Source organism: Notothenia rossii (assembly GCF_949606895.1).
Source record: "Notothenia rossii genome assembly, chromosome: 8".
NCBI classification, from domain to species: Eukaryota; Metazoa; Chordata; class Actinopteri; order Perciformes; family Nototheniidae; genus Notothenia; species Notothenia rossii.
The window spans coordinates 50,450,066-50,522,154 of NC_136906.1; the positions used below are offsets into that span (position 1 = coordinate 50,450,066).

The following is a 72,089-nucleotide window of genomic DNA, read 5'->3' on the forward strand; positions in this document are numbered from 1 at the left end:
CAAGGACAGCACTGGTAGAATAATCAAAGATCTGGAGACTCAAAGAGAAGAAATTGGGAGGAATTGTCTCACTAGATTTCAGCAAAAAAGGACTTGATTTGCTTAGTGTCTTGACATTCTCAGTTCTGGCAGTCGGTAGCCTACCACTCGCATACCAACTCCAGCTGAGAGCAGAGTAAACTCTGGGACTCCCACATTTGAAGTGTCATTCTGTAAGTAATGAGAGGCTTCTTTCCAGTGTGATCCTCCTTGTTTGTCTCAGACTGTGGAAAAGCTTTGACACTAACAGCTGGATACGAGTGTTCTTTTGAAGCATGCTAGCCAAAGTTAGCATACTGTCATGTTCCCTTTAAAGTTATTTTCTTTGTATTTGCAGTATGATTACAGAAATAATCAGATTCACTTTTTTCCAACTGTGAGATGAGAAATATAAGATCGATCTCATGGCTGTGTTGAGTACAGATCTGGAGCCGGGATGTTTTAGCTTAGTATAAAAACTGGAGCCATGGGGTAACTGCTAACACTGCTCAGTCCTAAACTTAAAATGTGCAACTACAACTCCCAAATCTCACTAAAAACTCATTTATGTGAGGGAATAATTATGTCTTTACTCCTAAGATATTTAACTGTTGACATTTATAACCAACCCTGACTCTGTTATCTCCTTTAAGGAATGTGCTGCTGCACTTATATGTGGATATTCTCAGTTCCGGTCAACTCTCGGTCACAGAGCCTAAGAGTCAGGCAAGTGATTGAGTGTCTCCAAATGTTGGGGATATTTCCAGTGTTCCCAGCTGTTGATTAACTCTCTGTAAACTAGTTGAAATGTATATCGAGAGAGAGGCTGGGCAGGATTGATGTGGCAACGCACTCGTGCAGTCAGAACCTCTTGCTGCTGTGACTGATATGAATTCTCCGGCCGATACTTGTAATAAACTACCAGTGTTTGACATCAAAGCTCCAACTCTCCTCGTGTCTCTCTGAGTCCTGACTTTCCATTGCTGCAGAAGTTTCCCTTACAGTTTAGAAATCATATTTTGTTTGTTTATCTTTACCTAAATACAAATACCTGCAAAACGCTGGCCAAAGCACCCGCAGGTGTGTTCAGTGAGATAAGATTTTAGTTACAAACATGGAACCTTCGTGGATTCTGAGACGTTGATCCTGAGTCGTGGATCCTAAGTCCTGGATCCTGAGTCCTGGATCCGGAGTCCTGCATCCTGAGTCCTGGATCCTGAGTCCTGGATCCTGAGTCCTGGATCCTGAGTCCTGGTTCCTAAGTCCTGGATCCTAAGTCCTGGATACTAAGTCCTGGATCCGGAGTCCTGCATCCTGAGTCCTGGATCCTGAGTCCTGGATCCTGAGTCCTGCATCCTGAGTCCTGCATCCTGAGTCCTGGATCCTAAGTTGTGGCTGTCTCTGTTGCTGTGGTTCTGTCTGACGCTCACCTTACTACTTCTTTAATGGCACCCAGAGGATTGTTGACATCCACCTGGATCGATCTTCATCTTCTTCTTATATACACACATTCATTATTTTCTAGCATTTGGACTATCTATGTTGTAAATGTATTACCTTTTTTTTGTTTTAAACATGACATCTATCTTATATCTGTCCGTCCTGGGAGAGGGACAGCTTTCCCAGAGGTTTCCTCAATTTTTCCCCATTAACTTCTTTGGGAGTTTTTTCCATGTGAGGGTCATTTGACCATTTCTGATTGTGTACTGATTAAACAAATGAGATGAAATGTTTTAATAAATTGTCTTTAAGCATTTAAGTGGTGAATGATCAACACCTCCGCATTTCCCCCCAGTTTTCTACATACAGTCTATGGTTTCTACTGAGCCTTTAAGCTTCTGTCAGCTGATTGTTTTGGTTCTGCTTAACTCTTCACTTCTATTCACCCCATCATCAGTCCTGTTTCCATCAGCAGCAGCTTTCACAAAAAGCTCTGATAAACCAAGAGTACACTGTCTGCTCATCACCCACAGCAGACTGACTAGTTCATCAGAATCACATTCCTTTTTTATTCGTACCACAGAGGGGAGATGTACAATGTAACAGCTAAAGTACTGTATAGAAAGAGACACAAAATAAAAAGCTATTAGATAAAGGGCATGCACATAATATTTAAAATAAACATTGCAAGTTATTACAATTTACACATTCGGGTAGAAAAGTAGCAGCAGCAGTATTTATAAAATAATTAAGTGTAACATGTAAGTAGTAATATTCATTCCGCTTTCGTCTCATTAGTATGCATAAAAAAGTGACAGGTCACACCTCCCCCGACTATGCAAATGAGCTAAGTCCCGCCTCCCCTTTGATCGAGGTGTGAGATCTCAAGTAGGTGTGATATCCCAAGTAGGTGTGAGATCCGTCGATAGGAGGGGGTTGATGTGTATTCACAGGTGTGAAAAGCCCCCACTGTTGCGCCTTATGGTGTATCATAAAAAATGTTTCAATCACATTAGTATGCATAAAAAGTGACAGGTGGGCCCGCCCCCAAGTCTATTAAAACAAAATGCCGCTTCCATCACATTAGTATGCATAAAAGTGACAGAAGGGCCCGCCCCAATTATGTGATGTCAGAAGACCGAGGGGATGGAGTGAGATAAAAAAAAAGAACCCCGTGCAGATAAAAAGCCAGTCATTTCCAATCATCAAGTCATCTTTCCAAAAAGAAAAAATGGCCAAGAGACGCCTCGATATGGGTTTAATCAGCGAGACGCCTGTGACAACTTACCGCCATCCGTCCGGAGCGCCAATCAAGAAACGGATGCAGTATCTGTGCCGGGTTCAAACACCTCCGGTCGAAGATCTTGAAGAGAAATGGCTTCCGGAAAATGAACATGTTTGGGGATACGTATTCAACTATATGGCGAATGAACTGCATTTCTACAATCTGAAGAATGGAGAAACGTATGGACCCCACAGTGTTAAAGCAATGTTGACCTCAACAGATTGGGCTGTGTTAACTCTGGTGTCTTCCATAGATCTCCACGCAACCATTGTATCGGAAGAAGTAGTGCATCAAGAAAATACTGTGAAACCAGCGGTGTACAAGATATTTGCAACAAAAAGCAAAGAAACGCAAACAAAAAGCGAGATCAGAGAAGAGTTTTCACCGTTACCCCCCAATGTGGAGGAAGATGAAGGAAATATCCCCCCGCCACCAGAAGTGAAAAGAGTCCTGACAAGCACCGTCTGGGAAACTAAAAGCGGACCATCTGGGCGATGGTATTACCGCGCAAGCCGTTTGCTGACGCAGGGGGGAGGGGTTCTCTCTAAAACACAGTGTCCTGCCATCTCTCTCTGTTTCTGCTGATGTGTAAAATATACAAAATAACGTTTTATATACTTACTCTCTTGTTAAAAGTGTCAATGCTGCAAAGTCATACCTCCACTGTATGATTCTATCCCACATTGAATACTGTTTTACAAACTGGTCGTTTGCTTGTGCCACACACCTGAAACCCATAGAACAGCTGTTCAAGAGAGCTATCCAGGTGTTTGACAGAAAGCCACAGTCATACCACCACTGTACCATCCTTGAATATGCTGCTCATGCTCTTTCTGCATATCATGTATTTATTTTGGCTGTATGTATATATATAAATGTCATGTTCTTATATGCTGTATGTAACGGGGACTATAGATGGAAATTAGCTCAGAGCTAAAATCCGGCTCATTTACACTTGTAAGCATTATATTTGTTTTAAAGTGTTCATCAATGTGCACTACGGTAGCCCTGAAGAAAATTAAACATTAAGATATGTTATCGATGTCCCCATTCCCAGTTTGTTTTGGGAATAATTGCGATGTTTTCTATGTTTTGGTAGCTCTTAACAAAACAGAATTTTTGTAAAAGACTGCAACTCTAAAAGGCAAGTTTGTGATTTTAACACTGTTTCGATGAAACAATACATTATACAATATTACGACTTTTTTGCCATATTTTTAACACAATCTTTTTTTTGTTGTGGTTGTAGGGTTTCAAGATATTTTGCATGTCATGCATAAACACGGTGTCATCTTTTCCTTGAAACTGACGTGCTGCCCGTTTTACAAAACAAGTTATTTTTCTGCTTCTTCATCCTCTGAATTTTCCTTCCCCGTCCCTCTTCCTTCAGCCAGCACAACAAGAATCAAGGTGGATCTGTGAAATGAAACACCTCTTCCCAAAGCGTGACTTCCCTATTGAGAGCATGCGTCTAGGGCAGTAGGGTCTAAACCAATTGGCCAGATAAACTAACATGCAGAACGTATGGTATGTTTGAAGACTAACCATTTATCCAGTTCAAGCTGTCTTTAAGATGTGACATTGCGCTCTGACTATCCCCCGTAAAATGGTGACAAACTATTACTTATTCTTAAATTTGACCTCTTGCTGCTTGGTTGAAAATGATAGATGAAAAAATAACTTTAAAAAAAAAGACTGAAACAGCGAGGGACATTATAATGGTGAAAAAACTCTCAACGACGATGTTCAGTAAACGATCAATCAAAATCGAAGGATCCAATGTATTTTTAAATGGAGCAGAAATAGAACTAGTCTCCCAGTGCAAGTATCTTGAACAGGGAGTGTCATATTGGAACTCGCACTTGACTTTTTAAGAAACATATCCAGAAAATATCCAATACCATTAAATTCAACTTGCAACATTTTAAACAAATTAGACTTTTTTCTTCACTGTCAATGCTGCAAAGTCATACCTCCACTGTATGATTCTATCCCACATTGAATACTGTTTTACAAACTGGTCGTTTGCTTGTGCCACACACCTGAAACCCATAGAACAGCTGTTCAAGAGAGCTATCCAGGTGTTTGACAGAAAGCTACAGTCATACCACCACTGTATCATCCTTGAAAATCACAATTTCTTGAGTTTTTGACATTTTTATGTCTTTTAAAAGTATGTGTTTTAAAAAAATATATATTTACATGGGCTGGCCCCCCTCCCCTTGGGGGAATTCATCCACAGAAAACACACTGGACGCAGCACTAGGTCAGAAACCAGAGGAGACTGTGAGGTCCACCACAGACGGACCACCTTTGGACAAAATGTCCTCTCCATTAAAGGCAGCTCATTGTGGAATAGCCCCCAACTGAGATACAGGATTGTCCCACTCTCAATAGTTTTAAAGGTCAACTTAAAGAATGGTTGAGCAACAAACAGACGTGTAATCACTGTTAAATAAATGCACTTTAACACAGGGGTATCTCCTCTTGCACTTTATGTAGCGCTTTTATCTTATCTTGCACTTTATATATCTTAGCTGCTACATTGTACTGCCATGTGGTAAATGCTTGTATGCTGCTCATGCTCTTTCTGCATATCATGTATTTTATTTTTGCTGTATATATATATATATAAATGTCATGTTCTTATATGCTGTATGGGACGGGACTACAGATGGAAATGAGCTCAAAGCTCAAATCCGGCTAATTTACACTTGTAAGCATTATTTTTGTTTTAAAGTGTTCATCAATGTGCACAACGGTAGCCCTGAAGAAATTAAACATTAAAATATGTTATCGATGTCCCCATTCCCAGTTTGTTTTGGGAATAATTGCGATGTTTACTATGTTTTGGTAGCTCTTAACAAAACAGATTTTTTTGTAAAAGACTGCGACTCTAAAAGGCAAGTTTGTGATTTTAACACTGTTTCGATGAAACAATACATTATACAATATTACGACTTTTTGCCATATTTTTAACACAATATACTTGTACCTTTTCTTTTTTTGTAGTTGTAGGGCTTCAAGATATTTTGCATGTCATGCATAAACACGGTGTCATCTTTTCCTTGAAACTGACGTGCTGCCCGTTTTACAAAACAAGTTATTTTTCTGCTTCTTCATCCTCTGAATTTTCCTCCCCCGTCCCTCTTCCTTTAGCCAGCACAACAAGAATCAAGGTGGATCTGTGAAATGAAACACCTCTTCCCAAAGCGTGACTTCCCTATTGAGAGCATGCGTCTAGGGCAGTAGGGTCTAAACCAATTGGCCAGATAAACTAACATGCAGAACGTACGGTATGTTTGAAGACTAACCATTTATCCAGTTCAAGCTGTCTTTAAGATGTGACATTGCGCTCTGACTATTTCCCTTAAAATGGTGACAAACTATTACTTATTCTTAAATTTGACCTCTTGCTGCTTGGTTGAAAATGATAGTTGAAAAATAACTTTAAAAAAAAAAAAAGACTCAAACAGCAAGGGACATTATACTGGTGAAAAAAACTCTCAATTATACAGATGACTCCCCTCCACTCAACGCAATAAGTCCTTCCTCCACTCAGCAAAGCATCTAAAACTAAGGACCCCACTAAGACGACAGTTTGAAAACTAGCTATGGATCCGAGAAAAACCAAGTCTCCCCCCGTGAGTTGCAGCCAGGAACAAACTCCTGGACTACCATCATCACCACCATTCTGGACACCCTAATCTTGCAGTACTACTGCTGCTTATTTTGCTCCTTGGGCCAAGACGTCTCTGTTTATGGACACAATGAAATCAGTGTTGGTTGATATTGTGGAAGGGGTGATACATCGGTACAGAGAAGAAATATGCAACGGATGCCGAGTCAGTCACCCCGGCCAGAGGCAACACGATTGTCTGAATGACATGCCCGATTTTTTCTTCAGAAACAATTACAACACGTTAATGAAAAGACTCTGGCTCACCGACTTCATTACTGAGATCGACCAGACTCTTATTGATAAAGAAATTTTCACGGATGATTGGAGGATCCAAGGCGCTTCGGAGGCTTTTCTGCACAATCTCAAAAATTGTAGACGCCTCAAGGAGAGACTTGAAAAGATCCATGCCGAGTTGGATGGAGAAGAAGAAGACTAATAACCTGCGGTTGGTTGAAGCCAGGAATTTTTTCTTTTTCGATACATTGACTTTTTCTTTAAAGTAAAATAAAAATGGGGAACTACCATGCAAAACGCTCTGTATATATTGATCAGAATGTAGTCAATACCCTTTTAATAAGTGTGGTGATGAGGACGATTGAAAACAGAGTGAATAGTGATCCCCGTGTAAACAGAATGGCTGAAGTTTGTAAACTAGAAGACATTTTGGATATCGTTCATTCTGGCAGTACTATTCCTGGTCATTGGGAAACGATTGTAAACGAAATATTTAAAGTGGTCCTGGAATCTTCATTTTCTGAAACATTCTGTAACATTACCGATGAAATGAAACAAACATCAAAAGTGTATCATGTGCTCTCATTGTATGCTCTGTTTGTAGATGTAATGCATCTTTGTGTCAAAAACAGCATACACATGAATATTTTGACTGAAGTGAAAAGACTCCATCATGATATTTCCAGTAATCTGGGGAATTCTAAGCTGGAGACGGTCCTGGGGATGTTACAATCAGTATAACTATTTATTTTGTGTGTGAAAATGTTTAAATGTAAATAGGACATTTTTTTTTTTAAATAAAAAAAAGTGTTTTTTACATTTTAAAAACTGTTGTCTTCATTATAGCAAGGGGAGCGTGTCTGATACATGTGTATTACAGTCCTTCACATGCACTGTTGTCTTCATTATAACAAGGGGAGGGTAACAGTGAAGATGTATGATACATGTGTATTGAAACGTGCGTATTATACCCCCACAGAAACACAGAAACATGGAAACACAGAAACACAGAAACACAGAAAACACTAAAACCACTGAAACACTGAAAAAACACAGAAACACTGAAACACCGACACACAGAAACACCGAAACACAGAGACACAGAACTACAGAAACACAGAAACACAGAACCACAGAGACACAGAAACACAGAAACACAGAAACACAGAACCACAGAGACACAGAAACACAGAAACACAAAAACATGGAAACACAGAAACACAGAAAACACAGAAACACAGAAACACAAAAACACAGAGAAACACAGAAACACAAAAACACAAAAACACAAAAACACTGAAACACTGACACACAGAGACACAGAACCACAGAACCACAGAAACACAGAAACACTAAAACACAGAAACACAGAAACACAAAAACACAGACACAAAGAAAAACACAGAAACACAGAAACACAAAAAGACAGAAACACAGACACACAGAAAAACAGAAAACACAGAAAACACAGAAAACACAGAAACACAGAAACACAAAAACACAAAAAATACAAAAACACTGAAACACCGACACACAGAAACACCGAAAACACTGAAAACACAAAAAACAGCCTGTTTTTTGTGTTTTCTGTGTTTTCTGTGTTCTCTTCAAGATCTTCGACCGGAGGTGTTTGAACCCGGCACAGATACTGCATCCGTTTCTTGATTGGTGCTCCGGACGGATGGCGGTAAGTTGTCACAGGCGTCTCGCTGATTAAACCCATATCGAGGCGTCTCTTGGCCATTTTTTCTTTTTGGAAAGATGACTTGATGATTGGAAATGACTGGCTTTATATCTGCACGGGGTTCTTTTTTTTTTATCTCACTCCACCCCCTCGGTCTTCTGACATCACATAATTGGGGCGGGCCCTTCTGTCACTTTTATGCATACTAATGTGATGGAAGCGGCATTTTGTTTTAATAGACTTGGGGGCGGGCCCACCTGTCACTTTTTATGCATACTAATGTGATTGAAACATTTTTTATGATACACCATAAGGCGCAACAGTGGGGGCTTTTCATACCTGTGAATACACATCAACCCCCTCCTATCGACGGATCTCACACCTACTTGGGATATCACACCTACTTGAGATCTCACACCTCGATCAAAGGGGAGGCGGGACTTAGCTCATTTGCATAATGGGGGGAGGTGTGACCTGTCACTTTTTTATGCATACTAATGAGACGAAAGCGGGATGAATATTACTACTCATGTAGAATGTTGTGGTAGCAGCTATAACAGAGGAAAAACAATATATTGCACTGAGTTACTTACAAATTCTTGTTCCGGAATTAAAATGGTCAAATAATGACGGCAGCCAGTAATAATCATTTTTACTACATATTGCAAATACTGTTGGTGTTATTGCTCAACAGTGGTGTCGTAGTATTTATTTGCTTTTAGTTTAGTTTTTACATTATTGCACATTGCTGTTATTTTACAACAGTGGTGTCGTCCGAGTTGTTGTGTGTGTGTGTGTGGGGGGGGGGGGGGGGCGGGGTTCTAGCAGGGGCCCTGGTGGTTATACAGTCTGATCACTGCAGGAGGAAGGACCTGCGCTATTTCTCCGTGAGACACCGCGGGTGAAGCAGCCTGCTCTGTCCATTGACTACCAAAGGTATTGGACTGACATTCATCTGGTGGACATATGTAAAGCATTACTGCACATTTCTGCTAAAGTCTGCTGGATATGTTCGGCTCGTAGCCAATGTTAGATTTAAAGCATCAAATTAATAAATACAGCTTTAATGCAGATGTGAAAGTCCTTTTTTTCTCAGAAATGAAGCAAGTGCATTTATGAAAAAATTATATATTTCTGTTAATGTTTCATTTGACATCAGAAAAATAATATATACTTTGCAGGTCATTACTGTACAACTATGAGCCGTATTTAACAGTTAACAATGAATTGAACAGATTTTTCATTCAGAAGTAAAATAAGATGTTTTTGCAGATGTCCAGCTTCTTTTATTGCAGCAGTGATCAGGAAACACTTCCATCAGCAGTGGAGGAGAGAGAACAGACTCCTGTTGGTAAGCTGACATGTGGCTGATCGCTGTACTCATCCTACGCATCACATTCCAGCTTAAAACAGTAATGTACTATGCATACTAAAAGCCATTAATACATAAGGCTGTTATTGTCACTATCATTAGTGTTGTACTTGTACAGTAGACTGGTAAAGGTTCCGTTAACTGACACTTTCCCTGTCTCAAAGCAATGTAAGCCATGAAGCTGTCAAAAGTCGTAATTTTTCGCTCATCTTGACTTTCTTCCTGATTATGTAACTTCGGAGCTTCAGTACAGATTGTTGCCCCTTTTAACCTGATATTTTTTTATTTGTGATGAGCAAAACAAATTATTCAGAAAACCTTAATTCTGGGTCACTCTCAGTTGATCTGGCTGTTGAAATCCAACAAAACTACCCAGAGCCATCGGCTTTGCACACACAGGGATTTGTAAACTATGTATATCATCTTTCTTTTGTTGAGCTTTTGAAAGGAATGTGTGTAAATGTTTAATAATTTATCCCAGACACAACATAGAACAAGCCAGAGCAGACATCATTTTAGCACAATAAGACCTCAGGGATCTGCCAGTGGGTATAAACCACAGCCAGACATATTACATCATGAGTCAGTGTATTACCTAAAGCAGCAGATGCATTCATAAACAACAGCAGTGTGGGATCAGCTGCCTTAATGCAGCACTGTGTTTTTTAAAGTAGTGGTAGCATAGGCAAATCTGACGTGACTTGTTTATTTGGGGATTAGATTTGCCCAGAGTGCTCTCTAAAATCTGGATTAAAGACGGCTGTGCGTCACACAGGAAGGTTGTGTCTGATACATTATTCTTGGAAGTTATTAATATTTTCAGTGAAGCTGCCTCTTAGCCATTGATGTCTTGAAAAAATCAGAAAGAAGGAACTTGACAGCAGTGTTGCCCCTGGTGGTCCAATCTTCAAAGCAGTAAATCAGGACTAATTTAAATGTGTGTAAGAAGGTCTTTATTTTTCTGAAATTTGCTGTGAAAGAATTACATTCTGAGCATTTTCTGAAAATGAAGATAGAAGTGATGTTGGTAGGAAGCTAACGGATGTGCAGGCGTGCTCATCTTTCTTGTTTTGGTTTTGCATGGAGAAATCAAGTAATATGCTGTTATGAGAATTTCATTACAAAATGATATGCACCATTAAAATAAATATATAGGCTACCAATCACAATAGCTTTGGCGAATGATTGCTGCCATTAAGCTGATACAATGATAGTTACTGAAAATGAATCAAGTCGAGAACTTTTGTAGTAGTTAGGCGTTTCGTGAATTTTCACTTCTGGCTGAGAGCTAGATGAAAGATCAATACCACCAAATCTGTGGAAAAAGTGTTGAGCTAGAGCCTAGAGTTGCTTAGCTTAGCTTAGCATAAAGACTGGAAGTAACCTAGCCTGGTTCCTGCCTGTGAATCACCTCAAACGTGTTAGCTAAATCCGTCTGGTGCTGTGCTCCCATGGCTGCCTCGTTTGGTAACCTCCATATTAAACAGAAGTGGCATATAAACACAATATCAGGCTAAACTAGAGAATGCAATTCCTGAAGAAATTGCTAGTGGTAATGCCTTATGCTGAAAAGCTGACGCTAAACTGCTATGCTGAAATGTAATGTGTAAGAAGAAAGTGAAGAATTTAGATTGAAATGATACATGAACACTGGGGGCTTGAATGTGTGATGAGAGAAGAAAAGAAAGTAAAAAGGCTTGGAAAAGCAGCAGAATATTTGAAATGCAAACCTTTGAACTAACTTGATGGCGAATGATCTGTCGCCATGCCAACGGCATTTGATGACATCCCATAATACGCTTAGATGTGTTGATGGCTGCATTGTTACCAAACCTGTGAAGTTTTGGGCCATTTGGAGCATTTTCAATGAAGTTATGAGAAAACCGTGTTTCATGGCGGGCATTGTGTTGCCATGGCAACGACATGTCCCGTAGATGTCTTCACGGCTGGACTGTTAGCACACATGTGAAGTTTTAGCACTTTTTGACAATTTTCATAGGAGTTAAAGGGACATCGTGTTTTATGGTGAGGGATCCATGGAAACGGCATATGGTGAGATTTCAGATTTGGCGTAGAGCTGTTGTGGCATGGAACGGTGATATACAAATGAAGATTGGGGGACGATTGGACCGTGTCCATTGGACTTACAGCGACATCGTGTTTCATGGCGAGTGGGCTGTCGCCATGGCAACGGCATTTGATGTCACCCCATAATACGCTTAGATGCGTTGATGGCTGCATCCTTACCAAACCTGTGAAGTTTTGGGCCGTTTGAAGCATTTTCACTGAAGTTATGAGAAAACCGTGTTTCATGGCGAGCATTGTGTTGCCATGGCAACGGCATTTGAAGAAATCTCAAAACTGTCTCGTAGATGTCTTCACGGCTGGACTGTTAGCACACACTCGGCGTAGAGCTGTTGACGCATGGACCAGTGTGGCAGAGAGAGAGAGAGAGAGAGAGAGAGAGAGAGAGAGAGAGAGAGAGAGAGAATCCCAGGTTTCAAGGAGGTTGATGACCTCTCAAGACTGAGAGTACTCCTAGGAGAAGGAAACAAGGCACACCTTGCTGCCCAATATGTATACACATGCCACAACCTGAGGGACAGTGAATGAGACACACACACACACACACACACACACACACACACACACACACACACACACACACACACACACACACACACACACACACACAGCGCGCACACACACACACACACACACACACACACACACACACACACACACACACACACACACACTCACACACACACACACACACACACACACACACACACACACACACACACACACACACGTGTTGAAATGTAATTGTATCACTGTATATATATATCATCAATAATATGTAAACATTTGAAATGTATGTTAATGTTGTTAATTATGTTGTATTGCGATGCTTTGGTAACATTGTTTAATTTAACTTTCATGCCAATAAAGCCCCTTTCAATTGAATTGAATTGAGAGAGTTTGTGAGAGAGAGAGAGAGAGAGAGAGAGAGAGAGAGAGAGAGAGAGAGAGAGAGAGAGAGAGAGAGAGAGAGTGTGTGTGATTATGAAATGAACAGTTAGAACTGACTACTGTCAGTTGGAGTGATGACATCATCGTGTTGCATTGCACAGGTGTTTATAGTTGAGCTAACGAGGTGCCTAGACTTCAAAGGCTTCATTGTTCTGAATGAGAGATGAACCTCTTACATGTGAACGTTTTGTAGAAGAACGATAACAGATATCTGTTAAATTTGAAAACGTGAAGCATGTCAAGGAAGTTGAGTATCTGAAGTGTAATTTTTGTGTAGTTTCGGGTTAATAATGTGGCCTTTTTGGCAGTTTAACTAAAGGTGTGCGGCTGCTGCTGTGAGGAAATATCTGCCTGAAATTACAATGGGCTTTAATGGAGACATGTTGAACGTTTTTGTCACTGCATGCCCTCAAGAGGCACTTTGTTTAATTATTTTTTGCTTAATTATTTGTCATTTTTCAAGCTACGAGATGTTTTTCTACGTTCATCATGAAAACGTATGTCTCAAGAATGTAGGGTTTGGGAATTATGGCAGTTTAAAGATAAAATATCAAGGCACATTTCAAGATTTCTTACCCTCTAGCTGTGACATCACACACTCTAGTTAATGTTAAAATGTGAAGAAAACCTCTAAAACAAGGTCTGAACAATATTTAATATCTCTAAATGTAAGAATCAGATTTAAAAGTTGTTTTACACTAATAATGTCAGAAATATGTGTAACATTTGGAAGTTGGAATAAGGTTTCTGAGTGAAAGTATGACTGAACAGTTAGCAGTTGAAGTCGCATGAAGATTTGTTGAAGTTGAAGAATTTCTCCATTGACTTCAATGGTTAAAAATGTGATGTATTATGGGATGTATCTCTGGAATTATGAAAGTTATGAATGAGAAAAGTAATAGCAATCGATTCCCGACCAAGCTCAACGTTTTGATGTTTGAACGGAGTTTCTGCGATGTTCAATGCGGAAGGAGAAGCGCGGCAAATAAGTCGGCGGAATAATAAAAATGTTGTCCGTAGAAGAACAGTTAGTACACTGTTACACTAAAAAAAGTTTATTTTTCCCTAAGTTTCTTTCTACATATCTGTTTGATTAAAGAAGTTAGATCAAACATGGTAACTAATAAGCTTTAGTGGTGTTGATGGCTTCTAGCCTTTATGCTAAGCTAAGCTAATGATCTCCATGGTCAAGCTCGGTATAGATATGAGATTAAAGCAAATGTTCTCATCTAACTCTCAGTAAAGTGAAAACTCCCAATATTGTCGAGCCATATCTTTAAGAAAGTGATATTTTTTAAGGTAGGATCAGCCTTTGAAATACTGACTTTTAAAGTGGAAAGAATCTGAAGAGCATCACTGCATTGCAAGCTTAGCAATAGCTTTAAGTTTTCCCCACATGATTAAACCAATATGATTATGCAGTCAATCAACCCAGTCTCACGGCATTTCGTGTTATAGTCACGACATTTAATCTATTGATTCGTGTTCACCAACACGATTTCCCCTTTTTTTTTCGTGTCACACAGAACGATTTTAAAAGCAATGTATTTCTATTAGTAGTATGTTTCTTGCCTGTAGCACGTCTTTTTGTCCGGTCGGGTCTTGGAAGACCAGAAGCTTTGGGGTTCATAAAAACATCTTCTTACTCAATATCAAGCCACGATTATTGTTTTTATTTTATATCGTATAATGTTGGATTTTTGTTGTCGGTTGGTTATTGATTCCATAATCTCTGGCTTTTTTGGCGGCCGTCAGGAACTGAATTTAAAAAATAAACATAACCGGAAACAGACGTAGGCCTATAAGGGACATTTCGAGCATCATTGCGATACACAGGCTGCAGTCGAATAGTCCATTTAGCTTAGGAACCTTCCTAACGGAGTGAAATGACCCGGAAGTCCCTCAGTGGCAGCCATGATAAGTGCCGTTCGAATTCTCTAGTCTAGATGATAGGAAAGGAGGTTTCAAACTTCCTTTATAACCTCCTTTAGCTTAGGAACCACTGGACCTCCCTCACTGAAAGGAGAGGAGAAAATGCTGCCCCACAATGCCTTGCAGCCGCAGCATTTGCCGTCAAACAACAGTCGGCGTTCACGGAAACAAGAGATTATGACGGAGAAATTATATCATGAAAGTTACGGTGCTTATTAAGCATTTTAAAACGTATGTGGTAAGTTGTCAAAGTGCTTTGTTTTGAACGTTCATCAGTATTATAATCAAAAAGAGAAATATGAACGTTAGTTTTTACTGAAATGATCAAATAAAGTCAACATTTCACAGTCTTTACTGAGCTGTGTGGGGTTTGTTCAACTTTTAAAAGATGTTTGAATGGTGAAGTTTCACTTTCCTTTTTTATTTAAATTCCAACTTTGGTCATGAAGAATATGCTTCTCTGTTGTCCACGTTCATAAAGCATAAAACAACAGCATCAGAGCACGGTGCAGAGTCTCTAGATGAGTTTACAGTAGTCCCTCGTTCTTATTAAACATCCATGTAGTCCGTTGTATAGAAAACTGTACAGCAGCCACAGCGAGTTTCCATAGGCTGCAGTCGGATAATCAAAAAATCAGCTCCTAAATTCTAACCCTATCGTCTATTCCTTGAACTCTGAGTGAAATGTCATGGGGTTAAGGGATAGTGGATAGGAGAATACAAAAGGATTTAGGAGAAGAGACTACGTACTTTAGAGAATCCGAATGCACTTTCACTATCCAACGTGTTTATGATGCGCCAGCGGACGTCATTTTGTGCGTCTGCTGCTGTGGGGAAACTATGGAAACTACACATGCTGGCTATTGTGTTTCGCAAAATGTTCTATGGGACGTCCCTACTGAACGTTTTCGTTTTTCCCACAGTTAGAAGTTGCCAGTATTAAACACATTGGTGTTATCAAATGTAAAACATATAATTAATAAATGGGTGAAAATCGCTTGTGTCCATAATGCGCAGCATTAATATATATCCACATGACAGCTCATTGTTACTTTATAATTCTACTCCACTACAATTCAGAGGTTAACCTGGTATTTTTAATCCACTACATTTATTTTAGTTACTTTGCAGATTCTGATTAATGATGTGAAATATAAACAACCTTTAAATCATACTTTAGTTACACCTGAGTAAAATTCAGGGAAGGTGATTGTCAAGTGCCAACAATCAGGAGAGATATTTGATAGTTGGTGCTTGAGAAGACTAAACATTTATCTGCAATTGACATGAATGGAATCAAGCAATAAAGTATATTCATTACTCGTTATTCTCTACTAATAGTTAATTAAAAACTGTATATAATTACTATTTTGTACATCCCTTTCAAGATTTCAAGATTTTCTAAGGTGTATTGACATATCATACAACTAGGGTGTAGTTATGCAATGAATGGAAAACTTGGGTCACAGGTTCCTCAACAGTGCATTACAATACATCTATCCATATGTGTGTATACCTCCACCGTCAAATTCTGCACATTTCTTATACCATCTACATACATAAGAGTATAATTAATATGTATAATATCAGTTAAAATAAGTGCTTCAACATAGTCAACATTGCAGGAAAGCAATATATTAGACGTTAAGTACTTTGTCAGGCTTAATATTTATCTTTTGATACCCCCAAAGCTTTTTTCTTATTTAAAAGAAGACCTTAATCTAAAGTATTATTTAATGTTTGAATAAAGGTTAATTCGTTTTTCTGTTTTGCACCTCCTCATATTAATATCTTTGTACATCCTGCACTAAACTGTTTTATTGTAGAGATCACTTACAGTATCTTCTTGATTTTTTATATTCTATATTTCTATCACAGACCTTCTACTTTCCCCCTATGACAGTATGTACTCTTAATATTTTTTTCATCAAATATAACACATAAAAACAATAATTCAATAACGTGCTTTAACCACTAGGCGGTGCACACAAGGTACACACAGCCATAATAACTTTGTATTATTAGTGTAGGACACTTATGTATGTACAACATCTGAAGATGTGTAGTTTTATTCATGTTTTCACATAATTTTATAGCATATTGCTATATTATTTCAGACTCAATATTTACATTCTTATATTCAAAGAAAATCAGTAATATCTTTAAAAACTACAAGTCCTTTTATATCAGCTGTGCACCGTTATGGTGTAAATATAACCTATCTACGAATTAGATCAAATGTAAAAGTCAGCCGAATTAGTGTTGATAATGCGAGGAGACGTATTGTGTGAAGAGAAATTGAAGATGTTGTTTAATTGCTGATATATTTATGATCCACGTCAAGTATTCAGTTTCGGCGGCATTTCTTCCAGTTTGTCCAAAGGTCTTCTGATCAGGGCTCTATAAATAAAGAACTACGGCAGATCTGTAATATGTAATGCAGCCGAACCGTGTATTACAATAACGTTATGTGATGACTTTCAAAGAGAAAAGCAAGAACACTTGGAATAAAGTATTATTTTCTTTTTTTAAAAATGTTTTTCGGATTTCATATCGCATAAACACCATATCGCATTGCGGCTAAACAATCCAATCAGCGAGCTTAAACCATAGCTGAGGATCTTGGGTAATCAGTTCAGTGGCTGTGTATCACAATGATGCTCGAAATGTCCCTTATAGGCCTACGTCTGTTTCTGGTTATTTTTATTTTGAAATTCAGTTCCTGACGGACGCCAAAAAAGCCTTAGATTATGGAATCAAACAAATAAATAAAAACAAGTATAATTGTGTGTTATTGTTGAGTAAATAACAGTGTGTTATTTAGAAAATAATAACAAATTAGAAGGAAAAAAAGATTTAGAAAAATACTGATTTCAGTATTCCGAGGCTCTGAGCCCCATTTCTTTTCCTCACAGACGACAAAAAATGTCCGACATTATACGATTTAAAAAAAAAATAATAATCATCGCTTGATATTGAGTAAGGAGATGTTTTTATCAACCCCACAGCTTTCGGTCTTCCAAGACCTGACCGGACAAAAAGACGTGTTGCAGGCACGAAACACATTACCAATAGAAATACATTGCTTTTAAAATCGTTCTGTGTGACACAAAAAAAAGGGGAAAATCGTGTTGGTGAACACAAATCAATAGATTAAATGTTGTGACTAACATGAAATGCCGTGAGACTGGGTTGAGTCAATATGCAGTCTCAACTATGCAAGTAGCCTACTCAAACAAAAACATTACAAAACAAGAATACAACCATTAAACCATGTTGATGTATACAAAAATGTTCATTTTAAGGCGCTTCAAGTTGGACACATCACTGTTAAAGCTTTCCATGTTTTTTAAGTCCTTCCTAAGAAATATACATAGAGTTGTCCACATCTGTAGCATGCATCAAGCAATTTTCTATATGAGCCCTGTTTCCTGCATCTCTGCAAACTTCAGGTATAATAGCACATGGATCTATTGCTGCACTAAATTAAACAAATAAATATCAAATAAAAGAAACTGAGCAAACCAACAAGCTGTAAATACATAAGATTTCTGAGCAACAGTTGTGTGTTGTGCTTTAAAACTCAAGCAACATCCGGTGTTGTCCTGGCTTTATGGGATGCTTCAGTTTGGAAATGCATTACTGTCACTTTCATTGAAATGTGGTCGCGGTAGTAGGAGCCGCCATTATGAAAAGAGAGCGTGGTATTTACAGTGGCGACTGGCCATTAGCGGGACAGCCCCGCCTAGTGTCAGCAGAAAGTAATTCAAATAATAATTTTTTTAAAATGCAAATAAATGCAAAAATAAATACATCTTAAAATATATTTTTCAGATCATGTTTAATCAACTGATTCGTCTGTACATTGCTGTTTTAGTCTGTGTTATTCTAATTAGTGTCTACAGTGTGTGCCTATTGAGCCGTTTTGAGCGACGTGGGTCAAGCCCCGATCTAGCCCCTCTCTCTCACAGTCTAAGTGAATGGGTGCTGTAAAAACTACACTGCGCATGCTCAGAGTATTTTTCTATTCAATGTGTGCGGCAAAAAAATAATCACCATCGGGACATTGTGAAGAGGAGATGAGAGAGAGCAGCGTATAACGATTCAAATCAGTAAAACGGAAAGAAAATGAATGAAGATGACCATCTACTTCAGCTTTGGTAAGTTCATTTTATGTCATATCTTTTGTTAATCTTCTGTGTTTTGCCTATAGGCTATTGGATCGATTGATATTGTGACCTTGGTGATGAGTGTCTGTCTGTTCTCTCGACACATTTAGTGATGTGACTCAGTCAGATCCAGAGGTTACAGAGGCAACGCAGACAAATGATCTGCTCTTATTCTTTTTCTACAGTTTCATCATGAACATCTTCAGAGAGGAGAGTGGTATTTGAAGTCTGGACGGGGGCTGGTTCCACAAAGATTGGACTGGCTCAGATTAAAAAAGGCATATAAATTCTTCAATTGTGCAAATCTTTCCTAATAATCTGAGCGGTCTGTGCGAATGGCCTGTATTCACCCTGACACATGACACTTCAGAACACAGAAGGTTTTCTCAGGAGTTAATGGAGACCAAACCGGAGAGAAGGACATACATTTGGCGCTTTACAGAAGTTATTTTGCCTAAAATAATTGCTAATGTTGCTCAGGGCCTACTTTAGGCAACTAAGCAAATTGGACAATATTTATAAAATGACAACATTTACTTGTTAGTGTTTTTCAGCTTGCTTTAAAGATCATATTTATCCTTGTCTTAGGTCTGTACTTACAAGACAATTCTCCAATGTATTTAACAAATTAAATAGATCTGGTGTCTTTATCATAACAGATGTTTTGCCCCATTGAAGAAACAATTGCTCAACCTAAGTTCTGTTGCCGGATTAAGAATGGTGACCTCATATATACAATCATGTCCAGCGACATAAAGGCAGCCAGAAATGGCAGCAGGGGGGTGATATGCATGCAACTGTTCAGGGTGACAAGTTGATAAGTCAACAGAATTAACAACCCTTAAATCAGCGTGTTTCAAACATGATGATATCTGGTGGGCAGCTCTAAAGATCTGCATAAATCATAACAAAATGGAACAGACTTTCCTGCTTAAATCAACATATGATGTGGCAATGTTCATGTGTACAGTTCACATTGCACAATTTGACACTGCTGACGTGTTGTCTCTGTAACAACTAACAACGATTTCCATTTTATTTCAAAGTACTCTACCATTATCATGACCATGGCAACAGTAATACAACATCTGTATTGGTTTATTTTGTATAACTGTCATTAGACCAGTCAAGGTGCAAACTTGTGCAACCCAAGGTATAATTAGTGCAAATATGAGTTGGGATGTAATTATGTAAAGGAAGAGAAGCTGTATGAGTGGTCCAGTTCAGCTGTAAACTATGAGTTTGAGATATTCACACCCAGAAGTCTCTGATGTTCTTAAGCTTCACAGCCAAACTAGTTGATCCACCTGAAAATGCAGAATGGAAACAACTGTATCCGTCTTCTAAAGTCAACGATGGGTTTCATAGTGTTTTCTTTCGCTGCTATAGTTTAGGGTTAAATGCGGACACTCAGCAGTACACACACCAGTAGATCAGGTTAAATAGGATGTATGCGCCAGGGAAGATCATGCGAGAGGAGGTATCGATGGCGTGGGTGTTCTGGATAATCCGGAAGCCCTTCTTCTTCTTGGTCTCTGTAGGCTCATTGTCCAGCGAGAGATGCACCACTATCCGCTCCGGTTTTTCCGATGCATCATCAGCCGCCATGGAGCCCCGTGTGTACCCCGCCAGACTGTTGGCGTCCGCCTCGCTGTACGTTCCGTCCAGCATCATGGTCCTGCCGTGGGACATGCCACAGGTGCAGGGCAGGTTCTGAGACTAAACAAAAGAGAGGAAAGAAATCAAGATTGTTAAAGACTAATATGAATTTGAGACGTACAGCAATTCTGAAAAGGTCTCTGTACCTGTTCCCTGGCTTTTTCTCTGAGCTTACGGTCTTTACCGTCCCTCACCGTCGTCAGGTAGTTGACGGCAGCGTATTCAAGCACCGACAGGAAGACAAAGACGAAACTGACCCAAAGGTAAATGTCCACAGCTTTTATGTAGGACACCCTGGGCATGGAGGCGTTGACTCCAGTGATGATGGTGGACATGGTGAGCACCGTGGTTATACCTGAGGAACACAAAACATACAACTTCCTATGAACATTTGAAAAGCCAACCATAGACATTTCTTTGGGGTGCTGCGGCTTTCCTTGGGTGGCTACTGAACCCCCAGGTCTTTTTCTTGCAACACCTATAGTTCTCGAAAAGGAGGGGAAACACTAAAAACAGTCGAAACTAAAATATAGGAGGAGGAGGTTCCCAGACAAAGAATGGGAATCTGATTGGCTATCTCTATAAACATTGTCAATATGTAGAATCTGACCATAACAGGACAAGATTTTGGTATTGGAAGCATTCTGGTTACCGTTTGTAATCTCCAAGTAGTTTTGACCAATCAAAAGGAGTTTGGTTGCATTAAGGTGAACGACAATAGCAGAATAGTCTGAATAAATTGGCTTTGATGCTTCAGCTATCATCTTTTGTAGAAATTGTCTTTCAAGTCGGACCATAAACAAAGAAAGGAGCTCAGAAGGAGAAGTATTTGATCGGATATCCATTATCCGTCCCTTGGATATCAGCTAGCTAGGCTTTATCGTCGTAATATTGACGATAGCCAATGAGTTTTGAGATTGTGAACGCACATTCACAGCTCAATCATGTTTGCGTCTTGACTCCAGCTCCATACTTTTTTTTGTTGTAATATTTTATTTATAGTTTTCAGGTTTATTTAACAGTTAACCATGAAAACCAAAACACAAACATGTAGCATAAAAACGCAAAGCATCCCCCCTCCCGCCAAAATAACAAAACAAAGACAAACAAAAACAAACAAAAGTCAGTGCATAAATCAAAACACAACGAGATACTACACATACACAGTGTTACTGTATATCCAGAGGCCTGTTGGCTAACCAGATGATATACCTATGGTGGCGTCAGTGATGCATCTATAAATTCTAAATAAGGCTGCCAGATCTTCAGAAAGGTGTTATATCCTTTTCTAAGACTATATGTGATCTTTTCAAGAGGACTACAACTGTTCATTTCTGAAGATAATCTATCAATGAGGAGAGGAGAGTCAGATTTCCATGTTAGTGTTATGCCTTTCCTAGCCACACATAAAGCAATTTCCATAAATTGAATTTGGGATTTAGTTAAAGATCTATTGAGACTTGTGAAATCGCCCAGTAAGCAAAGCTCAGGATCTAAAGGGAAGGTAGATCCTGTGATCTTGGTTAAGGTGTCACACAAATCGTACCAAAAGCACCTCACTTTTGTGCAAAGCCAGGTACAGTGTAGGAAGGAGCCGACCTCAATACCACACCTGAAGCACATCTCTGACAGCTCGGGCTTGGATCTATGTAGTTTCTGTGGGGTGAGGTACAGTTGATGGAGGAAATTATAGTGAACCAGTCTGTACCTGGCATTAAAAGTAGCTGACTAACTGTCTTTACATAAATCTGACTAGAGCTGTTCATCAATTGCTACATCCAGATCTGACTCCCATCTCGCTCTAGATTTGTGTAAACCTGGCTTTGGGCCCTCATTCAGCAGTAAAGAGTACATTTTAGAAATACCTTTGAATACATTTCCCTCATGAAGCAGTTTCTCCACATCAGTCAACACAGGTAAAGTTATCTCAGGGCCCAGGTTGGCTCTAAGAAAGGATCTTAACTGAAGATAGCAGAAGAAGGTCTTGTTGGACAAGTCATATTTCCTCTTTAATTGTTCAAAGGACATGAGCAGTCTTTTTTCCTTACAATCTTCCAAATGTTGGATCCCCTTATGATGCCAAGTTTCCAGAATCTTGTTATTGAGAGTCATGGGTATGAGTTCCTTTTTTTCTCGGAGGTGACTTTGGTGACAGTCCAACTTTCAGTCCCAGACTTCTATGAGTCTCACATCACATTTTGATCAAATGCCTTAAAATAGGGCTGTCTGTCTTCTTGGATATAGTCCTGGGGTTCCATTTATAAATAAAATCGCTGAACACTTTTTCTTTCAGGTGGTGCAATCCAATTTGTATCCAGGATGGGGCACCATCGCCCTCAAAAAAGGCTGAAACAAATCGCATTTGAGCCACCAAATAATACTTTTTAAAACATGTTAATCGAAGGCCCCCTGATCTGTAATCCCACGTTAATTTCTCCATAGATACCCTGGCCACCTTACAGTTCCATATAAACTGTCTAACATGTTTATTGAGGGTTTAAAAAAAAGTTTGAGGCATTTGAATGGGTAAGGACCGGAAAAGATACTGTAGCCTTGGTAGTACAGTATATTCATTTTCACACAGTTAACTCTGCCAATTAGAGTAATGGGTAAACTCATCCACCTTTGTAGATCACTTTCAATTCTACTGAGCAATGGGAGGTAGTTCAGTTTGTATATATTTGTAAGGTCATTATCTATAGTTATCCCAAGATATTTTATATTATTAACCCACTTAAATGGGCTTTTACGTTGATACTCAGTGTAATCAAAGTTAGTTAGTGGAATGATTTCACTTTTCTCTTGGTTTACCTTATATCCTGAGATAACACCATAAGCATTTAGCAGGGTCTGTAATTTGGTGAGGGAGTTACCAGGGTCTGTCAAGTACAAAAGTACATCATCTGCCAGGAGATACATTTTATGATTTGTCTGATCCACTCTAAAACCCTTTATATCTAATTGCTTGAGCTAGGGGCTCAATAGCCAAGACAAAAAGCCCTGGAGACAGAGGGCAGCCCTGGAGACAGAGGGCAGCCCTGTCGGCTTGATCTACTCAGGGGAAACGCAGCAGAGATCTGACCATTAGTACTAATTTTGGCCCGGGGTTGATGATAAAGAGTTTTAACCCAATTAATAAACAACTGACCAAACCCAAACTTGGCCAAGACTTTAAATAAATATGGCCACTCCAGCCGGTTGAAGGCCTTTTCAGCGTCTAAAGCTACAGCTATACTGGGCTCAGTCTTTGACTTTGTTAGGTGGATAATATGAAAGAGCCTACATAAGTTATCAGCTGATTAACGTTTAGAAATAAAACCACTCTGTTCCGGATTAATTAATTGTGGCAAACATTGGCCAAGCCTGTTAGCCAGGGCCTTAGATATTAATTTATAGTCCGAATTCAATAATGAAATAGGTCGAAATGAAGAGCACTTTAATGGATCTTTATTTTGTTTGTGGATTACATTATGGCAGTAGAGAATGATTCAGGCAGAGTTTGAGTTTTTGATGCTAAGTTAATTACATCCATGACGAGTGGGGTGAGTAAATCCTTAAATTCTCTTTAAAATTCTGGTGGGAAACCATCTTCCCCCGGCGATTTATTAGATTGCAATGAGCACAAAGCCTTTTCAATTTCTTTCTGAGTGTAGGGAAGATGAAGTTTATTTTTGGTCTTCCTGATCAAGCTTTGGCAAGTCAATAGTGGACAGGAATTCATACATTTCAGTCAGATCTTCTGGTGATTCCGATGTGTATACATTTGCATAAAACTGTTTAAATGTATCATTAATTTCTACCGGGTTATGTGACACTGAACCCGCTTCAGTTTGAATCGCGTTAATTGTTCTTGAGCTTTCCTCTTCTCTCAGTTGCCAGGACAGAATTGTATGAGCCTTCTCTCCCAATTCATAATACTTTGTTTAGTTCTTAAAATGGCTTTTTCAATTTTATAAGTGTGTAGCGTATTGTATTTGAGCTTCATGTTTAACAGCGATTGGTGTAATACCTTGGACCCAGATTGTTGAAACTCCTTTTCCAATTTCAAAATATCTGTTTCCAGTTTTTCTATTTCTGCCATATATTTCTTTTTTAATACCTTTTGTATAGGAGATTATTTGTCCCCTTAAATAAGCTTTAAGTGTGTCCCATAGTATACAATTATTGGGGGAGGAAAGACAGTTAGTCTCGCAGAATAGCTTTATCTGGTCCCTAATAAAAATGCAAAAATCTGGTTTTTGAAGAAGGGTAGGGTTCAGTCGCCATCTATATGAGCTAGTTGTTTTTTCTGGCATCAAAATAGAAAGGGTCAAAGGAGAATGATCAGACAGGGTCCTAGATAAATATTTAGATTCCAATGCTCTATGAACTAGCTGCGTTGATAAGAGAAAAAGGTCGATCCTAGTATGAGACTCATGGGCACAGGAATAGAAAGAGTAGTCTCTGCTTTGAGGGTGCACCTGTCTCCAAACATCTGTCAAATTTAGATCTTTCATAAATGCCAGGGTGGTTTTGGCAGCTTTTGATTTAGATACTGCCAAGGATGACTTATCTAGAATAGGATCCAGGCAAAAATTTAAAATCACCCCCTACCAGTATGTTTTGTCGTCCCCCTGACACTTTAAGAAAGATATCTTGAATAAAGGATACATCATCATGGTTGGGTGCATATAAGTTTAAAAGTGTCCAGGGTTCTGAGTAAATCTGACAATTAATTAAAACATATCGGCCTGATGGATCAATAATAGTTTCTCCAATCGTCACTGGAATGTTTTTATTTATTAAAATAGCTACTCCCCTGGCTTTGGTGTTAAAGGATGATGAAACTACATGTCCTACCCAGTCTCTCCTCAGTTTATTATGCTCCTGTGCGGTAAGATGGGTTTCTTGTAGGAAAGCAATATCAATTTTCAGTTTTTTCAGGTGTGTCAAGACTCTTTTCCTTTTAACCGGTCCGTTTAGTCCATTCACATTAAAACTAACAAATGTCACTGCCCTGTTCATCAACAATAAGTGAATACAATGATCATGGTATTACGGCCTCTTTGTGAAGTCACCATGTAAGTGTAAATGTATCTCCCGCAGTAAAGTGGGAAAAAGTAAGATAATGCACTGACAATAAAAAAAAAAAAAAAAAAAAAAAAAAAAAACACCCACCCCTCTCCCCCCGAAGTGCCTACTCCTGAACATCCGGCACCATCTACCCTATCAAATTGGGATGTGCAGCTTGCACTTAACAAGCGTGGCATGTCTGGCTAGTAAAGTAAACATCTCACTAAACCCAGGGCTCTGTCTGAAAAATTGATTATCATATCAAAATTATCCAATATTGAGTGAAACAAAGTGTTTACAAACACTGAAGAAAAGGAAAAAAGAAAAAACCCGTTTGAAATTACCTTATACGGTATCTATGAAACCAGTCTAACAAATGTAAACTTTGAATGCTGTCATCACTTGTATTATATAGAACAGGGGTCGGCAACCTTTATGATATGAAGTGCCATTTAAAAAAATAATTGTTATCAGCGTGCCAACGATCGAGAATTAGCAACGGGGGGGGGGGGGGGGGGGGGGGGGGGGTGAGGAGCTTGACGCTCGTCAATCAGCTAGGAGCTATCAGCAGGAGGGCGGGGGAGCCTAGCTGCGGGGAAGCAGCGTGTCAGCGCAACTCACATGATGCCGAAGAATTTAACAAACACATTTAAATAATTGGTTTAAACGGCATAATAATAAGGACGATCGTCCGTTCTGTGATTCTCCAGAGCACACATGCTATGATATTAGGGTCATGCAGAGTGAGATGAGATCGCTGTCCCTTTAAGAGAGAGAGAGAGAGAGGGGTGTGGCTTGTGCATGTGTATTTGTGGATGGTAGAGCGACAGTGAGAGAACCTATGGAGAGAACGTGTGTATGTTTCTGGAAGTGAAACGAGGAAGCAGAAAAACAGAGGTCTTTTGTGAAACAGAAGAACAGCTAAATAAATGCAACGGCCTCCCAAGAAGAGCTCGCCTCTCTCTAAAGTGGGTTATTGAACCTGAAGCTTGTTGCTTCTGCCCTCCTCGACTACGGTCTGGGAGCCGACAGGAAAGTTCAACACACAGTCCGCCCCTTTGTAGCATATTATGTCGATGAGAGATGAGCAGATCGCCACTGGGCTTTCAACTAAATACACAGCCACGCAAAAACTGCGGCATTTGTACAGCTCCTTATGAGTACTGCAATTAGTGAAGTGCTTTCCTCCGTGGTGAAACGATCAGCACTGCACCACGGAGGAAAGCGGCAGAATGTCACCTGGAGATAAAGAGAGCGGGGCTGCGTTGCGTGCATGCCTTCCTTCTGCAGGTAACGGGGAGACGCACTCTGGCGGCGGTCTCGTTCAGGATCCGAAAATACAATTTAAATATTTGTGCACACTTATTCCACTTATTCCTAGTGTGCCACTGGTTACGGTGTCGCGTGCCAATGCTGGCAAGCGTGCCAGGGGTTGCCGACCCCTGATATAGAATGTCTTTAATATACCAATAGTGGCGACAGTTTAAACATGAAGACACAGCAACTCGTGGGAACTACGGTTGCCCGACTGGTTTTCAAACACCTGTTATCTCCGTTGAGGTCCTGCTGGAGTCTCACGCAGGAATGCCGCCGCCTCCTTTGGTGTTTGGAAGAATCTTCTCCCACCATCGGTGAGCGTGATCCTCAATGTTGCAGGATGGAGTAAGGCTAACAGAATATCCCTGGATCGAAGCTCCGTCTTAACCCGGTCATACTCCTTTCTGCGTTTCACCAAGCTGGCGCTTAGGTCGGGAAAAAACAGCACAGGCTTACCGTCGTACTTGATGGGACCCTTATTTTCTCTGGACCGCTGTGCGGCGATGCGCAGGATCTTGTCTCGGTCTTGGCATTTGAGCAGCCGTATCAGAACAGGACGCGGTCTCTGTTCTGCAGATGGACGGGGTCCAAAAGCCCGATGTGCCCGCTCTATTATCAGGGGCTCGGTAAAATGCTCTTGTCCCAAGGTGGCTGGGATCCAGTTAACAAAAAAGTTTACAGGATCGTTTCCCTCGCAGCTTTCCCAGAGATTAATGACACGTATATTATTGCGTCGGCTGTGGTTCTCAAGCCGGTCGAACCTTCTCCATTAAAAAGTAATTTTCTTTTCTTAACTTGACAACACGAGAGTCCAGATCCACCAGCTGGTCCTCCGCCGTGCCAATACGGTCTTCCGCTTCGGTTACCCGGGAGCTGAACTTATCCAGCATGGATTTCAGTCCGGCGATAGACTGATTCATTTCTGCAGTTTTGGAGTCGAGTTTACTGGAGAGAGCTTGATTGCCGTTTCTAATCTCTTGAAGGATAAGTGAGTCTCCTCCGCTCAGGTGTTGCTGTGCCGCCGCCGCCATTACACAAACTTCTTGCTCACAAGTCTCGGGTGCAATTTTCTCTATAGATGTCAGAATTTGCTCATCAGCTGAATGTTGTTGTTTGCTCCCTGATCTCAAGTCCATGCTGCATTCGTCCGACCAGATTAAAAGTGGGTTTGGGTGTTTTTAAAGGTTTTAAATTGAATTAGGATGGAGAGCCCCTGGGCTAGCGTCTACTTAGCTTCGCTGCATCACGTGATCCCCTCCAGCTCCATACTTAACGAGGAAATGAGAATGATATTGATCGTCTCAACTCAGGAAGACAGGAAATAAGTACATTTCCCAGAATGTTGAACTTTTCTTTCAGTTTGATTCCCTCGCAGTTCTACTGTGCAAACTGGTCCATGCTCTCAGGTCACTGTGATGTGTGATGGACACAAATAATGTTTGAACAGGAAGGGTGGTCATTGTGTTGCATATCTTCTCACCTAATGAGACCCTGGCAGGGACGGCCCTGCGGTCGATCCAGAAGGACACCCAGGACAGCATGACCATCAGAGTGGCAGGAAAGTAGGTCTGCAGCAGGAAAAAGAAGATGTGGCGCCGCAGGGTGAAGTTGATGTACAGACGGTTGTACCAGCCTGGAGGAGAGAAGAAGTGAAATAAAAATAAATGTAATGTCAGAGGGGAGAACAAAAAAATGGTTTACTAAAATTCCACGATAAACACAGAGCCAGAGGTGACATTTCTAATTCACACAGGATGATAGAAATGTGTATGAGTTTATAAAACCAAACGAAATAACATCGTAATAGAAAAATATATCTGTATTTATGACAGCAGGGCACAGCACATCAAAGTAGCAAATGGAAGAATAAACAGGGAGGGGAGTAAAAGAAAAAATACAGAAATATCCCAATGGTGTATTTCACACCAGTGTGGAGTTCAATCGATCAATCAATGTTTATTTATATAGCCCAATATAATAATAATAATAATAATAATAATAATAATAATAATAATAATAATAATAATAATAATAATAATAATCCATCCATCCATCTTCTCCCGCTTATCCGTGGTCGGGTCGCGGAGGTAGCAGTTCCAGCAGAGAGCCCCAAACTTTCTTTTCCCTGGCCACATCAACCAGCTCTGACTGGGGGATCCCAAGGCGCTCCCAGGCCAGCGAAGAGATATAATCCCTCAATCTGGTTCTAGGTCTACCCCTTGGTCTCTTCCCAGCTGGACGTGCCTGGAACACCTCCCTAGGGAGGCGCCCAGGTGGCATCCTAACTAGGTGCCCGAACCACCTCAACTGGCTCCTTTCGACGCGAAGGAGGAGCGGTTCAACTCCGAGTCCCTCCCGGATGACTGAACTTCTCACCTTATCCCTAAGGGAGACACCAGCCACCCTGCAGAGAAAACCCATCTCGGCCGCTTGTACCCGCGATCTCGTTCTTTTGGTCATGACTATTATAATAATAATAATAGATTTAATTTATATAGCGCTTCTCATCTGCCAAGACAAATTTCGAAGCGCTTATCACAAATGTTACATTTGTCTCAGTGGACTTCACAGTTTGTACAGAATATCAGTATGGAAATACGACACCCTCTGTCCTTAGACCAGTGGTTCTCAAACTTTTTCCGCCAGGCGCCCCCTTTGGAGAAAAAAAAAAGTCGGGCCCCCCCCAACACAAATAGTCACGTAATGGGCCAAGTTAAAATGTATTCACTTTGCTAGAACATTGATAATAAAACAATGCTCCATATGTCTGTGTGCTCAAAAACATACATAATACAATTGTGAAATCCCTTTCCTAGAACAATAAGTTATAATACTTTTCCACTTTGCAATCTGTGCAAAAAAATGAAAAGAAAGAAAATGCTGATATTTGGCAGAAAAGTGTGTCTTATCACAGCATTAGTGGATGCAATGAGCCTGCTTTTCACAGCACATTTCTTCAGAACGGGGTTGCAGGCTCAGTGGCGGCACCAGAGATTTATTTTGGGGGTGCTGTGGGGTAGCTTGACGTTTCATAGAGGGTGCTCAAACATTTAGGGTTTTCCATTAATGTACCGGGCGCTACAGTGGAATATTCTACTGCAACACTCCCCATGCAAATACACAGTGTACCTGCGACAGTTACAATGAAGGCTCGATAATCAGCTCACGGCATATAGGTGTAAGCAGGGGTAAAGTGCTAAAATGTAAGGCGGGGCCTCTCATATGACGCACACCTGCACACTTGCTCTCCTTTTCCACTCTTCGTTTTCCGAATGTCAGGAAGGATTCTTGCCTCGCTTATGAAGCAAGTGACTCGGAAGACATGTGCTAACAAGCAAGCGTACTCCACATTGAAAAGCACCCCTAGTCTCCCGGCTGCTCGGGAGTTGCCGGGGGACGTCTAGTAAGAGCTACCTCTTGCCGGTCTGTACCGGCTAACATGGGCTTTAATGTAGCTGAGTTACTTTCTAAAATGCGGAGCCGGACATCTATGGCTATGATTCCTGCCTCCAACCTAGCAACTATACTACATTTAACACACGTAGGCCTATCGGTAACAGTAAAGGAGGTAGGGAAGTAACCAAGCATGAGACAGATAGAGCAGGAAATAGCACCCGAGGGTGGGGAAAGAGCTATGGCTAGCTATCAAGCTAAAGTAGCTACCGTTTGCAAACCCGAAAGGAGTGTAAGCAACTGTGGAGTTACAGTCGCTAAGAGAAGGAGAGTTGTGAGTGCTTAAGCTGGAGCAACGTGTGATTACACAACCCAGTCTAACGGCATTTCGTGTTATAGTCACGACATTTCATCTATTGATTCGTGTCCACCAACACGATTTCCCCCTTTTTTTCGTGTCACACAGAACGATTTTAAAAGCAATGTATTTCTATTGGTATTATGTTTTGTGCCTGTAGCTCGTCTTTTTGTCCGTTCGGGTCTTGGAAGACCGGAAGCTATGGGGTTCATAAAAACATGTTCTTACTCAATATCGAGCCACGATTATTGTTTTTATTTTAAATCGTATAATGTCGGACTATTTTTGTTGTCTTTGAGGAAAAGAAATGGGGCTCAGGTTACGCTACTGAACATTGCAGGAAAGCAATATATTAGACGTTAAGTACTTTGTCAGGCTTAATATTTATCTTTTGATACCCCCAAAGCTTTTTTCTTATTTAAAAGAAGACCTTAATCTAAAGTATTATATAATGTTTAAATAAAGGTTAATTCGTTTTTCTGTTTTGCACATCCTCCTATACATCCGGCACTAAACTGTTTTATTGTAGAGATCACTTATAGTATCTTCTTGATTTTTTATATTCTTTATTTCTATCACAGACCTTCTACTTTCCCCCTATGACAGTATGTACTCTTAATATTTTTTCATCAAAAATAACACATATAAACAATAATTCAATAAATGGTAAATGGACTGTACTTATATAGCGCTTTATCCAGTCTTTAAGACCCCTCAAAGCGCTTTACATACTACATGTCATTCACCCATTCACACCCATTCATACAGAGCAGTGTACCTTACTCTAGGACCTAACATTCACACACATTCACACACCGTTGGCCATGCCATCGGGAGCAACTCAGGGTTAAGTATCTTGCCCAAGGATACATCGACATGTTGACTGCATGGGCTGGGATCGAACCCACAACCTGAAAGACGACCACACTCCCTCACAGCCACAGTTCCCCTGTAATAATAACGTGCTTTAACGACTAGGCGGTGCACACAAGGTACACACAGCCATAATAACTTTGTATTATTAGTGTAGGACACTTATGTATGTGCAACATCTGAAGATGTGTAGTTTTATTCATGCTTTCACATAATTTTACAGCATATTGCTATACTATTTCAAACTCAGTATTTACATTCTTATATTCAAAGAATATCAGTAATATCTTTAAAAACTACAAGTCCTTTTATATCAGCTGTGCACCGTTATGGTGTAAATATAACCTATCTATGAATTAGTTCAAATGTAAAAGTCAGCCGAATTACTAATGATACTGCGAGGAGACGTATTGTGTGAAGAGAAATTGAAGATGTTGTTTAATTGTTGATATATTTATGATCCACGTCAAGTATTCAGTTTCGGCGGCATTTCTTCCAGTTTGTCCAAAGGTCTTCTCATCAGGGCTCTATAAATAAAGAACTACGGCAGATCTGTAATATGTAATGGAGCCGAACCGTGTATTACAATGCCGTTATGTGATGTCTTTCAAAGAGAAAAGCAAAAACACTCGGAATAAAGTATCATTTTCTTTAAAAAAAAAGGTTTTTCGGATTTGACATGGCATGAACATCATATCCCTACATGCATTGCGGCTAAAACATCCAATCAACGAGCTTAAACCATAGCTGAGGATCTCGGGTAATCAGTTCAGTGGCTGTGAATCGCAACGATGCTACGTCTATTTCCGGTTATTTTTATTTTGAAATTCAGTTCCTGACGAACGCCAAAAAAGCCCGAGATTATAGAATCAAACAAATAAATAAAAACAAAGATAAATGTGTGTTATTGGTGAGTAAATAACTTATGTTATTTAGAAAAGAATAACAAATTAGAAGGAAAAAAAGATTTTAAAAGATACAGATTTCAGTATTCTGAGGCTCTGAGCCCCATTTATTTTCCTCACAGACGACAAAAAAAGTCCGACATTATACGATTTAAAATAAAAAAAATAATCGTGGCTTGATATTGAGTAAGAACATGTTTTTATGAACCCCATAGCTTCCGGTCTTCCAAGATCCGAACGGATAAAAATACGTGCTGCAGGCACGAAACATACTACCAATAGAAATACATTGCTTTTAAAATTGTTCTGTATGACACGAAAAAAAGCGGGAAATCGTGTTGGTGAACACGAATCAATAGATTACATTTCGTGACTATAACACGAAATGCCGTGAGACTGGGTTGGATTACATCGTCAGGTAGCTGCCTTAATCAAGAATTGTAAAACGATCGATTAAGTTTAGATAATATAAGCTATCAGCAGCAGAACAAACACACAGGATAGCCCGGAGGTGACAAAAACAACAACAAGGGGAAGTGACAACACGCTTACCGCAATAGTGAGGACTGTACAGAACCATTTCCCAGCTCTCCTGTGGGTTCAGTGCACATCTCACTGTTTGAGTAAAACCTCGGGCAAAGCCAAACAGTCAATTTCAGTGCCTTTATATAAAGCTGCACAACGTTTAGCTCGTGGAACAACTTTTATTTAATGTACTTATATAATAAATATCTGTTATTATTTTCAACCCGTAGTAGCAACGTGTTTCACCATGGTAACTGTTGTCAGTTTGTGCACGGGGTAACCAGGACAGTGCTTCTCTAAAGACGTTGCTGCTGAATATAAATATAATTATTTGTTTAAAACGACACTTAACTCAGCTAGGGTGGAGAGAGGTTTTTTACTTCTTATTTGAACTAAAATAGGAATATGGAATGACATACAGTATATTTAATCAGCTTTTAAGACTTTGGTCAGACACCACATTATGTGCGCCATAATTGTCCTATCCCATTTCTCTTTAATATGCTGTTCCTTTCACAGCACACATTTTCACTTGTCATGGAAGTGCTGCTAATGGCATTAATCATGGCTCCACTCTATTTAAGTGTCCTAGTGAGTGACACAGAAAAGGATCCTAAAACTCAGGCCTCTAAATGAACTATATCTTTCATTATTGTTATTATTTACACCTGGCATTTCCACATTTGTTGTCACATGGTGAAAATATGTATTTGTTGTTTCCCTTGCTCACTCAAAATAGAGAAGACTAGCAAGCTGAGTGAGACGGATAATCATCTAAGAAGTGAAGTGAGGACGCAATTTGGATTCAGCACCATAGAGGGAAATATCGTATTGCTGCCTTTATTGTAAATATATCTGAAAAATAGAAACACTTTAATTCCACAATATAGGCATTGTGGCTTCCAGCTTTGCCTTTGTCATTTATATTCTTTTCTTTTCTATCATGTATTTTGTTTTTGCTATGTTTGTAAAAGGTCATTTTCTTAAATGTTTTATGTGAGGGACTGCGGATGGACATTTGCTCAAAGCTAAATCTGGCACTGTTACGCTTGATACATTTGAATGTTTTAAGTGTTCATTACTGTGCATTGTCCCTGCCAAATAAACGATTAAATAAAATAAATAAAATGCTCAATTTAAATAAGTTTGAGTTTCTTTTTTTTTTAAAGCCAACAATCTGGAACATTGGAAATGCGAGGATTTAAAACACGAAAGAACAACTGATTATTCAAAATAGAGCCATTGCAATCATAGAGGAAGAAAAGTGAAGCACCACACCATCTGAGTCAGAGACAGGGAAGATTGAAAGCTTGAAAAATCAAGCAGACTGAAGATCTTCAAGTCCAAGTCAAGACCAAGTAATGTCATCACGAAAAGTTTGAAACGTGATAGCAGAACCATATATTAAAATATAAGGTAAAATGGTGAAAAAAACATGATATCATTGTATATATGTTTATAGAAATTAAATATTTGCAAAGAAACACTGGAAGTAAGTATGACATGCAATTGACAGAGTGCACAAGACAGCAGGTGATATGAAAGCATGTTATGCTAAGTTCATGTCTTTTTCTTTTGCTCATCTTACTGAGGTTCAACTCCAATGCAGTTACTTCAGACTGTAGGGGCCTAATGATCCTATCAGCAGTGAGCTGAAGGGCCCTACTAATTTCCCATGTGTGTGTCACATATGAATATTAAAAGTAGATTTAGACTAGTGGCCCCTCGACTATGCAGGATTACGGACATAAAAACGGAAGTCCTTTCGATTTCCATTTATATGAACCGATTACTCAAATAACTCCATACCAAAGTCTGCATTTTTGGCCTTTGGCTAAACCAGCCTCAGATAAAACACTCCACTCAGAATTATGTGGGCAGCGTACCTGTGCTGCTGTAGAAAGCCAGTCTGGAAGAGGTGTGGAACTTCTGGATGAGGAACTGAGACAGAGAGATCCTGTCGTCGGTGCTCAGAGACTCATCACCGCTCTTCCAGTACAGCATCAGGTCTTCATCTGTGTAAGCATCTGAAGGAGAGAGCAGGGATGTAAGTGTGGCCTGTACCAATAATAACTTTACCCCTGATACTTACAAAATGAATAGGCAGTTTGGCCTTGTGGATTTATTGTTTATCAGTGCATCTGTTTGCCTTTTCACTTTCCATTAGTGAACTTGATTTTTTTGAACCCTTTCAGAATCTTTAATTCACCTCCCTACAATCCAATTGCAATTAATGTGAAGAGAACAAGTATTTAGTGTCTCTCCTGTGACATGTCTCCATGCTTTAATGTTCAAAAAGCTCTTTATTTTTCTCATACTGCCTGTGCTGCAGCACCTCTTTTCACCCTCTGTCTGAAACCAGAGCCCAATCTGCTCTGATTGGTTAGCTGGCCGGCTCTGTAGTGATTGGTCAACCGCTTAGAGATGTCCCACCCCTTAGCCCAGGGATCACCAACTACATTTTTCCAAGGGCCAGAATGTATTCAATAGACACTTTCGCGGGCCAGTGATTTTTATATATAGCCCAGAATTTTGAAGTTGTTGACGGGTGGCGGGCGCTCAGGTACTGCGGAGCGCATAAAGTTTAGCTGTGTCTTCACGCTAACGAAGGATCACTTCTAGGCTACTGTCCCGCAGCTGCTGCCTCTCTGTTGGACTCCGGTACATCACATTACTCACGAGACGTTGTAAAAAAAAAAATGAGTGGGGGGCGAACGCACTAACCACTCCGCCAACACCACAGTAACCCCCGTCGTGCGGGCCGGATGAGAATGTCTGGCGGGCCGGATGTGGCCCGTGGGCCGCCAGTTAATGGTCACTGCCTTAGCCTTTCACGTACAGTGTGTTGGAGCGCTAGCCAATAGAACGCTAGTGTTCAACAGTGATGTTACTATGTTACTGACAAAGGAGTCCAACGGAGGCAACAAAGAGATTTTAGCATTTGCAGACCATTTACACGCATACAAACCTACAGAACACACTAAGCAGGGGTGCCCAACATTTTTCAGCTTGGGAGCTACTTTTAAAATGACCAAGTCAAAGTGATCTACCTACAGGGCCTGCCCAAAGTCATGTGGTGAGGCCCTGTGTGTCGCGAGCGAGGGGGGGGGGGTGGGTGCTAGTGGACTGCGAGCACCGGAACCTCGAAGTGGCGGAGAAACTGTGGCGCGCTTACACTTATTGTGCCGCATTTCCGCTTCAGATGAGGAGGTGAGGCCTCCCTTATACCCTTTTTCTTTAGTAGAATTGTATAAATTGGAAGGCTAACTAGGTAATGAGCTCGCCAGTGATTTGCAGCTGGCGCGGTTGACCACGCATGCGTGGTGAACTGCGTGTTAGAAAATATGAGATCTCAGACTGGCTTACCTGTACAAGACCCTCTATGCAACCGCAGCGGTCCCTGAGGAGACATGGCACATCACAGCACAAGGCTGCCATGCTGGGAATCATTTAAAAAATACTGAAAGTACGGCAATCAAGTGGCAAATGCCACAGTAAGGATGGATGATAGGCTAACTTTTTTATTTTTTTAAACTTTTTTTTCAATGCCATGCGGTCTACCCACACTATCTTCGCGATCAACCGGTCGATTGCGATCGACGTATTGGGCACCCCTGCACTACAGGAACGGGAAACTCCAAAGAGCATTATAGGCCTCTTTAACTTAAAAAACCCAGCACAAACAACAAATTACAAATGATTTTACTAACAGAATTTGTTGCTTTTGGCCACAATAGTTGTTTAATGATAGTCTAAAATCAACATGCTGCTGGGGATGATGTTAATTACATCCATGACCGGCACCTACCTCCTACTGACAACAACAGGAATGAATAACAATTCAGTGATTTGACTCAATGTGGTGCTGATTGAGGCAACATGCTGCACATATTCTTTGGGCCCTTTATAATTACTGGCCCTTTATTTCCCACAGCAGTAGAGTGGAGTGTGTGTGAATGCTTACAGCTCTCCAGCTCCAGCGTGCATGTCTGCGAGTCCAAAGGGAAGCGACTGAAATCCATGTTGCACGCAGCAGTCACTGTGACCCTGGGGAAACAGCAGAGTGTTAGCATCACCACCGGCTCTGGGCCGGCTCCAACAAGGCTGCCAAGTTGCATTTAGTCAGTGTGAAACAGCCCTGTGATGGCAGATATGAGCGTGTGTGGGGGGGCTTCCTGCTGGTGTCCTCACCTCAGGCTGTACAGGACGTGACCGTCAGGGAACACCCGCAGCATGATGTTTTCAGTGGTGGTGTCGTGGATGAAGGACCTCTTGGAGTGGACGAAGAACACATCGGGCACCCAGATCTTCTTCACCAGGCGCCCGTCAAAGGTCATGCTCTTGTTGGTGGTGCTGGGGAAGGCAAGCCTCTCGTCCTTCCAGTAGTGCCTCAGATATAGGGTCATGGTGAAGTCCTGAGGCAGCGGGGGAGGGGCGACAAGCACAAACAGCCTCTGGATTAAGTTGCACTACAAGGACTCACTTGCTTGCCACCTCTGGTTTTTGAAATTACTCTGGGATTACACTGGCTGCTGGATTATATAGAATGCTTATGACTAAACATACACGGGTAAGAGAAGTGCAGAACATATGTTACCTAAGCTTCCATTGGTCCTAGATTACCCTTGTGTTCTCGCCTCCTTCCCCTGTTGCTATGCAAGCCGGAGTGACCCTGTCTCTGCACCCCCCCCCCCCCCCACCCACCCACACTCGGCTACAGAGATCATCCCCCATGCCACTCTCCTCATGGCATTACATAAGAGCAGATCCGTTTGAAATAATGGCTGCAGCCGCACATTGTACTCTTGGCACCCACCATACGGCACCTTGATGTTGCGTAAAATGAGTTCAGGGGCATGTCTGAAGCTCTGAATGAATAATCACTGTAATGTGCTATACCTTCACTCATTTATTTATTTATCGATTATTTGGCAGGGATAATGCACAATAATGAACACTTAAAACATTAAAATGTGTCGAGCGTAACAGTGCCAGATTGAGCTTTGAGCTGTTTTAAAGTGTTGGGATTTAAGTGTTCTTGACCCCATATATATAACTGCCAGCAGATTAGCTTTATAAAACCACAATTTAATTATAATGTAGCTGAAAGCTGAATTTCATAATGCAAGACTATTGAAGCTTTGAAAGAAGAAGAAAGAAATAATAGAAGAAATAATTCTGTTTCTAAGAAATGAAAAGTTGAATTTATTAGCTGATGGAGTCACCGCAGGCTACACTCTCACTGCTACACTCTTGTTCTGCTGTAACCTGCAGGGTATCACCGCTATGTTTGCTAGCCTTTACAAATGTGTGTAGAAATAGCTGTGTAGCTGTGTTTTTGACTCTTCTTTACTTTTGCACTGTTACAATACATTTCAGCAATTATAATTGTTTTCTTCTATTTGCGACAACATTTGAAGTTAAGAAATGACAATTACTAGCGATTTGATTTAGATATAAATGTAGACATTTCACTAACTTCATGACTCTTCTGTGGACTTCCTGCATTATTTGAGTATCTATGATCTTACTGTATCATTACCATAAAACACAGAGTTATATACACCAGCAAAACCCACAGTACAGACTAGTGGTATTTTCCCTTCTTGTAATCAAATACAATGCACAAACTCAAACCAACAATGTCCTGTATATCAAAGCCGGAAATATCTTCCTACTCTGTGCTGTGAAGCTTCATTCAGAAACACATCAATGAGCCTGACTGCTGCACTCTGACATGTTCCTTTATTACCATGAACACACACTGAGTTTATTTTCACTCAATCTCACACACACTGCTTCTGTAGCTGAAAATAGTCTCCACAAGCATTTCTATAGGCTCTGCGTATGCAGCCTTAGCGCATGTATAAATAACTGAATCAACAAAATAACATATGCATCAGTAATGGAATAAGGGTTATCAGTAATGAACTGTTAATACTAACACTTATATTACTCAAACCCATCTGTGATTCGTTCTGAAATTCATTAGAAAAAACCTACAGTGGTCGACAGGTGCAAACTCTTCACCACACACTTTTGTTTGTACAAAAGGTACACTTCCATTAGGAGAAATGTGCTGCAATTTCAAAACGATGCAAATATGAAAACACAAATGTGCCAAATCACATACAAATGAAGAAACATCTTCACCAAGTTGGCCAATTTTATAATCCCTGAACGTCACTAAGCGCACCGGTACCAGCTGTGTGCGTCACTTATTAGTGTCCCCGTTTCCGTTGAGTTTTTAGCTGTGTTTGCAGTTTCATTTATGCAACATCTTTAGGAATTGCTGCACATGTTTCGTGAAGTTTGTGATTGTTTACTAAATGCTGCGCATGTGTTGGTGAAGATGTTTCTTTATTTGCATGCACCTGTCGGCCACCATAGCAACCCGTGCTTTTATTTCATTGACAGTTTTGAAAGGGGGAGAAAGATAGGACAACACATGGCAAACTGTCCCAGGCTAGATTCGAACCCTGGTTCTCTGCATGGAGAGGCATCAACACAGGCCCGGTTCTACGGGGGTGCATAATTACATATATAATAACAATAATTGTAATAATAATAACAATAATAAGAAGAATATAGTCAATGATCGCAAACATCGCCAGCAGTAACACTGCATCTACTGCAGGTAATAACAGTTCAGATCATGAGGACATTACGTTACCCACGGCCACTGTCGTGGATACTAACGCCCTCCCGCCCGACTCGCTGGCTCTGCCCGCCTCGCCCAAGGAGGCGGAGCAGCCGCAGCCGTCTTCGTTGCTCCAAACACCGCCACCCGTCGGCGGCCCGCAAGTGCCAGGGGACCTCGAAAAAACAGAGCCTGCACAGGTATACAGTGGGGCATTCAGTTTAGTCAGCCACCAATTGTGCAAGTTCTCCCACTTAAAAAGATGAGAGAGGCCTGTAATTTTCATCCTAGGTATACCTCAACTATGAGAGACAAAATTAGAAAAATAAATCCAGAAAATCAAATTTTTAAAGAATTTATTTGCAAATTATGGTGGAAAATAAGTATTTGGTCAATAACAAAAGTTCATCTCAATACTTTGTTATATACCCTTTGTTGGCAATGACAGAGGTCAAACGTTTTCTGTAAGTCTTCACAAGGTTTTCACACACTGTTGCTAGTATTTTGGCCCATTCCTCCATGCAGATCTCCTCTAGAGCAGTGATGTTTTGGGGCTGTCGCTGGGCAACACAGACTTTCAACTCCCTCCAAAGATTTTCTATGGGGTTGAGATCTGGAGACTGGCTAGGCCACTCCAGGACCTTGAAATGCTTCTTACGAAGCCAGTCCTTCGTTGCCCGGGTGGTGTGTTTGGGATCATTGTCATGCTGAAAGACCCAGCAGCGTTTCATCTTCAATGCCCTTGCTGATGGAAGGAGGTTGTCACTCAAAATCTCACGATACATGGCCCCATTCATTCTTTCCTTTACACGGATCAGTCGTCCTGGTCCCTTTGCAGAAAAACAGCCCCAAAGCATGATGTTTCCACCCCCATGTTTCACAGTAGGTATGGTGTTCTTCTCAGCAGGTCATTGACTAGGTCCCCCCGTGTGGTTCTGGGATTTTTGCTCACCGTTCTTGTGATCATTTTGACCCCACGGGGTGAGATCTTGCGTGGAGCCCCAGATCGAGGTAGATTATCAGTGGTCTTGTATGTCTTCCATTTTCTAATAATTGCTCCCACGGTTGATTTCTTCACACCAAGCTGCTTAACTATTGCAGATTCAGTCTTCCCGGCCTGGTGCAGGTCTACAATTTTGTTTCTGGTGTCCTTTGACAGCTCTTTGGTCTTGGCCATAGTGGAGTTTGGAGTGTGACTGTTTGAGGTTGTGGACAGGTATCTTTTATACTGGTAACGAGTTCAAACAAGTGCCATTAATACAGTTAACAAGTGGAGGACAGAGGAGGCTCTTAAAGAAGAAGTTACAGGTCTGTGAGAGACAGAAATCTTGTTTGTTTGTAGGTGACCAAATACTTATTTTACCGAGGAATTTACCAATGAATTCATTAAAAGTCCTACAATGTGATTTCCTGGATTCTTTCCCCCCATTCTGTCTCTCATAGTTGAAGTGTACCTAGGATGAAAATTACAGGCCTCTCTCATCTTTTTAAGTGGGAGAACTTGCACAATTGGTGGCTGACTAAATACTTTTTTGCCCCACTGTATTTAAAAAAGTACCCAACTCGCCTGTACAGTGGGGTAATGCGCTCATCTTGCAGCTCATGGTTTAAAAACAGAGATTGGCTGGAATATTCATGTAAAAAAGATGCCATCTTCTGTTATGCATGTAGACATTCCGGTTCAAGTACGTCAGATGCCTTCACCACAACTGTACCAGAGTACCAACCGCTGTCTCCTGGTACTCATCTGAGTAACTCACTCACTAAAAATGAAATACTATATGACAGTAAAACAAGCATCTGCATCAACATCACTTTCAACCCATCAGCCCACAGTGTGACTCTTTTATTAGGGAGGTTTGCTTTGACACCGTTATGAAACATGATCTCTTTCTGTTTGTTAGGGCTTTATGGTTCATTAGGGATAAGACAAAGATAGGAAAGGACCCTTACACTTTAGTAGTTGTCTCTTAAAAAGTGTACATAAATGAGTTTCTGATGTTATATTTGCAAATCTCCTGTCAGATAGCTAGAATTCATTTTTAGTGTTTAGTTAGTTTAGCTAATCCTCCACTATATGATACAAAATTGTTGTCATTCAAACTGTTTTAGGTAGATATAGACATTTACAAATTGTAGATAACACTTTGTATCCAGGCTATCATCCTTCCTACCTTGCCACAGCCCTTTCCTCCTGATGGGTTATGTTAAATGCTAGTAGTCAGCTGTTTTAGGTATACTACTGAGCTAGCAAAAATGTAAACAACTTCTTAAACTAATCCCTGCTTGAAACCATTGCATTACATGTGAAATACTACACCAATCCAGATGAAATACCTCGTTTTTAGTGAGTCCTATTAACATCTATGCTTTGAACCCGTTTCCCTCCCAATAAAACAGCCAAGAGTGTTTGCTGCATAACTGTTAAGCATCCTGCAGCTTTGTGATATGACATAATGTCATTAAGGGCTGCCGTCATCTGGAATCATTCATTTTTACCCCCCTGTTACAAAACAATTAAATACACACTGGGATTCAAATTAAATGTAATCCTTGACTGTCCTTGGAAACGGGAGCTTACACAACATCAGGACAGCAGTTCAGATCCAATTTATGGTTGCAGGACAGAAGGTCTATTTAATTACATTAATCAACATTCAGTCTGGGTTTGAGCAAAATAAACAATTCCTACAATTGAGCTTTCATAATCTGATTCTGATTATCCAACTGAAAACAACATCTGAATGACTCAAAGTTCATCTGCCAGTACAAAGCAGAGAAGCCTTCTGATGCAGTGTCAGAACACAGATAACCGCAGAAAACGTTAAATATAGGAATAATCTATATTCCGGCTCTGATCTTCAGTCACAAACTGGGACTGAGAAGGGTGTTCCCACAATCTGAGTCACTGTTGCTCATTTGTCCATCCTCACGCTGCTAATGGAGAACGTTCCTGCTCATTAGCCGCCGTGTCTGAGTGGAGCTGCTCCATGTGTTGGAGCAGTAGGAGCTCCATTGTTGAAGTCAGCAACTTTACTGAATCTGTCACAGATTAACTGCTACATGCGCCACCAGAGACATAATCTGCTGGGATAGTAGCAGTAATAATGACATCATATTTTGTACATCCTGTATAATCTCCTTACTTTGAGGTTTCTGTTGGTCTTTACGTCTAAAACAGAATTAGTAATTCTGTAGTTTAACATCCAAACTCAATGTATATTCCAATAAGTGTCTGCAGATTTCAATTATTTTTGCAGATTACATCTACTACATTATTTGAAATTCATTTCCCCCATAATCTTACTGTGTGTACCATATGGCGTTCAACACATTCAAGCCACTTACCATGTCCACCTCTGATATGCTGTCCAAGCTCTCCACCTGGACATCCACTCCAACAGGGACAGCTGGACCTGCAGAGGAACACCACACAGATTACAGTTTCTGACCATAAAGAGTGGCTCAGACACATTGAAACATACAAAGAAAGTGTGGAATTGGATCCAAGACTTGAAGAATAAGAAGAACCTAAAGTACAGGAGTGTATAATTACTGTTATTGTCAAAGATGACTTTGATGGCTTAAGGAAGCTGGGTGACGTAGTAGAAAGAGAGACATCCTCAGACTGCTGTTCATGTTTCATGTGCGACCAAAAGTCCACGCTAACTCGTCTGAAGCTACTTCTGTTATGTAACATACTAACTTAATAAGAAACATACTTATTCAGACCAATAATCAAGATATATTATTCACCAACCGTGTTTATAGGCTAAACAGGTTCTGCACTGCAGACTCTGACCAGGGCCGGACATTTGTATAATGATATATAAACAATGTTTTTTAAATCTTAAAGAAGCCCTATTATGCTCTTTGGGGTTTCCCTTTCCTGTAGTGTTTGATATACGTTTTTCTGAATGTAAATGGTCTGCAAAGGCTAACATCCCTGTGTTCCCTCCAGAGGGAGTTTCTCTCCCAGTTTCTCTTCTCTTCTTGTGTCTGAACTGACACTCTGAGGAAGAACAGAAATTAGATGCAAACATGTTATTGGATTTGAGTATGAAATGATTTCACACACGCATAACAAGATGGAATATTCTGCTAAGCCATAACTAATTACTCTAATCATTTCTTCAAAAAAAAAAACGTCATTAAACAGAACACAATATTCTCATAGCTGTTCATATCTGATTGAGAGGATTATTGAAGTGCCCAGTTTGGGATTTACATTTAGATGGAAGAGTGTACTAGTACCCTTCTCATCAATAGCAAAACAAATTCACACAGCCTTCTGCCCCTGGTGTATTAAAGGCAAATTGACCGCTGTAATACTGTTAATCTGAGCAGCGTGATGGGGCCAGCCTTACGCAACCGGTGGCAAAGCTGCTACCTGGGATGAAGGATATCAGCTCATGTCCGCTTCCAGCTGTCGGCAGAGTGTCCTCCCTACTCTTACTCACACCATATGCCACACATCACGTGCCAGATCCAGCAGAGCCTGAGCTCCTGGCATGTTGCCTCATGGGAGAGAAAAGGAGACACCTGCTGAGAGGGGGGGCCAGCGGGGCACAGGGGGCCACAAGGGGGGCCACAGGCAGAAACCATTCTGCGCGGATCGCAAGACACAGAAGAGGGGAAAAAAGGACTCTCCAGAAGAGGGATGTAGCCAAAGACGGCAAAAGTACACATATCCTTCACCCAAGTAGAAGTACAGATACTCATGTTTAAAAATACTCTGGTAAAAGTTGAAGTACTGACTAAACTTCTTGAGTAAAATTAAAGAAGTATTGGCTTTGAAATGTACTTAAGCAAAAAGTAGCCAAGCCAAGAGTCAAGCTGCTAACTGGACCTCACTTTATATTAATAGAACATTAAAAAGCTTCTATTTCAAATTGTAATACTGTTATTGTCATATAAACATCCATAGTTTTTTCTGTATGACATTATGTTGAAATAGGCATGCGATGATAATAATGATGTTTTGAAAATGTATAAAAGACAGGTATTTGTGAAAAAAAATGAGAGGAGTAAAAGTAAAAAGTTAATAAATAGTAAAAATAAATAGTGGAGTAAAGTACTGACACAAGGAAAATCCACTTCAGTACAGTAACGAAGTATTTGTACTTCATTACTTGGGACCTCTGGATGTAGCTGAGAGTTTCCAGTGCTTCAAGAGTTGGCAGATTGAGGCTGAAGAAGTGAGGCTCATGTGTTCAGGCTGGACGATCACTGAGATGTCCTGCGTGTGGGTCCGCCGGAAGATTTCCATTTGCTATTTTGAGCTGACAGCATCAGTGAATTATTCCACGTCACTGATTACCAGATGAGACCAACGAATGCGTCATAGCCAAGTCCCCGCATCATAACTCCTTTTGGCCCTTGCAACCCTCAGTAGCACTTCCGGTTACAAATGGGACATGAAGCACACTGAAAAAACTGAAACGTGACTTTAATTAAATATATTATGTCAACAGATTTCACATAACTGTATCTGGTTAGATGAAAGCAATAATATTAAGTTGAACCTACAGTATTTAAACTTAATAGTATTGCTTTCAACTAACCTACATGTGAAATCTGTTGACATAATACATTTAATTAAAGTCACGTTTCAGTTTTTTCAGAGTGACTCAGCCAGTGTTCTCCCCCTGACCTCACAGTGCCACAAACAGGAACACTGAGTTTCATCTACCCCATAATAAGTCCAACTGCAAATGTATGAACAGGCTGTTCATGGACAACATGCAGAAAACCATATTGATAGTTTCACAGTTCTGCTTTCCTGAGAGCCCACTAAAACCCCAACGGCTTCATTTAATAACACTCACTCTTTAAAACGGAGTTATCGCCAAAGCACAGACGCGAAAACAAAGCACATAACCCATATGCATTCACAGTGTGCCATAAAAACAACAGGTCTGGGCTTATTTAAGTACTGAATATTTGATCAGGCTAATTATTTGAGTCGCTGTGTATATAGACTTTCATTTCTCCCTGTGGATGAAAATTCATAATGTGTTTAATTAAGAAAGTTAAAGTTGTAGGCTACATAATGATCATTAATCTAAGGAACGCAGGATGTCAGTGTTGGGGAGGTGGGTTGGGGGGGGGCTACCATTCATTCTGATGGTTACCAGCAGATGTTCAGGCATATTAAAGTCTAAAATTAGGCAATGGGGGGATATTCCCTTTGTGGCAGCAGTTTCCTGAGTTTTTCATCCCTTTTTTATAACTCTGTGCTTATCTAATGAATATTGTGTTTTATGAGCATGCATGTAGCGAAGACAACTCCAAATAAAGGGCCAGTTCCCCCAAGCAAGTTTGTATTGTTCCATTCAACACCTGGGGAGAAAGGGAGCTACTTTCAATGTATCTACCTTTATACCGCAGACAGCACCTGGCAGCTTTATCATCATTTAACTCTAATAAATCAGACATTCCCAGTACTCCCCTGCTGGAAGTTTTCAGTATGGGAAATTCATTTTTGGTAATTACAAGAACAATTTGTAGTGAATATTTCATGGACTGGGTCACAGGATTATGTCATGATCATTGGTCCGATCATTTCTGGTAGAACTGGGATTTAGTGCTGCCCTCTCTAACAGCTTGGCGCTTAGATAAATCAGACCAACATGAAAAATAAAGCTGGTGCTTTCAGGGCCCCCGGAGGCCCCGGGCACCTCAGCTGTGCAAATACTTCTGTTTTTATGTGTCCAGGTTTAAGATTTAAGATGTCTGCTTCCAAACAATGGAGGTGAATATATGTTTTGTTTGTGGTTCTCACAGCACAGGACATTTAATATAGATATATTTAATATGGGTTGATAAAACAGCCTTTGGGGGTCCGTGTGTGAAGAGCTGTTGGTGGGAATCCTTTGTTCCTTCATTTCCTGTCCCCTTTACACTGTCCACTATCTAATAAAGACATCAAATACCCTCAAAATATGATTTGGAAAACAGCCTTAAGTTTTCAGTAGTTTGGGAAGAGATTCAAATATCAATATGAGTCAGAATGTGAAGTACTGAGTTCAGAACTCTGAGAGACATGAGAGCTGAATCCTCTGCAGGATGTGAGCAAACGTCTGTCAGTAATATCTCTCAATCATATTGACTTCTCTCTAACTTTTAATTATTTTCTTGTAAAACACTGGACATTTTAAAGTCTTCTCCCTTCACATATTACAATTTAACCAACAAGGACAAAGCTGATCTTTAGTGGATCTGCTCACAAGTCATGTCTTCACCAAAGCTTTAACCATGAGAGGATGCTCATATGAATATATTTAATATTCCAGTTATTGTTTGTATCATTTTGAATTAGGAGGACACAAGCCATACAGGTTCAGAGCCACTGATGTAGGGAACAGAGTGACTAAACAAGATGTTGATTACAGGCACGGTCAATATGATGATTAGATGATTGATTGATTGATTGATTGATTGATTGATTGATTGATTGATTGATTGATTGATTGATTAGTCAATAGACAGAAAAAATTAATAGAAACTATTTATATAATGGATTCAATAACGGAGTTCCTTCTCATTTGGATTTTAGTCAAACAAAACAACACATTTGAAGTCCTCATGATTGCCATTTGAAAGAGGGTGGACCTGGATTTGGCTTTTAAGAACATACATTCTAGCACTTGTTTGACACTTTCTCACTTCAATGTTGTTCTAAACTTTGTCTCTGTTTCTTTCAAATCAACATGCTAACTTGGCCTCATGACAGTAGAATGGGAAGGGTCTGCTAGCATAGGCCACCATTAGCTAGTGGTCACACCGGACCGAGTGAGACTGTAGCATCAAAACAAAAATCATTAGTGTACTGAACAAGGGCGGTTTTTCTGGCAAGTGATTTCACTTTTGATTTGTAAGGGGAATAATTAGTTACATCTTGTTTATTTAAATGTGTGCTGAAGATAATTAAATAACCAGGGAAATATTTCAAAAGTGGATACAAGTACTCACATTGGCACACTCAGAAATTCAAGATATCTGCAATTTTCCAGTTGGCCATCAATTATGGCTTGTAAATGTCATTTTTTGTCCTTAACTACATTTTAACTTGACCTATTTAGATGATCTTGGTGAAAAATCATACATTTCTGACCACGTAGAAGCCAAATTCAGATGCCAGGAGTTACTAGTCTTCGTAATAGTGTAGTTAATTGTCCCAAATACTTTCTAAAAAGCTTCATATTTAAATATGTTGGGATTAACATAACACACTCTGAAAAGTTTCTAAATAATAATACTTTTGAAAGATTTGTACAGCTATCTGCAGCACTAAATGGCACAGGCTAGCTTTAAGGTTTGCTGGACACATTAACCTGTCCATCATCCTCTACACATCACAGCTGATCCTGGAACATATAAAATAACCTTGTATATTTTTACCGAAAGTCAAATGTCTCACATTAAAGCTGCACTTTCAGGGAGTCTAATTGGTTCATTACCTCTGAGACACTTTAGCCCATGGAATTGTCCTTGTGTTATGTAGATATGGGGGGGGGGAGCAACACCCTATCCATTCCACCTAATGAAGCTGGACTGCTCCTCTCTTCATGGATTAGCAGCGATAATCCACATGGCTACATTAGACAGCATTACACAATATAGGGCTGGAGAGACATCCAAGTGAGGATGCATTTGGTTGAAATGAGGGGGAAACATGCTGCGTCTTAAATGCAAATATGACTTATGCATGACAGGTGAGGCTGATTTCAAACCCGAGGCAGACACGAAGGAGGAGCTCTGTGAATAGATGTTCCCAGGGAATCACATAGATGTGATGACAAATCTTCCATCTGCAGCTTCCTGTGTGTTTGATTTGTGGGGCAGCTCTAATTGGGATAACATTCTAACTCCACCTGCACACGGTTGATAATACACATCTCCTTCACTGCTGCTCTCTGAGGCACGCTGTAGATTCTTAACAAAGCAATTAACATTTCTCTTTTCAATATCTTTGTTCTTCGGAATATGGAATCACAACAAAGCGGTTATTGTGTTTATTTTGTACAATAACATTCTCCACACTCTGGATTTGTCTGATTGTGACCTGGGAAATCCCTCCGTCCCTACACTGACATCCCTTTTGGCACGTAAAAGCGTATTTTTTGATAACGTTCCTGTAAGAGGCTTCCATTAGTAACACTGCAGTCACTCCTTTTGAAGCCAGGAGGATGCACAGCAGCTGCACACATACTTTTCTCCTCAGCCAAATGAACGCATGGCAGTCTCACAGGCAGCAGCACCAGCAGCAGCAGCTTACACCAGTCAGCTTTTGATGGTGTTTGAATAATACGATCACATTCCTCTTCTTCTGCTGTAAAAGCTGCCTGTGCCTGCAAATAAAGGCTGACAGACGCAGGACAAAAAGCCCTCCTCAGTGGGACCCAAACTCCCTTCTGTGGTGCCTGTGTCGTCCCAACGGGGCGTGAAATTCACTGCGGGACATTTCATTTAGCTCGCCACCTCCTCCTGTGCTGAAACAGGACCCGTTTAGGCTAAATACCAGTGAATGGGATACTTTCGTTCGACAAATAAGCTTCTTATTTTTAATTGCTTCCCCAAATCCAAGCAGCGGTACCATTGTCGTGACATTCAAGGTGTAAAGCAAGGGCGCACAACCCCCCTGCTGACTTCTGTTGACTGATCAGGGTCACTGCTCGAAGATACAAACAATCAGAAGTGACAAATAATGGCCTCAGAATTAATCTTTCTACTCCATCGCCTCCGCTCAGCCCTGCGTCACAATGTGTTTACAGTGTAACCTGCTGAGGGTTTCTTCCTCTTTGTTAGCTCGAGGCTGTGAGCTCCACATCGCCTATTTCTGTTCTCTTTAGGTTTGGCAGTGGAACAGAAGAGAAGAAGTGTGAAAAACAAACCTGCCGCCCCTTTTTTCATCAGTTTGACATCAGTTTGACATCAACATTCACGACACACAAAGGGTGAAGCCAAATTAATCCCGTTGGTGTGTGCCATCACTCAGAACAAACCCTTCACTGGGAATTATCGTTCGACATGGACTGCAGTCTGATTGAGAATTCCAACAAAACTCATTCATTTGGTTCAGAAAAGAGCTAGTTTGGGTTCAAATGAGTTGGTTTGCCAAGTAACTGTAGTAAAACGTTAAATTATATGAGTACGGCGGCTTGGGCTCATGGAGTGAATGGTCGTCTACCAATCAGAGGGGCCGATCGATCTCTAGCCCCTGTGGTCAACAAGTCCTTGGGCAAGATACTTAACCCCAGAATGCTCCCATGTTTATGGTCTTAAAGAGGACACATCCTGTTGATGTTCAGGTGTATATCAGTATGTAGTGTCTCTACTTTAAAGAGTCCTCTCCTGCTGATGTGCAGGTGTATATCAGTATGTAGTGTCTCTTCTTTAAAGAGTCCTCTCCTGCTGATGTTCAGGTGTATATCAGTATGTAGTGTCTCTACTTTAAAGAGTCCTCTCCTGCTGATGTTCAGGTGTATATCAGTATGTAGTGTCTGTACTTTAAAGAGTCCTCTCCTGCTGATGTTCAGGTGTATATCAGTATGTAGTGTCTCTACTTTAAAGAGTCCTCAGCTGCTGATGTTCAGGTGTACATCAGTATGTAGTGTCTCTACTTTAAAAAATCCTCTCCTGCTGATGTTCAGGTGTATATCAGTATGTAGTGTCTCTACTTCAAAGAGTCCTCTCCAGCTGATGTTCAGGTGTATATCAGTATGTAGTGTCTCTACTTTAAAGAGTCCTCTCCAGCTGATGTTCAGGTGTATATCAGTATGTAGTGTCTCTACTTTAAAGAGTCCTCTCCTGCTGATGTTCAGTATATCAGTATTTAGTGTCTCTACTTTAAAGAGTTCTCTCCTGCTGATGTTCAGGTGTATATCAGTATGTAGTGTCTCTACTTTAAAGAGTCCTCTCCTGCTGATGTTCAGGTGTATATCAGTATGTAGTGTCTCTACTTTAAAGAGTCCTCTCCTGCTGATGTTCAGGTGTATATCAGTATGTAGTGTCTCTACTTTAAAGAGTCCTCTCCTGCTGATGTTCAGGTGCATATCAGTATGTAGTGTCTCCACTTTAAAGAGTCCTCTCCTGCTGATGTTCAGGTGTATATCAGTATGTAGTGTCTCTACTTTAAAGAGTCCTCTCCTGCTGATGTTCAGGTGCATATCAGTATGTAGTGTCTTTACTGGGACATGTCTCCATGTTTTAATGTTCAAAAAGTTATTTATTGTTCTCATACTGCCTGTGCTGCAGCACCTCTTTTCACCCTCTGTCTGAAACTAGAGCCCAGTCTGCTCTGATTGGTTAGCTGGCTGGCTCTGTTGTGATTGGTCAACCACTTAGAGATGTCCCGCCCCTTAGCCAATCATGTACAATATGTTGGAATGCTAGCAAATAGAAGCACAACTGTTACAGAGTGATGTCACTGTGTTACGGAAGGAGTCCAATAGAGGCGTTTCTCTGGAGGGAGGGATTTTAGTCTTTGCAGACCATTTACATGCACAAAAACCTATAGAACACAAAAAAGCATATGTAGGCCTCTTTAAAGTGTGTTTAAGTTGCTTCTGAAACAAGTGTTAGCTAAATATAGTTTATATATATATATATATATATAGGGTTAAAGTCCAGTGTTTGTTAGACCCCCCCTCCCCCCCACAGCCCACACCCTCCTACACATTCTGTTGCTCTTCATATTACATCACCTGGCTCCTTGCTTCACTCCCATCATAATAACCAAGGCAGTACTGCACATGGAGGTGAAGCCTCTGACCCAGCTGCAGGGTTCTGAAGGGAGAACTTGTCTCTCATGGAGCTCAAACATCTCACCTGCGAAGGCCGGCCTCATGGTGAAGTCATGTTCATCTATACGCAGGAGATGGCTGGTCTTCAGCTTTTTGGATTTGGTTCCATCAGCAACTTTCTTGGACAGAGGACTGGCAGCAGGCAGGAGGACAGAGAGGAGAGTGTCATTAGAGTTACTCATTTCAAGAGGACATTGTTGGGGACTGTTTTCAGGGGCCAATGAATGCACATTTGGTGCTCTATTAAGTATTTCTGCGTCATGGTAATAAACAAATAGGAAACCCAGTGCATCAGTGAAGAGCACTGATGTGGGTTTAATAATTTCACACAGAAGGCGAGGAGATATCAGGCTTTCTATTACAGACATTCATTTTTACTTTTGGTCTGCACAGGGGATTTGTTTAAAAAAGAAACACACAGAACATCAGCAGACTACTTTATAGCAGGGTTAAGGGGCAGTGTATTTGGTAAAACAACAGAACAATGTAACCTTAGAAAAAGAAGAAACCAAGATATTTAATAACAAACATCTGTCATTTGCTCAGAGATTTTATTTTTAGGAAATGCTGCCTTTCACTCAGCATATTCAGGCAGCAGCCCATACACCAACACTGAAACACATGACAGTTTAAAAAAAGCAGAAATAAAATCTGAGCTGAAAATGCATAATGTATCTACAGTTAAGCTCACACACACTATATTATGAACATATGTTCACCTACTGAATTAAAAACAGAACGAATGAAGCAAAGAAAGTAAAACCATAAAGCAGATTCAGGCAGTAGGCGTATTCACACTTAACGTATTTCCTACAGAACAGTACAGTGCACAGAGAAGAGAGAACATCTGATCCTTTACAACAAACACTATATGATCTTTTAAGTTTTTAGTAACATTGTACTACTGATAGTAATCCACCATTTTAGAAATGTGACTGTAATCTGATTACGTTATTAATTGTAAGGGAATACAGTTACCTTTTACTTTTTGTATCATGATTATGTAATCCATTACTCCCCAAGCCTGCTTTATACTAACAAGAGAGCAGCGAGGGAAGGGGGAGGGCAAACTAAGTCATCTATCCATTACTCCCCAAGCCTGCTTTATACTAACAAGAGAGCAGCGAGGGAAGGGGGAGGGCAAACTAAGTCATCTAATTTAAAGATATTATTTGCAATAGAACTGTAATTAAAATAAAATGTTACTGCTATTGCTTTGTACTCCCTAAAAGATGAATATTGATAAGGTTGTAGTGTTCTGTAAATGAATATTTACATGGTGATCCTGAAGGGGTCAGAATATGTGCTGAACTGTATGAAGTTGTGTTGAATCAATGGGTTGTTAAATCAATTACCAGAAAGATCGTCAGATAAATATTTGAGACTTCCTTTAGTCATTTTTAATAATTTCCTAAGCAAAACGGCCCAAAAATAATCTGGTTCTAGCTTCTCAACACTGATTTAGCTCTTATTTGGAGTATTTTATGACAGTAAATGAAATGTATTAGGGTTTTGGACTGTTGGCTGAAAAATAAATCCAATTTGAAGAGGTCCATTTGGGTTCTTGGAAAGTCAAAGACCAAAGAGTAGAGAGACCGATATTTGGAGAAAATAATAGATGAACCAGGACCCATTTAAAAAATGGAATAAAGCAATGCAGGTGGTAAAATAGCCAAATACTTTAAAATCCAAGTTTTGCTTATGAATTCATGCTACATCAGAATAAATCTGACTGCTGCTGAGGGATGTTTGATCCTATTTGAAATGACAGAAGTGTACACAGTCGGGGAAAATCGCAGCCACACAACGGGCTCAAAGAGAATATCCCTCCACTCCTCAGTCTCTGTGTTCGGAGTCCCTGAAGGCAGGCCTAATAAAGAAAAATACTGGATCCGAGGGAAGGGTGGTATTTGCTGTCGTGATTGTGAACCGGCTCAATGGAGGGCTGATTTTACGCACCGTTTGATTTATTCCCATTTATATGTTTTCGTTTTGAAAAGCATAGATAAAGCTGTTTCCAACAACCTCACTGAGGGGGGATTTCGGCTGAAAAAGGAACAGGAACCGCTCCTGGCCATGCTCACAAATGTTGACATTCTGGATGGAAACTAAGTGAACGGAAAATCCACAAAGCTGCTGCATCATCTGAATCTGAACTGTCCCCTTCTCTGTGCTGTCAAGCTGTGCTGATTGGTCCATGGCACCGAGTCGTGCGTAAATGTGACATCTCGGGTGGAATCAGAAGTGATTCACCTCACTTTGCCCTATGCTGTTCCTGAAGGGCACATTTAAGTTAAAGAGTAAAATAAAGAACGTTTCAGTACTCACGTGCCGGGCTTGTGACTCTCCGCCGGCGCGGACCAGCGCTTTCTCCGACTCCGGTGTTTCCTGCACTCCCCGAGCAGGATCAGACACAAAACTATGAAGAGAATCCTAGCGTAGCACGGCATGGTGAGTTCAAAAGTCCCGCAGCAAGTCGGTGAGTGACGCCTTCGGTTCACGTGCAGGAAGCTCTGTGCACGGTACCATCTTCCTGTCAGGGGCAGGAGGAGAGAGTGAGGGTCGGAGGACGGAGGAACAGTGCGCGGGCTGCTGTGGGGGAGAAGGGATGGGGAAGTCTAATGCGCGCTCTGATTGGTCTTCAGCCTCCAGAAGAGCTGTTTCTGGCTCAGGAGCGCGCAGCATCAGCACCAAATGCAGCGCGCATCTAAAAAGAAAGAAAACAAAAAAACAACAACATGCCCCCCCAGACTTTAGTTCCACCTGGAGTAAATTCTCAAGCTACCCTGCATACAAAGTCATTCAAACTAGCTACACCTTTACCAGCTTTGAGAACACTTTAATGATCAATCATTATAAAACATATCATATATATTATTCTCAAATGGACCAATCTGCATAATGAGAACTTTTACTTTTGCTAGGTATATTTACATGCTAATACTTTTGTACTTTACATGAGTAACATTTTGAATGCAGGTAATAGAGTATTACTAAACTGTGGACTGTGCTGTAACTTGAGCCTAAGATAACAGGGATGTGTTTTTTGTTGTGTGTGTGTGTGTGTGTGTGTGTGTGTGTGTGTGTGTGTGTGTGTGTGTGTGTGTGTGTGTGTGTGTGTGTGTGTGTGTGTGTGTGTGTGTGTGTGTGTGTGTGTGTGTGTGTGTGTGTGTGTGCTATGACTTTGTACAGAACTAAAAAAAAAAAACGTGTCACCAGCCGGGCCGCAGTAAAGTTGATCTAGAATTGCCACTGTTAACTTCAAATTAGTCAAATGTACTTTGCTTAGTGCGCTGTGTACTGTAGGACAGAGTATGCCGGCTGCTGCTCACTGAACGCAGTAGCAAGGGAACATTAGTTTTTTGTTTTTAAAAGGATGTTGATTGCTGATTGTTTTCATCTTGACCTTTGCCCTCCGTCAAGAATTACAGAGCCTTGTGTCAGTGCCGACTCTTTAGGAGCTTCAACTTGAGTCTTTGTGAAAGCTAGAAAACATTGTGTTCCCTCACTTGAAGTGTTTTTGATTTTAAGAGATTACAAAGTAATATCCAGTCCTAATTCCAATCCAGCCGCTCCCCCCCCCCCACTTAGTCACAGAGTGAACTCCGTCTGTTTTCTCAGCCTCACTCCATCCTGGAGGTGGAGGGTTAGGCGGCTGCATATGTGAAAAACCACATTGCAACAAAAAGTTCCTACACAGTTTTGTGTAGTATTAAGTGTCCTTAAAAATAAAAAAAGTCTACCAAACTCTGACCATTAGAAATGTGTAATTTTCAAGATGGCGTCAAATATGGCCAACAATTCCTTAGAATACCCTAACTCCTTAATAATACATTAGACAAGTAATTTTTTTTGTCTCAACCTATTTTTTTGGGCCTAGAAATCCACTGGACGTGTCCACATTTCAATAATATGATTAGATTATTGTGAAATCCAATAATTTGGATGTGTGAATCTATTAAAACCCTCTGAAAGGGACACCCATTTATAGTGCACTCAGTTCCTTAATATTTAATAAGTACCATTTCGTTTTTCTCTTACTGTAACAAGGCTTCATTATATCTAGGTGTGAATACATCAGCTTCGGGATTAACTCCCCTCTCTCCAAGGGGGCTAATGGTTTTATCACTAGAATTTCATATCATTATGTCACGGAAGAATTATAAAGAATAACAGGAATAACACAATCATTTTTGTTGGTAAACCTCTTCTCGTTTGTTTTTTGCACAGTCCCCGTGAACAAACAAAACAATACACTCAGATAAACACGGCTATCGTTTTATGGACTACATGGGTTCATTTGATGAAAGAAAACAATACAATGTAAAACTTCAAGTTGTTAAACTCTGTACAACAATAATAAATTAAAACTGCGGTCACAGTCATGCGCAGTTGTGGACGGGCCCTCGCGTCTTTGCGCCTGTCGGGGATGGTCGCCGGTCGTCCCGGCGTCAAGTTGACGCACACAAGTGTGTCTGAGTTGATGCACCAGGCAGACAGGCAGGTCTCAGTAGCTTATCTGACATATAATGGTCAACATTTTTACTTTTTAGCCTACGAGCTCCCCGTTCGAGCGATTGACTATTCCTTCGCAATTTAGCATCACATTGGATATGGTCTGAACTTGTCCTGGATTGGAATTTTTCCGATCATTTCCCTAGAAGGAGTTCGCAAATATGTGCTTCAAATGCATGAAAACCTAATTGGCTAAACCTAATTGGCTAATGGAAGCCAATTTGAAATATGTCCACAATCATAAGAGCAATGTTTATGCAGTGTTTCGTGAATATCGGAAAAACCATATGCGAGTAGTTTTGAGTAATTTGTGACATGTAAATCGTCAAAAATTGTACATTCTACATACAGTTCGCAAAAATGTGCATAAAAGGCATGAAAAAAATTAATTTAAAAAAAATGGCCGACTTTCTGGAGAGCGGGGCTAATGGAAGCCAATTATAAATATGTCTGCAATTCCATGAGGAATGTCTGTGCCAAGATTCGTGAAGTTCGGAGAAACTATATGTGACTACCACACAATAGGGGGCGCTACTGAGTTGTTTTTACCAAAATTACGAAAACATTCTCAAAAAAGTCGTGGGCACTGACGTGTGTCCCAAGTTTTGCGTCCAAAGCTCATTTTAGCACATCACAATACATGTTTTATAGGCCACGCCCACGTTCGTCATTTGTTGCAACACTTTACATCTCAGGCCCCAGCCACACGAGCACGATAACAGTCATATCCGCTACAGTTCTCTATCATATAGACCAGAGGTGCCCAATACGTCGATCGCGATCGCAGAGGTAGTGTGGGTGGATCGCATGGCATTGAAAAAAAAATAAGGAAAAGATATATACATATATATATATATTTTTTTTTAAGTTAGCCTATCATCCATCCTTACTATGGCATTTGCCACTTGATTGACGTGCAGGTAAGCCAGTCTGAGTTGTATTGTGCCATACGGGTTCATGCAGTTATGAGGGGGCCTCACCTCCTCATCTGAAGCACACATTTTATTTTATTTTTAACGGACATGTTGACCAGCGGAAAAAAATCTAACTGAAACGCTGCCGCACGGTCCCTTCGTCCCTTGGAAGAGGCGGAGAGGTGGGTGTTTCTCATCTGCTGGTGGACTACCGGAGAGATGTACAGCAGGAGCAAACGCTTGCCTCGGGGAGGGAGAAAAAGAGCCAGAGCGTCCACAGCGGACAATAAACAGAAGGGCAACCATGGCAACCATGCGCGGGAAGTCTTCTTCACTGCTTTCGTGGCAGGAGTACAGCAACACTTACAGGCCCGGCATATGTACTACAGCGTCTCCAGCGCTTTCGAGCGGTCTCGTGTGAACGGACACGTTTCTGGTGCCTGTTGCGTGTGGACGGAATACTTTTTTTATATCGATTTCGGTCCGTTTGCGTTATCATCCTCGTGTGACTCCAGCCTCCATTCATACTCACCACCAGAGTATGGAGTTATACATTTGTGGTGTTTTTGGCGCCCCCTAGAGTCCAACATTAAAATGCTTTGGTGTGCCTATTCCCAAGACAGACAGAGCCTGTGAACCAAAACACCTGATATTTGGATACATTGTTGCTGAGTTATGAGCATTTCTTTCTAAGCCCCGCCTTTTTGCAAATACGTTTTGATTAATAGCGGCCATATTTATCGACTGAACATGCTCATTTCCTAGGGTAATCTGTGTGAGCCTCCACCGATGCTGTATACTAAGTTTGGTGTCGAAAAACAAAACATTTAAATTTAAGTGAATATTTCAGTGTTTTGAACAAGTAGGCGGAGCTTAGAAGTTCAAGAGGACCATATGTAGAGCAGGTCCACCCGGATAAGTGTGGAATATTTCAGGTCAAACTGATTTAAGGTGCGACTATGTAAATGATTTACATATAGGTGGCAGTAGCGAGCATGTTGGACAATTTGAACCTATTGACACCAGAATGTCACATTTTTCACCGGTCCTGGCGTCCGTGCAAAATTATACATTGAAGCGTCCTAAGGCCCTAAAAAATGGGTTCCCGGAGCAGAATAATAATAATTCCTTTGATAACAATAGGTTCCTCGCACTTCGTGCTAGGACGCCTTTGGGTCCCTCGGGCCCTAATGACTAGTATGTAGGATTAAGTTGCATCCAGTGGTGAGGTTGCAGTTCGCAACCAACTGAATACCCAAACCAGTCTCATGGCATTCATTGTTCACCAACACGATTTTCCCCTTTTTTTCGTGTTGCACAGCACGATTTTAAAATCAATGTATTTCTATTGGTAGTCTACGGAGCCCCTAAAGGGACATGGAAAAAAAAAAAAATGGAGAGAGAAAAAAAATAAAGTCAGGAAAACGGATTCGTTTCTCGTGCGCACGAGAAACAAATCCGTTTTCCTGACTTAATTTTTTTTGAGAAAGTTACCGATGCACCAAGGAGGAAGTGGAACACAAATTAGACAATCATTTCATTGCAGACTGTTATGTTTACGTGGGGAAATGACAGAGCATACATTATTTGAGATAGACTATATTTTGAAGTCAGACTTAATTTTATGGACATTTCGGCCAGGGGTGTAGAGCTATTGGTTTAAGCACCGGATTGGCAAAACAGCAGAGTCTGTAAACCAGTCTGCTTTGATCTATGAATTAATGTCCGTGACTCGCAGAGTACCTGCTTCCCCCGCAGCTTTTTTATAGGGAAACAAACACTCAGAACACACACACAGAGCCAGTGGCGGAAATGGTTGTGTCCTGTGCGCTTCACTTCCTCCTTGGCGCACCGGTAACTTTCTCCCCAAAAAAATAACAGTATCTCGTGCGCACGAGATACTAACCCGTTATCCTGACTTTTTTTTTTCTCTCTCTGTTTTTTTTTTTTTTTTTTCATGTCCCTTTAGGGGCTCCGTCGTAGTCTCACGGCATTACGTGTTATAGGAAGACCGGAAGCTGTGTGGTTCATAAAAACATGTTCTTACTCAATATCAAGCCACAATTATTGCTTTTATTTTAAATCGTATAATTTCTGACTTTTGTTGCCATCTGCCAGGATACTGAAATCTGTATTTTTAAAATATTTTTTTTATTCACATTTTTTATTCTTTTCAAATAACAAACTGTTATTTACTCACCAATAACACATAATTATCCTTGTTTTTATTTATTGGTTTATTTCCATAATCTCGTGATTTTTTTTACGTCCGTCAGGTACTGAATTTCAAAATAAAAATAACTGAAAACAGACGTAGGCCTCAAGGAGTTTAGGATGGCCGAAGACACTACACTACCCATAATCCCCAGTTATCGTTTAGGACTACAGTCCCCGTGATTAATCTTCAAGCTCTGGGATTGGATGTTGGAGTGGCAGTGCGCCAAGGTTAGCCTAGCGTCAAACAGCTGTTTGAAATGGAACGAAACCACGCCAGACTATCCAAAACTGGAATCGAACGCCCCCCCCCCCCCCCCCCCCCCCCCCCAGAACTACACATGCTGGCTATTGTGTTTTGCAAAATGTTCGATGGGACTTCTCTACTGAACCTTTTCGTTTTTCCCACAATTAGAAGTTGCCATGACATTGGTGTTATCAAATGTAAAACATAGAATTCATTAATGGGTAAAAATCGCTTGTGTCCATAATGCGCAGCATTACAGTTTTTCTTGATTGCTAACACACTTTTTTTTTTAATTGCTCAGTTTCTCAGAACACTAAACACAATTCACAAAACCACACACCCAAAGTGCAAAACACCTAATTTCTCCTGCTAAATGAAGAACTGCACTCAAAACTACATAAACACTTACCAAATGTAAACTTTTGCACCAAATATAACACACTTCATTCATAATACTAGATTGTTTGACCACCCAACTACACACTGCTGAGCATAATCTAAAGCACTTTCATCTTTGATGGGCTATGCTCTTTACATAGAGGGTTCTGCAGAGAAAGATTGCTTGAGTATACAGAAATACAGTAAAATGAAGAAATACAAATGAGTTGTTGAAAAAAATCCTATTTTCAAAAATAACATTGTGCATCATGCATCTCAGCACATAGTTACTATGCTTCGGATCTTTCTAAGTGTGATGGCATTGTTTGCCAAAACCCAGTTTGTAACTGCTGCTACCTGTGCCTCATTGAAAAACCATAGCCTTCCACCAGCTCTTTGTTTCTCAGTCCTTCAGATAAACAACAAAGATATAGTTGTTGGTCAGTGTCTGTGTTGCATAAAAGTAAGTTTACCACAGTACATTGTGCAGGATTTTTGTACAGTTATAGTATGCAACATGCCAACAATTCAATTACAGTAATGAAGTAAATACATTTCACACAACAGATATAAGCACTGATATATCATGAATATTGCAGAGCTCAGCTAAAAACTGGTAACTAACCTGTTTTTAAGTCTAAGTGTCCGGATTACAGAGGCAACAGTACATCGGCTTAGATTAGGCTGAACCCTCTGTCCAGCCTCTCTCATCGTCAAACCATGGTTGATAACATTTCATTTCATTAGAGAGTACTCTTATTTGTCCACGTCCTCTCCCTTCAGCTCTACCTCTACCTCTCATTCTTCCTCCTCCTCTCACTCTCAGCCCAGCTCTTCCTCCTCCTCTTGCTCATGCTTCCATGTTGGCTTCCATTGATGCTGTAAGAAAGTACTCACCTGTGGTCTTTTTATAGTACTAACATCCTGATTGATGAGCCAACAATTATGCTATCAGGTGTTTGGTCAGGTGGAACGTGTTTCTTGATCATTGGTCCATGGGTGAGGCATTTTGAATATCAGTGTTTTAAACCTGCTAACACGTGACTTTATGTCAGATTCCTGTGTCTTACGTGGAGAAACGTTTGCAGTGGTTTGCAAAAAGTGCCATGTTGATTTGCAAATTGTGTGAAAAGCTGAAAATGTGTTTAGAGTTTTGGAGATTTTAGCCAATGTTTTGCTCTTTGAGTGTCAGTTAAAATAATTGTGCTTTATGTATAATTTTAGTGTGTTAGCAATCGAAAAAAACTGTAATATATACCCACATGACAGCTCATTGTTACTTTGTAATTCTACTCCACTACAATACAGAGGTTAACCTGGTATTTTTACTCCACTACATTTATTTTAGTTACTTTGCAGATTCTGATTAATGATGTGAAATATAAACAACCCTTAAAGCAGACTTTAGTTACATCTGAGTAAAATTCAGGGAAGGTGATTGTCAAGTGCCAACAATCAGGAGAGATATTTGATAGTTGGTGCTTGAGAAGACTAAACATGTATCTGCAATTGACATGAATGGAAACGAGTAATAAAGTATATTCATTACTCGTTATTCTCTACTAATAGTTAATTAAAGACTGTATAATGGCTATTTTGCACATCCCTTTCAAGATTTTCAAAGGTTATTGACATATCATATACACAACTACGGTGTATGCAATGAATGAAAATCTTGGGTCACAGGTTCCTCAACTGCGCATTACAAGACATCTATCAATATGTGTGTACCTCCACCATTAAACTGTCATATTCTGCACATTTCTTATACTACTGTATCTACATACATAAAAGTATAATTAATATGTATAATATCAGTTAAAATAAGTGCTTCAACATAGTCAACATTGCAGGAAAGCAATATATTAGACGTTAAGTACTTTGTCAGGCTTAATATATATCTGTAGATACCCCCAAAGCTTTTTTCTTATTTAAAAGAAGACTTTAATCTAAGTATTATTTAATTTTTAAATAAAGGTTAATTCGTTTTTCAGTTTTGCACCTCCTCATATTAATATCTTTGTACATCCTGCACTAAACTGTTTTATTGTAGAGATCACTTAGAGTATCTTCTTGATTTTTTATATTCTATATTGCTATCATTGACCTTCTACTTTCCCCCTCTGAAAGTATGTACTCTTAATATTTTTTTAATCAAATATAACACATAAAAACAATAACTCAATAACGTGCTTTAACCACTAGGCGGTGCACACAAGGTACACACAGCCATAATAACTTTGTATTATTAGTGTAGGACACTTATGTATGTACAACATCTGAAGATGTGTAGTTTTATTCATATTTTCACATCATTTTACAGCATATTGCTATACTATTTCAGACTCAGTATTTACATTCTTATATTCAAAGAAAATCAGTAATATCTTTAAAAACTACAAGACCTTTTATATCAGCTGTGCACCGTTATGGTGTAAATATAACCTATCTAAGAATTAGATCAAATGTAAAAGTCAGCCGAATTACTAATGATACTGCAAGGAGACGTATTGTGTGAAGAGAAATTGAAGATGTTGTTTAATTGTTGATATATTTATGATCCACGTCAAGTATTCAGTTTTGGCGGCATTTCTTCCAGTTTTTCCAAAGGTCTTCTCATCAGGGCTCTATAAATAGAGAACTACGGCAGATCTGTAATATGTAATGCAGCCGAACCGTGTATTACAATGCCGTTATGTGATGACTTTCAAAGAGAAAAGCAACAACACTATGAATTAAATATTATTTTATTCTTTTAAAAATGTTTTTCCGATTTCATATCGTATAAACACCAAATCCCAACATGCATTGCGGCTAAAACATCCAATCGGCGAGTTTAAATCATAGCTGAGGATCTTGGGTAATCGCTCGGAATGCCTACGTCTGTGTTTCCGGTTATTTTTATTTTGAAATTCAGTTCCTGACGGACGCCAAAAAAGCCAGAGATTATGGAACTAAACAAATAAATAAAAACAAAGATAATTGTGTGTTATTGGTGAGTAAATAACAGTGTGTTATTTTGAAAAGAATAACAAATTAGAAGGAAAAAAAGATTTAAAAAATACAGATTTCAGTATTCTGAGGCTCTGAGCCCCATTTATTTTCCTCACAGACGGCAGCAAAAGTCCGAAATTATACGATTTAAAATAAAAGCAATAATTGTGGCTTGATATTGAGTAAGAACATGTTTTTATGAACCACACAGCTTCCGGTCTTCCTATAACACGTAATGCCGTGAGACTACCAATAGAAATACATTGCTTTTAAAATCGATCTGTGCAACACGAAAAAAAGGGGAAAATCGTGTTGGTGAACACGAATCAATAGATTAAAAATCGTGTTGGTGAACACGAAATGCCATGAGACAGAGTTGGAATACCCCTCTGTTCACCCCTCCCATTCCAGGTAAAGCGTAACAGGACCTCGAGTGGATCATGTGATCCAGGAGGTGTTCAGTTGTATTGAGTTGAAAACATTTGGAGCAGGGCAGGTGGCAACACTGGACTGTGACTGGATGAGAGATGGCAGAGGGAAGTGACGGGGCAGGAAGCGAGTTAGGAGGAGACATGGAGGGAGTAGGCGGGAGTTATGGAAATGGAGAATGGGATATAGTGAGGAGGAATAAACGTAAAAAGCAAGGAAATACTAATTCGGATGAGAGTAATAGTGAGGGTGAAAGGAGAGAAAGAGTAGTCGGAAATAGGCAACAGGAGTTCATGGTGGTTGTGAAACTTGCGAAAGAGGGAGCTTCGTTTGGCGAGTGGAACCCTATACGGTTAACTAAATCGATCAGTAAAGAAATCGGGGAGGTAATGAGTGCCAAAGTATTGAGGAATGGATCAATGTTGATCAAATTTAGGGATAGAGAGCAACAGGGGAGGGCAATAAAGATGAGTACCGTGGAGGGTAAGAAAGTGGAGTGTTCACTGTTTAGTGGTAAAAAGCTAGTCAGGGGAGTGGTGACAGGAATCCACGTCAGAATTACAGCGGATGATGTGAAAGAGAATATAACAAATGCAAAAATAAGTGATGTCAAACGCATGAAAGCAAACCGCAATGGGGTTAAAGAAGATAGTCTTTCGGTTCTGATCACCTTTGATGAGAAAAGGCTTCCGGAAAAAATACTTATTGGATATATGTGTTATTATGTGAGACCGTATGTTCCACCACCAATAAGATGTTTTAAATGTCAGAGATTTGGACATGTGGCGGCAGTGTGCAGAGGGAAACAAAGGTGTGGCAGATGTGGTGGAGATCATGAATACGGCAAATGTGAAGAAGGGGTAAAGCTGAAATGTTGCAATTGCGGAGGGGAGCATAGTTCAGCGTACCGTGGATGTGAGGTTAACAAGAAAGTAGAAGAGGTGCAGCGAGTCAGGGTGACGCAGGGAGTAAGCTATGCAGAGGCAGCAAAGACAGTTTCAGGAGGAACGCAGGTTACAATGGAAAACAAGAATAAGAGCAAAGAAACAGAAAAAGTCCACAACTGTCTTAAGTTGAAGGAGGACACTCTGATAGTGAGTAAAACAGAGTTTGTATTGTTTATGGCAGAGATGATCAACTGTTCAGCGCAGACTAAAAGCCGGAATGAAAGAATTAAAATAATTGTCAGATCAGCTGAAAAGTACCTTGATGTGAAAGGGATGCACTGGGAAAGTGTGAAAGATATACTAAATGATGATGTTCAACAATCTCAGACATGCAGTGGATCAACTTGATGGTGTTAGTTGTACTGCAGTGGAATGCCAGAAGTTTAATTGCAAATGGACAAGAGTTTAAAAAATATAATGACAATCTGGGAGAGAAACCTAATGTAATTTGTATTCAGGAAACACGGCTGAAACCACAACTTGATTTTATTGTGAAGGGATATACTGCAGTTAGAAGAGATAGGGACTCTGGCAGAGGGGGAGGAGTTGCAACATTCATACAGAGTGGTGTAAGTTACAAAGTTATGCATGTAAGTACAGATCATGAAGCAACAGTTATAAGGGTATGGAATGATAGAGGACCTATAGATATAGTAAATTATTATAATCCGTGTGGGAAATTAGATCAAAGTATATTGGATGTTGGGGGTTTACTGCTAGGAAAAGTCATATGGTGTGGGGATTTTAATTCACATAACTGGCTACGGTGAAGCAGTAGCACAGATGCAAATGGTGCAGTAGTTGAGGAATTTATAGATGACCACGGGCTAGTGTGTATTAGCACTGGGGAAGGAACAAGATATAATTGTACAAAGAATATAGAAACAGTACTCGATCTGACATTTGTGTCTAGTGATATAGCAGGTATAAGTACATGGAGTGTGGTAAAGCATACTACAGTGGGCAGTGATCATTATCCTGTAATGACTAAAGTTGGGACCAACATACGTTTTGAAAAGGAGAAGAAAATTCCTAGTTGGAAATTGGGAAAGGCTAATTGGGATGCTTTCCAAGTTGTAAGAACGAATAGATGTAAAACACTTCAAAAGGAAAATGATGATGATATAAATAAATTGAATGAGGAGCTCGTTAAGGTTATCATACATTCAGCTAAAGAAACAATTCCGGAAGTTGAAGGAGTTAGGCGCACCAAGAGTGTACCCTGGTGGAATGGTGAATGTAACAAATCCATTAAAGACAGAAATAAAGCATTCAGACAACTCAAACAACTCCATTCTCAGGAAGCTTTGAATCAGTATAAAAGGGCCCATGCTATAGTAAGGAGGACGATACGAACGCAAAAACGCACTTTTTGGAGGCAATATTGCAATAGCATTGGAAGAGAAGTACAGCTTGCAGATGTTTGGGGCATGATTAGGAGAATGGGGGGAGTTCGAAGGAATTATGAGTTGCCAGTTTTGAGCAGAGGGGACATAATATCTTTCACAAACTTAGGAAAGGCGGAACTTCTAGCTCAGACATTTAAGAAAGTTCATAGTTCAGATAACCTTACAGAGGAAGCCAGGCAGTGCAGAGATAATACATTAATGGAAAACCCGAGAATATTGGATATAGTAGAAGTGTTGGGGGATCAGGTGGACCTGCATTTTAGTATGTTTGAGTTGAGGAAAGCAATTATTAGTGCTCGTCAAACCACTCCTGGGAAAGATGGTGTTTGCTATAAAATGTTGGAATATATGACGGATAACTCTCTAGTCATTGTGTTAAGATTGTTTAATAGGGTGTGGGATTCTGGCCAACTTCCTTCGGTTTGGAAACAAGCGATAATAGTGCCCATACTAAAGCCAGGGAAAGACCCTTCAGATCCATCTAGCTACAGACCTATTGCCCTGACATCGCATTTATGCAAAATACTGGAAAGAATGGTTACAGAAAGGTTGACATATATCTTAGAAAGTAAAGCTCTGTTATCAGCATATCAGAGTGGGTTCCGTAGGGGTCGGAATACAATGGATTCTATATTGTGCTTAGAATCAGACATCAGGAAAGCACAGACCAACAAGGAAGTAGTGATTGCAGTCTTTTTTTATATTGAAAAGGCTTATGACATGCTCTGGAAGGAAGGACTACTAATCAAGTTAAAATCATTGGGAATTGGTGGTAAAGCATATAATTGGGTTATGAATTTTTTACAGGCCAGGAAAAATACAAGTAAGAGTAGGTGCAGAATATTCAAGTGTGTATGATGTGGGAAATGGTACTCCGCAAGGTAGTGTATGTAGTCCGTTGTTGTTCAATATAATGATACATGACATTTTTAATCAAGTTCATCCAAGTGTGGGAAAATCTTTGTATGCAGACGATGGGGCTTTGTGGGCAAAAGGCCGCAATGTAGCACATGTTGGAAAGAAAATACAAGCTGCAATAGTTGAAGTGGAGAAATGGTCAAATAAATGGGGATTCAAACTGTCAGTAGCTAAGACGCAAGTCATTTGTTTTACAAAACGGCATAAAATTGCTCCTGTATCATTAAAATTGTATGAGCAACCTCTTGAACAGGTAAATACAATAAGATTTCTTGGTGTTTGGTTTGATGGAAAGCTAACGTGGAGCAATCATATAGGAAAAGTTCAAAGTAAATGTAAAAAGGTCAACAATGTACTTCGGTGTTTGGTGGGACAGGAGTGGGGAGCGAGTAGGTCATCACTACTGAACATATATTGGGCACTCATGAGACCTGTATTCGATTATGGGTGCATAGCGTTCATGGCAGCAGCAGAATCAAACCTTAAAAAGCTGGATGTCCTACAAGCTCAGGCCCTGAGGATTTATAGTGGAGCTTTTAAAACATCTCCAGTATCAGCAATACAGGTAGAAATGGGAGAAATGTCTTTAAGGATAAGAAGAGTAAAGTTAATGTTGGCATACTGGGTAAACCTTCAGAGGCATGGTGATAGTCATCCAGCGAAAAGTATTTTGAAAGACTGCTGGGAGCACAATGAGTCACATTTAACAAGTTTCGGATGGATTGGTGATGTTAAAGCGGCAAGTATAGGATTGAATCAAATACAGTATTGCCCCACAGTTGCAATCTCGTCCATTCCACCCTGGTTATTCCCATTGCCAAGTGTAGACCTCAATATACAAAAAGAGTTGAAGGAAAAGAAAGAAATACCAGTATGGCGCATAGTCCAGAATTATTTTGCAAGATATCCCTCAGACTCAACAATCATATTTACAGATGGCTCCAAAGATCCAGAGACAGGGCGTGCTGGGGCAGCAGTTTATATCACCAGTGAGTAATTCACATATAAAGAAAAGGGTAACAGACCATGTGTCAGTATACACCACAGAGTTGTTGTCATTGGTATTGGCATTGGAATGGATAGAGGAGAAAGGAATACATAATACTGTAATTGCATCTGAGAGCTATTCAGCTTTATCGAGTATACGATCAGGCAGATCTTCATTTAGAATGGACATAATAAATGAAATATTTCTAATTTTGTATAAAATGCAAATCAAAGGCATAGCAACTCGTTTCATCTGGGTTCCTGCTCATGTTGGTGTGGAGGGTAATGAACAGGTGTATATTCTGGCCAAACAAACACTCAGAATTACGAATATAGACATTGAAGTTCCGCTCAGCAAAGCGGAGGTTAAAACATTCATACATATATATGCGCAAACAACATGGCAAGATCATTGGGACCTTAGTGACACAGGAAGACATCTTTATAACATTCAAAGGTATGTGGGTGATGGAAGGAAGGTGGGGTTTAAAAGAAGGGAGGAAAATGTCATTTCTCGGATGAGAATAGGTCACACAGGTCTCAATCATACATTAAGGGTAATAGGAAAGCATCCAACCGGAAAGTGTACACACTGTAGCCAGCCAGAAACGGTTGAACATGTTTTGCTGCATTGCAGGAAATATAGTATTCAGAGAAATGTTATTTTCCAAACACTGAAGAAAGCAAAATACATTGACTTTTCGCTATCATGCTGCTAGGGAAAACATCAGGCAATATGTATTGTGAGCTTATTACGTTTCTTAGAGAAATTGATACATTTAAAATAATCTAGAGTTTTGGTTTTATTTATTTTGTTGTTTTTTGTTTGTTTTATTTTGTTTATTTTTTTCTTCATAGTCTCTTGTCCATACTCCAGTCCAGTTGGTGGCGGTAATGCACCTAAAATTGGGTTTGCCAACCGCCAATAAACACTAAAGAAGAAGAAGAAGAAGAAGAAGAAGAAGAAGAAGAAGAAGAAGTAGAAGTAGAAGAAGTAGAAGTAGAAGTAACAGGACCTCTCTAGAGCCCGACTGGATTGTCTGTTCTAATTTTGAGCTGAACTTTTCCTTTTGGCAGGATATTTTTTAAATTACAAAACTTTAGCTTTGATCCTTTTCATTTAGCGCCACCATCTGGTCAACATTTCAATCTGCAGATTGTTTTAGTAACTAATTACTAAAACTACCTACTGAACTACTGCATTCAGATGAGTCTCAGCTAGGCTACTTTGTGTTTGGGCCGTTAGGCTAATGCTAGCATTAATAACCATTAAACCTGCTTATTGCACAGCTTTGTTGAATACATCATTCTTATTTGTCAATAGTGTAATTCTACGGTCTGTTAAATCAATATTTTGTGTCAAATTGATTGATTTAATTAGTCAAAAGCTGTGGACTAAGAGGGTGATGCATGTCCTGGTGATGAAGCATTAGCATGTTAGCATTTAGCTAACTCACACAGCCAAGAGCATGGCAGTATAATCTTGTTTAAACATAAACCTTTAATAATTCAGATTCGAGTGCAGGGAGAATAAGCTGTAAGCATTAATCAAACCAGGCTCTACTGACACCAGAAAGAAAGAAACAGTTTTCAAACATCTCAGAGATACACAGCTCATTTACTGTGCTTCACAGACAGTCAGACATCTGTCTATATGACTGATTATTCACAGCTTTATATAGAAACTTTGAGATGACAAGGGTAGCAAAATGTTTTCGACACACATTCGTGAGTGTTTACTTGAGACACATGAATGGAATTACAGTACCACCATTTATTGATGTTATTCTGTAAATAGATAAATGTTTTTTTATTTACCACTGCAATCAACCCGCTACCAAACAGTATTTTACAATGTTACACTTAGGCCTATTTTATTTTATAAATACTGCCTACTTAATTATTTTCCCTGATTGTGTAGGCTACTAATTTTTATTTGAAATACTATGTGCATGCATTTTTATAGAACAGTGTGTTATTTGTATTTTTCGACTGCTGTGACAATGTACATTTCCCCTCTTTGGGACGAATAAAGGAATTCTGATTCTTATTCTGAAAGCAGAATCAGACTACAATGAGTCATACCTGTGTGTGAGGTAAACACAGTCGGTGGAACAAGTCTTGTTCACTGGGGCAAATAATCCCTGACATTATCTCACCTGTAAACGTCGCCGTGGTGACAACAGTTCAAAACACTCTGCCCTCACGCTGTGCTTCAGTAAACATGTTGTATTCACCCATCCTGGATCAGTGAACTCATTGCTGGAACGCTCCGGGCTCCGTCTCAGCGGCTCAGTGACCAGCAGCGCTCCGACAGTTTCGGTTTTTATGACCTTGAGATTCTCTTTTTGTTTCTTTAAAAGCGGGAGCACGAAGGCTGTTTTACTGGAAGAGAAGTGCAAACACAACAGATAAAGAGGATATCATGGCGATTAAATGAACAGCACTGACCGTTACCCTAAGGATGGCACAATATACACTTGTATTACAGATCACTTTTGAAAACCCAGCTGATATTGGGGAATTTCCAATATTGCGATAAACGTGAGTATGCCTAGCTGTTCAGTTACCTATCATGATAATGAAAGGGAACAAAAAAAACAAATCTAAAAATATGTATACATTTTTTTCTATCTTCTTTTTATGCAGAGGGAACTTATTTTCCTTCTTTTTTTTTACTGAAAAGGATAATTATTTAAACATAAATTCTGTGATGGAATTATTACATTATTGTTATTGGACCAAAAGGTAAAGTTAAGATATCAAGAGTTTTCAGCTTATGTTGATGATTACCAGTATACTTGTGTAATATAAGAATGGTCTTATTGTCTTACGCCTGTGTTGCATAGAATAAAATGACAGAATTCTCTAGATTTGAACATTTTGTAAAACATTTGGAATAATGTAAGTACACAACTCAACAGAATATATGACACAGGTAGAGTTGTTTTTAGACATTTTAATGCAGAAATGTCACATTATACAGTGGGGCCGCAGGTGGTGCTGTTTCAAGGACTGTCACACAAGTGGTATTATTACATTATATACGTTTATTAGGGGTTAAAAAAATAAGCTTGAATAACATAGTGAGAAAGAGGCCTAGTACCTGATAATATTTGGATGCACTTTTTTTTCATCTAGCTATAATAGAGTGGTGCAGGAATGTATAAGGTAGGTTTGCAGTTAACAAAAGCTAAACATATTTTAACAGTTTAATACACACCATAAAACATGTCAGTAAATACCCCACTAGTTAATGTCTGAAACTTCTAAAAACAGTGGTTGCCAACAGTGGCTAAATTAGACTACTTATCGTCATCATACCGAACATTAGCCGTCTTTAGCTTAGCGGTGGTTTCATGTGACCGTGATGTAGTTTGGTTTACATTCTTTTACTTCTGGCGATTGCATTTTACGCTTCACAAATGAGGAGATCATCCTGCTTAACAAAACGTGTAAGGATCATAAACGTTTGTTTGACAAAGATTTAATTTCTTGCAATATCCTGAAATCCAATAGAGAAATCCCATTGGTTTTTGAGGAGGCAGCCCTAGGGATGTTTGCCGGTCAGCCTACAAAAATACGTCATCCCTGCACCACTCTGCAGGGTCACATTTAGTGATGTCAAACAGTGTGACCTTAATGCATAATCTCCCTACTCACTTGCAGAAAGTCTGATAACATCCCTTCAGCAACCCCCCCCCCCCCTGCAGTCACACATTACAAAGGTCATAGAACATGTTGTAACACACATGTTGGTATAGCAGTCTGCATTCATCTATTAAGGATTATCACCACACTGAAAAAACTGAAACGTGGACTTTAGTTAAATGTATCAGGTCAACACATTTCACATAACTGTATTAGATAAGTTGAAAGCAATAATATGAATTTGAAACTATTGAAACTTAACATAATTGCTTTCAACTTACCGAATACAGTTATGTGAAATCTGTTGACCTGATACATTCAATTCAAGTCACCGTGACAGTTTTTCAGTGCATTACAGTATCTGACGTCCTCAGCTGCGGACAGTATGGAAAGATTCTCCTTCACCTTATTAATGTGACTGACCCGACCTAACAGGAAGTCAAAGCACATGAGCAGGAAGTCATTATAGCACATACACTCTGAGCAGATGATTCCACCACCAATTCATTACTTTAAAACAAAAATCCCCGATAACCCTGTTGACATACTATGTTACAGTATTAATTAAATAATGTGAGCAAGCGGGAGCCCAGGGGGCAGGACAGTCGTATGGAACATGTGGTGTGTGTGTGTGTGTGTGTGTGTGTGTGTGTGTGTGTGTGTGTGTGTGTGTGTGTGTGTGTGTGTGTGTGTGTGTGTGTGTGTGTGTGTGTGTGTGTGTGTGTGTGTGTGTGTGTGTGTGTGTGTGTGAACTCATCACAAACACAAACAAGCTTCCTGTTTAAAAAGAATGCATGACACTCCGGAGAGCAAACTTCACATTGATTAAAAGACAGCCTGGAGGTGTTGTGGAGAGCGGAATGAAAGTCCCCCCCACCAACCCTCTGTGGTGGAGCGGGGGGGGGGCAGAGAGTCAGAGTCAGCCCCCACCGCAGCTCTGCTTCCAATTTCAGCCTGCCATAGTTCTGTTAGGGTGGGACCGGGGGGGTCAGAAGTGAGCACTCACAGCTCGTAGTCGAACTTGAACTCATTGGCCAGGTAGATCCTGCGGAAGATGAGAGCGGCCAGGGCCAGGGTGAGCAGCACGATGAGGACCACCGAGCCC

The 72,089-nt window shown here is 40.2% G+C and overlaps 2 protein-coding genes across 2 annotated transcripts in view; both read right to left on the minus strand.

Moving 5' to 3' along the window:
* Nucleotides 1-19,500: 19,500 nt before the first annotated feature.
* On the minus strand, nt 19,501-53,831 carry LOC307014020 (gamma-aminobutyric acid receptor subunit rho-2-like; the record flags this gene model as incomplete). Its single annotated transcript, XM_079641670.1, has 9 exons — nt 19,501-20,571; nt 20,658-20,866; nt 28,361-28,513; nt 34,821-34,961; nt 36,899-36,981; nt 37,126-37,349; nt 42,923-42,990; nt 51,407-51,513; nt 53,710-53,831. The coding sequence occupies 9 exons, from the start codon at nt 53,829-53,831 to the stop codon at nt 20,263-20,265; spliced, it is 1,416 nt and encodes a 471-aa protein (XP_079497796.1). The 3' UTR covers nt 19,501-20,262.
* Nucleotides 53,832-70,277: 16,446 nt separating this feature from the next.
* ube2j1 (ubiquitin-conjugating enzyme E2, J1) overlaps nt 70,278-72,089 on the minus strand; it is an 84,818-nt gene continuing 83,006 nt past the window's right edge. The window contains 1 exon segment of the mRNA XM_079646213.1: nt 70,278-72,089. This exon segment is cut by the window's right edge and continues 46 nt beyond it. Coding sequence (XP_079502339.1) covers nt 71,987-72,089 — 103 coding nt within the window. The 3' untranslated portion in view covers nt 70,278-71,986.